The sequence below is a fragment of the Pelophylax lessonae genome (assembly GCF_965119305.1).
Source record: "Pelophylax lessonae genome assembly, chromosome: 6".
NCBI classification, from domain to species: Eukaryota; Metazoa; Chordata; class Amphibia; order Anura; family Ranidae; genus Pelophylax; species Pelophylax lessonae.
The window spans coordinates 15,661,309-15,733,397 of record NC_138773.1 but is presented as its reverse complement, the minus strand read 5'-3'; the positions used below and the strand labels follow the sequence as shown (position 1 = coordinate 15,733,397).

Sequence of the window (72,089 nt, the reverse complement as noted above, 5' to 3'; positions counted from 1 at the left end):
AGAAAATAAAAGACAATAGGGTCAAACAGTATCATAGTTTCAAAAAATTAAACAATAAATATTTTGCTAAGTAAACATACCCATGGAGATTTTTATAAATATCTAAATTTAAGTGTGTGATGTTAGTGGGGACATTAAAGTGTAAGCTCCTCTGGTGCAGGGACTGATGTGACTGGCCCAGTGCTCTCTGTACAGCACTGCAGTATATGTCAGAGATATATAAATGTATAATAATAGTGTGTGACTGTGGGGGGACATCAGAGTGTAAGCTCCTCTGGTATAGAGACGGAAGGAACTAGCTTAGTGATCTCTGTACTGCACTGCGGTATACGTCACTGCTTTAAAATTGTATAATAATAATAGTGTGTGACTGTGGGGGGACATTAGAGTGTAAGCTCTTCTGGTACAGAGACTGATGTGACTGGCTCAGTGTTCTCTGTACAGCACTGCAGTACATGTCAGAGATATATAAATGTATAATAATAGTGTGTGACTGTGGGGGGGGGGGGCATTAGAGTGTAAGCTCCTCTGGTGCAGAGACTGATGTGACTGTGGGGGGACATTAGAGTGTAAGCTCCTCTGGTACAGAGACTGATGTGACTGGCTCGGTGTTCTCTGTACAGCACTGTGGTATATGTCAGAGCTATATAAATCTATAATAATAGTGTGTGACTGTGGGGGGACATCAGAGTGTAAGCTCTTCTGGTATAGAGACGGAAGGAACTAGTTTAGTGATCTCTGTACAGCACTGCGGTATATGTCACTGCTTTATAAATGTATAATAATAATAGTGTGTGACTGTGGGGGACATTAGAGTGTAAGCTCTTCTGGCACAGAGACTGGTGTGACTGGCTCAGTGTTCTCTGTACAGCACTGTGGTATATGTCAGAGCTATATAATTGTATCATAATTATTAGAGTGTAGTCTCTGCTCATACAGAGAACATCTAACATCACCTCTTCAGTCACACACTATTATTATTATTATTATACATTTATATAGCTCTGACATATACCACAGTGCTGTACAGAGATCACTGAGCCAGTCACATCAGTCTCTGTATATCTTACATTCAGTAATAAAAAGCTGACTGACAATATAAGAATGTATTGATTAATTTATTTACTTATTTATTGGTAATTATATTGATTATCATTGGAAATAGTTCTGGTACAATAAATGACATCCTGGTAAAGATACAGCAATGAACAATACAAAGAGAGAGAGAGAGAGATGAGAGTCATTGTGTAATATAAATCTCCCGATAATTTCTATATGTCGGGTTCAGTAGCTCTGTACAAAGTCAGTGAATTGGAGTTTTTGTGTTCCTTAGGTTATGAATCTAAAATTGTCTCATCAGTAAAATGATAAAAAGGAATAGCAGCAATTCTCAGAGGTGTCAGTGTAAAGCTGGCTGTGATTTATTTTATGACTCGTATAATAAAAATGAATTTCCAGAACAGGTTATTATTACAGGGCCTCTTTTCTGAGATATACACAGACTGAATTCATCAGATTTTTGGAATTTTCTTTTACCATGCCAAGCTGAGGTGTGAGCAGAGCAGAATATACCAGGAAAGTGTGATAAGACACATTGTACCCACTCACCTGTATATTCAGAATCCCTTATTGGTGATGGATGGGGTCTGTGTATGGGGATACATGGGTTGGGGATGAGGAATATACAACAATGTATACTTGTCAGGAAGGATTGATCACCTTGTAGAAAAATATTTCCTGTATAAAGCAGCCAACACCTTCCTGTTGTAGACAGATACAATGTGTCCTGTAGACGTCCTGTTATCAGATCTTGTGTTGGTCGGGTTCCTTAAGCCAGTTTTATACAGCCAGGTTCCCCCTTCACCCTGCACCATCTCACTGTGTATAAAATATTCTAGAAGTCTCTTGAGATCTCCAGCCATATCTCTCCTGTGTCTCCTTACACTGCCGAGATCTCACTACAGCCTCGTGACACAAGACGATCCAAAAATATCTTTGTGTTTCTTTGTTTTTGGGTAAACTTCTCAGAAAGGTCTTCTTCACATTGCTGTTATTGATCATAATGTAAATAATGTAAAAACAAATCTGACCAGGCTTCCGTATAAATGGGGGTCGCCACTTATTTTTTAGTAACCAAATCTACTGTGAAGTACATAAGTCAATGTATGGGCAATGTGTCACATACCTGGTGGAATGAGCCTGGTGTGCAGAGGAAGGCCTCTCTTGCACTTCTGACTCAGGGCTCCTTATAGAGTAGACAGGTAGTGCAGGAGTGCAGAGTCACATGACTGCCAGTAGTCCTGCCAGCTGCTGGGGTTCTGATGGGCTGTAATGCCAGATGACATCAGATGTCCTGTGGACTGGAACAAGCTGTAACTGTGGTGTAGTAGGTAGAAGAGCAGGTCCCGGTGGCCCATGGACAGGTACTTGCAGCTGGGAAGTCCTATAGAGACAGACCGGGTCATACACCTGCACGAATGTAAAACTAATCTGACCAGGCTTCCGAATAAATAGGGGTCACCACCTATTTTTTAGTAACCAAATCTACTGTGAAGTACACAAGTCAATGTATGGTCAATGTGTCATGTACCTGGTGTGCAGAGGAAGGTCTCTCTTGCACCTCTGACTCAGGGCTCCTGATTGAGTAGACAGGTAGTGCAGGAGTGCAGAGTCACATGACTGCCAGTAGTCCTGACAGCTGCTGGGGTTCTGGTGGGCTGTAATGCCAGATGACAGCAGATGTCCTGTGGACTGGAACAAGCTGTAACTGTGGTGTAGTAGGTAAAGAGCAGGTCCCAGTGGCCCATGGACAGGTTCTTGCAGCTGGGAAGTCCCATAGAGACAGGATCATAAAGGGTCAGACAAGCCGGGTCATACACGTTCGCGAAAAATAGGTACAGATGTGGAGGTAGAAGAGTTGTCAAGAGCAAGCCAGGGTCAATGCAGGTGGAGAGCAGGAGTAGTTGGAACAAGCCAGGTAGATAACTAAAAATAGATACAGATATCAGGGAACAGGTGTCAAGGTCTTACCTTGCTCTCCTGTCGGCAGCCATCTTGGACATGTGCAGACTGCTTCCTCTTATAAACTCTGATTGCATCATCACTTGCCTGCTGCCTGGGTGTCACACAGTGATGATGCTGCACACCTGACTATATGAATCACCTGATGGGTTGCAGTCCTCGCCCTTGTGTTTGTGCTCCAAGGTGCATCTCTGCTAGCAGTCTTCTGTTCTCCATGTTCCTCCGTGCATGGCCTGTCTTGACTGATGACTCTCCTGGCTCTTGGCTCCACAATGGCAGACAACCCCGCATCCGCAGGTGACCTGACTTAGGCAGACTAGTAGGTAGAAGAGCAGGTCCTGGTGGCCCATGGACAGGTACTTGCAGCTGGGAAGTCCTATAGAGACAGGCTGGGTCATACACCTGCGCCAAGATCAGGTACAGATGCGGAGGTAGAAGAGTGGTCAAGAGCAAGCCAGGGTCAATGCAGGCAGAGAGCAGGAGTAGTTGGAACAAGCCGGGTAGATAACTAAAAACAGATACAGGTATCAGGGAACAGGTGTCAAGGTCTTACCTTTCCCTCCTGTTGGCAGCCATCTTGGACATGTGCAGACTGCTGCCTCTTATAAACTCTGATTGCATCATCACTTGCCTGCTGCATGAGTGTCACACAGTGATGATGCTGCACACCTGACTATATCAATCACCTGATGGGTTGCAGTCCTCGCCCTTGTGTTTGTGCTCCAAGGTGCATCTCTGCTAGCAGTCTTCTGTTCTCCATGTTCCTCCGTGCATGGCCTGGCTTGACTGACGACTCTCCTGGCTCTCGACCCCGCATCCGCAGGTGACCCAGCTTAAGTAGACTACCTGCTTCTGGACTTCCTCATCTCGCTTCCCACTCTTGCTGTGTTCTTTGCTCCAATAAACTGCTTTATTTTACCTGCATACCCATGTGATGTGGTTTCCTGGCACCCTGACAACAGGACAATCTCGGGAACTCTGTAGACAAGACAGCACTGATCCTGGGTACTGACTGAGTTTAATAGTCCAGTTGGCGCCCTCATCTGTCACAAAATGCACTGCGAATGCCTCATCTATTCGCATTCCAGAGATTTTGTCAAAGAGGTAGTCAGTATCAGAATAGAGAAGAGAAGGGTTAAAGTGGCAAAGGTTTCTACAAGTAATCATTTGCTACTTGGAGGGATAGGTGGTTGGAGACAAGGATACTGTGAAACTAATGAGGTTGTGATCAGAGAGAGGAAAGGGGGTGTTAGTGAGGTCGCCAGGAGTGCAGAGATGGGAGAATACAGGGTCGAGGATATCACCATTGGAGTGGGTGGAAGTGTGTGTCCATTGTGTTAGGTCAAAAGGTGAGGTTAAGTTGAAAAGTTGATCTGTACCTAGACTGTTAACATTAACAGGGATGTTAAAGTCACCACGGATAATAGTGGGTATTTCAGAGGAGAGAAAGTAGGATAGACAGGCAGAGATTTCATCAAAAAAGCATGATACTGGATTAGGAGGCAGATAAATCACTGCAATCCTCAAAGAAATTGGAGAAGACAGACAAATACAGTGTGTCTCAAAAGAAGAGAGGGATAGAGAGGGAGGGAGGGGTAGGAAAGACGTGAAAGGTGCTCTGCGGGCATAGAAAGAATGTACGTATTTGCAAATGTGTGCAACTAAAACCCTGTTTTTAATGCATACTGTTAGACAGGTTAATTTGGTTGGTCGCAGGCTGGTTGGTAAGTTGTGATTGGAAATTCCTTGGCTTTTTTGACATGTGTTTGCCGTTCCAGTGCTCCTTGCTGTTTAGACCAGTTATAGGTGGGGGAAGTGACCACTTTTTGTATTTAGTTATAGCCAGTGGCAGCCTGTCCATTGGGGGTGCAGGGGCGCTGCCCCCCCTATCCATGCATCCGGCCCCCTAATCTACATGCAGGGTGCCGGGCGCATGGATTTCAATGTTTTTTTTTTTGTTTTTTTTTTAAAGCACGTGATTAGAGTCATAGGCTCTAATAGGCTTCAAAAAAGGGTGGGCTCGGGGGCGCATATTTAGAATTATTTATCTATGAGATTATCATTTTGGTAAATACAGTAGCTCTCTTCCAGTGGCTTATCTCTTCTCTTCTGTTCCTGGTAATGTGAGTTGTCTTGCTCACCATTGGATTGCTCCAGTTTGTCTAACATATGTACAGTAAATCACACATAGTGAAGTGAAGTGCCATATCATCTCTGTCTATGAATAGTCTGCCAACTTTAAAAAAAGTTTGTCATAGGTCAACTGTATGAGAAGAACATCTGTTAAACAGACAATTCTTTGAAATAATGCAAATATACCACTTGTCCTTATGAAAATGTATGAATGCTTTATTATATTCTTTATATATTATTTGATAAAAAATCAAAAGGACCAAATGATAATTATGAGATTAGAAAAATTGTCAGAAGAGGTTTTTTATTTAGAACATGTTTTTATGAATGTATTCAATGTGAAAACATTTAAACATATAGTTTATTTATTTATTTATTTATTTTTTTACATGTTTTACCATCCATCTAAGGAAAAGTCCACTTCTAATGCAATTTTGTTTCTGGATGTACTATGTAGAGGGGGAATTGAGAATTATGCAACTTATTTTTACCAGTGCAGCTTTCATATCCTTGTTCTTCAGGCTGTAGATCAGAGGGTTGATTGTTGGTATTATGATACAATAGAAAAGGGCCGTCATTCTGTCCTTGTATGAAGAAAAAGGTGTCCCAAGACGAAGGTGGACATACATGGCAGTGCCATAGAATATGATAACAGAGACCAGGTGGGCAGAACATGTGGACATGGCCTTTTGGCGGGCCTCCTTAGAGCGTAGAAGGAACACAGAGGATAGTATCTTGATGTAGGAACAGAGTATAAGAAAGAATGGGATTGTTGCTCCACATATACAAACAATGAAGACATACAGCTCAATTTTAAAAGTGTTGATACATGCCAAATGAAGAAGAGGTGGGATGTCACAGAAGAAGTGGGCTATGTGATGAGAGCCACAGAATGGGAGCCTGAAAATTGAACTGGTGTGAATTAAAGACATCAGGAACCCCACAATCCATGGTCCAGTGGCCAACTGATAGCATATTTTAGAGGTCATCACAGAAGTATATCGTAGGGGGTGGCAGATAGCCATGAACCTATCAAAGGCCATTACCGCAAGGAAGAGACATTCTGACACAGAAACCGCCGAGAAGATGTACATCTGAGTAGCACAGCCAATGAAGGAGATGGTTCGATCCATGGACAGGAAGATTCCCAAAGCTTTAGGAACAGTGACATTGATGGAACAGAGTTCTAGCATGGACAAGCCCCTCAAGAAGAAATACATGGGGGTGTGGAGATGCGAATCAAGTGTAATGCTCAAGATGATCAGACCATTCCCCAATAAAGACAGGATATAAGCAACCAGGAAGAAAATCATTAAGATTATCTGAATGGAAATAGACAAATCTAAGAATCCTTGGAGGAAAAATGTTGTCTCATTGTTGAGATTCTGTCTTTGAATAAGCATATTTTACAGTGTTTGTCTTTTCATACAACTGTGAATAACATTGAGATAACTTTGAATTCAGGAGATGTGCAGTGCAGTCAAAAGTCCCAAAAAAAGTCTTAAAAAAGGTTAAACGTTCCAAATTTGTTTGTCAAATATGTTAATGCTCAACAATTGAGCTGCGTTGCCAAAACCTTGAAAAATACTAGAACCCGGAAAAAGAATGCTCCCATAGGAGCTGGGATTTTTTAGGTGCCAATAACTGGAGAACAGATTAAAAATTAAACATATTTTATTTAATTCATTAAAAGTTAATCTTCAAACACAACAAACATCAATGTTAAAATTACTCCATCACGGTATTCTGGAGAATAATGGACACGGTCCAAGATTGGTGCAACTTCTAGGGTGACAGTCCCAACATGTTTCGCCGACCACTTTGGCTTTTTCAGGAGCTATAGTATTATCACACCACTGGGCGTTAGAACACAGACTAATCATCCAGATTCCCACTTGTTTACAGGGTGAAATCAGCTAAAAACCAATCATGCTACTTTAGACAGAAATCCACTGGTAGGTTATAGGGGAAAGCTTTCAAGGGCTGGCCACAGGAGGGAAAAATCAGGTCTGAAAAGTAAATAGTACTACAAGTGAAATTAAAAGTAGAAAGAAATCAGCGCAACTTAAGTGAAACAATATCAATAATAGTAAATAAATATAGTGCAATCAAGTAGCTGCTATAACATATATGCTTATCACTGCATAGTAACCTAGATCAAAATATATTCAAAGATACAGCGCTACTCTGTACATCATAAACAATATACATGTGCAAAATTATCCAAGTAATAAAGTGCATGTAATAATTAAAGTGCAAATATAATGCAATATTCTGATCAAATAGTGCAAATTGTAAACAAATCTCTCATAAAGTGCAAATAAATGTCCAAATGAAGTGAATAAATCCATTCATATTGCTTCCTTCGCAATGTGCAAAACTTGACTGGAAAGGTGCTTAAAGATGCTTGTGCTTCCTCCACCACCTAAAGATGGCCTCTCACCTTAAAGTTGTGTAAAAAGCATATTGAGTACACTCACATAAAAAGCACTTAAAGCTGTGTGGGCTAATCTCACATAGTATGTAAGAGATCAGAGCTGGCTGCCGGGTCCCGTCTGATAAGAAGTCTCCGCCCCCCCCATACGTGTTGCGTCATACGTTCCTGATGATTGAATTCCTCAGAGGAAACTAGCCCAGCTTTCCAAGAGGTTTCAAGGAGTGTTTTCTGTTACAGTCGAGTGATCTTTTCTCCCCTCAGGGGAACTGCCTATTTGGCCCTGATAGTAAAATACGGGTCTAACCTTAAGGTGAGAGGCAATCTTTAGGTGGTGGAGGAAGCACAAGCATCTTTCAGCACTTTTCTAGTCAAGTTTTGCACATTGCGAAGGAAGAAATATGAATGGATTGATTCACTTTATTTGGACATTTATTTGCACTTTATGAGAGATTTGTTTACAATTTACACTATATGATCAGAATATTGCACTATATTTGCACTTTGATTATTGCATGCACTTTATTACTTGGCTAATTTTGCACATGTATATTGTTTATGATGTACAGAGTAGCTCTGTATCTTTGAGTACTACAAGTGAATCAATCATTCCCCGAGTGTTCACTTCTATATTAAGGGGTCTGCTCCGCGAATCCACTCACATGCCACCCATATAAAGAGGGGGATATGATCCCACTGGAGTCTTTACGGTCAGCGTGACTGAGGTTTATCACGGCTTCCCCGCCAATCAATTATTTTTTTTCTGTGTCCTTTACTAGAGTTGAGAGAACACCTGGATGTCCGGGTTCGGCGGGTTAGGCCTAACTTGATAAAAAATTCCGGGTTCGTGAACTTTGTCCCGATCCCGAACCCCATTGAAATCAATGGGGACCCGAACTTTTGAGCATTAAAATGGCTCTAAAAAAACAAGGAAAGGGCTAGAGGGCTGCAAATTGCAGCAAAATCTTCTTAAGAGCATGGCAAGTGCTCTGCAAACAAATGTGGATAGGGAAATAACTTAAAATAACATAAAAAACATAAAAATAAAAAATAATCATCTTGATCTAGGAGGACGAGGCCTATATGGAGTAGGAGGTTGAGGTGGTGGTGGATGTGGCGGTGTAGGTGAAAGCGGCGGTGGAGGAGGACGAGGTAGCCAACACTGGTTTTTGTTTTTAATTTTACATTTCTTTTTAAATTAGGTTACACCCCAAAAGAGTGAGAAAGATCAAAAATACAACAATGGCTGGGTAAGGCCGGTATACATGTCTATTCTGCACAAGGTACGGACAAGTCCTCTGCGATCCATGCCTAGTTCATTTTAATGAACGTGAGCTTGTCCACATTGGCTCTGGACAGGCGGCTGTGCTTGTCTGTGATAACGCCCCCAGCCATGCTGAATACACGTTCAGATAATACACTGCCTGCAGGGCAGGCCAGCACCCCCAAGGCGTAAAGGGCAAGCTTAGGCCATGTGCCCAATTTGGAGACCCGGAAGTTGAAGGGGACAGACCTGTCATTCAGTACGTGTATAGTACGTAAGGAACGGTAAGGAACTGTATATGGTATATGGTATATGACAAGGAACGGTGATGGCAGCAGGTTTTTTTTTTCCCCTTTCTGGGTTGAGTCTTGCCTTGGAAAAGGTATGTGTCCCTGGTTGTGGGCCGGGCTCTCCCAAAGCTGTCTAAGTTCTGAGGCCTTCTGGTAGGGACGGGGCTGCACTGGTCTTGCCAGGGACCTGGATTCTGAAAAGCCTGTGGTGTATGTGCCCCTGGAGTGGCAGTCCAGGGGTGCCATAATTCACGGTGGATTGCAACTCTATGAGTATGGCACCAAGGAAACTGCACTTCCTACACATGTTTTTCGGCCCTGCCTCTAGGGCCGGGCCTTTTGGTCAGGAGTCAGGACCAGAGGAATTTTTTATTTCTGGCCGAAGAGCCTGCCATAGTATTGCAACATGGCAGTAACCTTGCCCTTCTCCCCTATCCCTTTCCCCACTTTTATGTGTTGTGTGTCTCACATTTTGTGTTTTTTATTGTAGCGGTACACTTTATTTTGCACAGCATGATTAGTAGGGTGTAGGTCCTTGGGCCTGTCCCTGAAAGTCTTGGGAGGGGGTGGATATGGCCTTCTGGCTTGGTTCGCCCTCTCTCGTGGGGCCTCTCTTCGGGAGAGCCCCACCTAGTACTTGGGGTGGTCTGTTTCAGCAGACCTCCTAAAGAACGGGGCTGCCTGGTTTCGGCCAGTTTAGCCAGTGTAAGTACCACAGTCCCTGTCAGGAGCCTTGTGCCCCGGGGGATCAGGGACCATGTGTACACCCTGTGCACTTTTTGTGCTTCACTTTTTTTGTGTGCACTTTTTTATGCACCCACCGGGTGATAGTCTGAGTGTGTTCACACACCCCACGGGCTTAAAAAAAAAAAAAAAACAGCTGGTGGTCCTGGTTGTTGTGGCGTGCCAACAAAGCTTTTCCACATTTCATACATGCTAACCCTGCCTTCTGAGGTGCTGGTGGTGCCCTGGCTGCGTTGGCGACCTCCTCCTCCTCTGCCTTCGCCTTGTGCTTCCACTGTGCCTCCGCTGTCAGGTGGGAATGCCACTAGCATCGCTTCTCGACCTTTTGGCTAAGATCAAGTGTAGTATCTGTTGTTATCTGTTATCTGGGTGCCACCCTGCTGTGAACATGGTTCCTCCTCTTTCATCTCCTCCTCCTCCTCATCCTCCACCTCGTCATCCTCCAGAACTGTGCCCTTGCTGGACAATTGTGTACCTGGCGTTTGTGGGTGCAGGAACCCACCCTCGGAGCCACTTGTGAATGACTGCCCTGAAAGCCTTGGAAATTATCACTGCTCCGGATGCGGAGGCGGTAGAGGATGAGGAAGCGGAGTAGGAGGAGTTAGCAACAGGAGGCAAACTGAAGCATCCTGCAATCCTTGGTGGTGGAAGGAGATGCGCCAAACAAATTTCAAGGGTGTATCTCACAGTAACATAATCAGCAAACGCTGCAAAATTATTAATTTTCCCCTAAATGGGTGTTTATTGAATAGCAAAATAGAACAACAGTGTCTAAAAGGGTGTATCTCACGAACAGATACAGACTAGGCGGCAATTTAATTTTTTTTATCTAAATGGGTGTTTATTGAATAGCGGAATAGAACAACAGTATACAACGGGTGTATCTCACAGAAACATATGCAGACTAGGCCGCGATTTAATTTTTTTTCCCTAAATGGGTTTTTATTGAAAAGCGGAATAGAACAACAGTATCCAACGGGTGTATCTCACAGTAACATATGCAGACTAGGCCGCAATTTAATTTTTTTCCCCTAAATGGGTTTTTATTGAAACGCGGAATAGAACAACAGTATCCAACGGGTGTATCTCACAGTAAAATAGGCAGACTAGGCCGCAATTTTTTTTTCTCTAAGGCCCCTTTCACACTTGTGTGACTTCAAAGTCACGCGATTTACCGCGATTTTGCCTGGGCTTGAATGTCTTTGGCCTCAAAATCATGCCAAAGTAGTGCAGGGACTACTTTGAAGTAGAATAATGGAAAACGACTTGTCATGCGATTTTGCGGTCCAAAATCGCGGGACAAGTCGCACTAGTGTGAAAGGGGCCTAAATGGGTGTTTATTGAATAGCAGAATAGAACAACAGTATCCAAAGTGTGTATCTCACAGTAACGTATGAATGAAAAATGTTTATTTTTCCCTTTAACCCTCCTCTTATGTTAGGGTCAGAACCGACCCGTTTTCAGGTTTTGAATGTCTATAAGTATCACATAAATTTGTTTATTGCATCAAGATTTTTTTTACTTTGTCAGGAACCTGTATTTAAACAATGTAAAAGAAAAATAATCCTTTTCACTAAATTATAAAATACTGTGGTGAAAATTAAGACGTTCATGGTGTTAGGGTCAATTCTGACCCAGTTATAATATAGGATTTTAGGACACTAATAAGTGCCAAAACTGAAATCATAAACACTCTCTCTGCTTAGTAACACTGACAGCCAATCCCCTCTCAACCCTGTGAGCTGTAGGTAGGGAGGGGCCTATCTCTTTTCCTGCTTGTCTGCTTCTCTAAATAAAGTGAAGAAACATAGGACAAATATATTTCAGAGTTGCTGACTTTATTTTACCATTTTTTAAATTTGAAAATGAGAGGTATGCTATCAAAAGAAAGGTCTAAGGGGTCACACCAAAAATATTAAAACCAATATTTTCAAGGATAAAGAAGCCTAACAAGGTAACCAAGAGGTAAGAAACAAATTTGATGATAAATAATTATTCAGAGGGTATTTTATGGCTGATTTAAAACACGGGTCAAAACTGACCCTAAACATCATGGATAGTAACGGAATTCTAACATAAGAGGAGGGTTAATTGGTGATTTTTTAAGAGCAGATTAGAACACAGCAGTGTCTAAAGGCTTTATCTCACAGTAACATATAAAGGAAAAAATGAAAAAAAAATTTCCCTTTAAATTGGTGATTTCTGAATAGCAGATTAGAACAACAGTGTCTAAACGCTGTATGTCACAGTAAAATATGACGGAAAAAACTTTTTTGTTTTTTTTAAATCCAGATTAAGCAGACACATATGCATTAAGCATGCATTACATGGCTGCTACACGCCACAGGCCTAACAGGTTGGATACTGTTGTTGTTCTATTCCGCTATTGAATAAAAACCCATTTGAATGAAAAACTGAAAAATAATTATTTTCCCCTTAAATTGGTGCTTTTTGAATAGCAGATTAGAACAACAGTGTCTAAACACTGTAAGTCACAGTAAAATATAAAGGAAAAAATGTTTTTTTTTTTTAATCCAGATTAAGCAGACACATATGCACTGAGCTTGCATTATATGGCCGCTGCACGCCGCACGCCGCCAACCTAACAGACTGATAAAAGGTTTTTTTTTCTCCCTCCTCCTCACTGGGCTCAGGTCAGGGTAAAAAGATTGTGCACTGCACCCCCACACAATAAAATCAATGTCGATCGCTGTCTGATTAAATAAGATTCTTCCTATTCTTTCCCTGAACGCAATCTCCAGCCCGACCCTACAGTAATCTCCTATCGCTCCCTCAGCAGCAGTCAGGAACCTCTCCCTAGTATAGTTAGAGCAGAGTGACGCGTGCTATGTGACTCCAGCTTATATAGACTCTGGGTCACATGCTGCACTGGCCAATCACAGCCATGCCATTAGTAGGTCTGGCCTTAGGGCCGAGGTAGAAAAAGCCCGTAGTGTATGTGCCCCTGGGGTTGCAGCCCAGGGGTGCCTTAATTCTCACTGGTGAGGGGCAGCTCGCCTTGAGTTTTTCGGCACCATGGTCACTGCACCTACGCACACTTTTTTAAGCACCTGCCTCTTGGGCAAGGCCTTTTGGCTTCGACCAGAGGAATTTTTATTCCGGCCGGAAGGCCTGCCCTTGTATTTTCACAAGGGCACTAATTCACCTCTCCACTTCCCCTTCCCCACCTTTTTGTTTGTGTGTGCTTTTTCTTTGTAGTTTGTCACTTTCTATCACCTTTTTTCACTGCACGACTTGTAGGGTGTGGGTCCTCGGGCCCTGCCTTGAGTCTTGGGAGGGGGTGGATATGGCCTTTTGGCTTAGTCCGCCCTCTCTCATGGGGTCTCCCTTCGGGGGAGCCCAACTTAGTACTCGGTGGGGGCAGTCCCCCTGAAGAACGGGGTCAGTCTGGTTTCGGCCAGACAGACCATGAGTACCTTAAATCCCTGTCAGGAGTCTTGCGCCCCGGGGGATCGAGGTTCGGGTCCTACCTCTTCGGAGGGAAGACCATTTGTGTTCGCACACCCTGTGCACTTTTTGTGTTCCTCACGTTTGTGTGTGTGCACTTTTTTACGCACCGGGTGAAGTCTTTTGAGTGTGTTTCACACGCTACGGGCTTTAAAAAAAAAAATTAGTAGGCATGGCTGTGATGGCTTCTAAGGGCACACTAGTTAAACGCTTGTTGATTGGCTGCCCTGCAGCTGTTGAAACCGTGCCATTGAAACCGCGCCAAAACATGAAAAAAATTACCGAACAACAGACTGTATCCCGAACATACAGTGAAATGTTCGGGTCCGTGTCTGGGTAACGAATACTCAAAAGTCTGGTACGATCCCGAACAATACAGTCCATGTTCACTCAACCCTATCCTTTACCTTTACAAAGGGATGCGGCGCCGGTGAGTTTACCTCTGAAAACATTGTTTTCTGTTTGAAAAAATACAAATTTGGCACAAACTAGAGACAACATCACTGAAATGTGAGCAAATCAGCAAAAATGCACATGTACACTAAATGTTCCACACCCAAGCAATATATCTGAGAAATATAAATCAGTCACTCAATACTTTATAACAAAATAATAATAATATAAATGTTCTCTTAAGTAATAAGAAATTCTAAACACCAGCACAAAATAAGACAAATTGTATGCAGGAAATTTTAAAGTAGATTTAAATGTAAAGTGCCACCATAAGATATGAGACGGCCACAGTTTAGAGTTCAATTTATTCAAGCTGGACAATATCAAACCTCCACTTAACATACAATAATAATAATATTACCACTGGAAGACCTTAGATGTAGTATATGCCCTAAAATTCAACAAAGTTTCTAGAGTGTATCTTTTGCAACCTGCTCGTTTATGCTCGTTGATTCTCTAGGGTCTCTGCTAAAAAAAAAAAATACACACACACATATATATAATGTTTGGGGGTTCTAAGTAATTTTCTAGCAAAAAATACTATTTTTAACTTATAAGCAACATAAGTCAGAAAAAGGCTTAAGCCTCGTACACACGTACCGATCGTCGGCCGAACGATCGGCCATCTTTTGTCCAGGGCTGTCATGTCTGTTGAAAACTGCAAAAGACTGCACACAAATTTTGTCGGCCAACAACAGCCGACTGCAGAAGTGATGTCATGTGATGGTTAACTTTCCTTGTCTTTTTTCTTTTCTGAGCCATGCCCAGTCTTGCAAATCTGCTGTCTGTCAGCCGAAATCTGTACTGACTGGCGAACAATCGGCCGTTCTGGTGTTGGCCAACAAAATTTTTAATGCCTGCACGACAGATTCTGTTCGGCCGAAAATGCGCTGTCGGCTGTAGGAAGCATCATACTAACAAGCCTACAATCGGCCGATCGGTCGTCGGCCGAATATTTACGGCCGACAATCGGTACATGTGTACGGGCCTTTAGGCTCCAAGGGGTTAACTGAACAAGATGAAGTTAGAAGCTGATTGTCTGCCACACACTGTGGCAGATGTTATATTAATGTTATCTTTCACATTATACCAAATAACGTGGGCTAGCTTTACTGTTTTTTTTTTTTTTTTAATTAATGAAAGTGCATTTTTTTCCCCAAAAATTGCACTTGAAAGAGCGCTGTGCAAATATCATGGGACATAAAATATTGCAACCATTGCCATTTTATTCTCTAGGGTATCTGCTAAAAAAAAAAATATATATATATATATATATATATATATATATATATACATATATATATATATATAAAAAAAAATATATATATATATATATACATATATATATATATATACATATATAGCTTAGGCTTCAATAGGTTAACTGAACAAGATGAAGTTAGAAGCTGATTGTCTGCCACACACAGCTGCATCAGATTCTGAATACTCCAGTTTTAGAAAATCTCCCCCTTGTGTAACTAAAGACTCAAGTCAATGCATCAAAAAGCAAATTTACAAGCATACATCAGATCTATAGGATTTCTCTCTCTGACCCACAGCTGGGGTGGCTATGTACTTTTGCTGGTAAAATACCAAATCCAGAGGATCAACATATCAACCAAGTTACAAGAATTTTCATAAGTATATTATCAATGAAAGCTTATATATTTATGTTGGTGTGGTTTCTTGCAAAAAATATTTGTTTTGCTATATTTAAATAAAATAGGTGCCCGAGATTCACCAGCCAAATTCTCATATACCTGGGCCTGCTGGACCAACTTCCAAACCTCAGATAGGTATTCATCTCTGAAGGCCCGTACACACGTACCGATCGTCGGCATACAAACGTCGGTGGACGAAGGATCTGCCGATTGTACGCGTGTTAGTATGGTGCCTCCGACAGATGTCTGCGCACAATCCGCGGACAAAAGTCTTTCGTGCAAACATGAAAATATTTGTATGCCGACACCAGAACGGACGATTGTTCGCCTGTCAGTACACAATTCGGCCGACAGACCGCAGATTTGCAAGACTGGGCATGCTCAGAAAATAGAAAACACAGGGAAAGTTAACCATTACATGACATCACTTCTGCAGTCGGCGGACAAAATTCTTGTGCTGTCCTTGTGCTGTCTTTGCACTTTTCAGCAGACACCGACATCCCGGGGAGAAAAGAGGAACATTTGTAAGCCGACCATCGGTACGTGTGTACGGGGCTTGATGAAAAAATCCTTACTTGAAAACTTTTATGATCTTAGAACTGGCTACTTATTCACCATATGTACAATCCTCCTTCATATTACACCTTGACGGGTAACCTCCCATGCAGGGACGGTCCATCCATTGGGGGCGCAGGAGTGCCGACACCCCCATCCATGCATCCAGCCCCCTAATCTACATGCAGGGCACTGGACGCATGGATTCCAATGCTTTTTTTTTTTTTTTGAAGCACATGATTAGAGCCAGAGGCTCCAATAGGCTTCAAAAAAGGGTGGGCTCGGGGCGCAGTTGTGTGACAATAGCGAATTAATATTCGCTATTGCCACACAGATTCTCCTCCTGACCAATAAGGAAGCGGGTCCGAAAGGGGAAAGCCATGCCATTGGCCATGGAGGAGGAGGAGGGAGGAGACGCAGGAGACTGGGGGAGGATGAAGAACCCGCTGCCGCCGCCACCGCTGCTGCTGCCTGCCCTCCCTCCACGTGTCCAGGCTGGGTCAGTGAGCCGGCAACAGTGGGGGGGGAGAGTCCAGATGTCCCTCTGTAGGAAAGGAAAGAATCTATTCTAAGTTTCCTTACAATGTCTATGAGACTCAAGCCCATTGCTTCCTAAAAAGTATGTTGTGCGGGCTGGTGTAGTCTGTGGGGAGGGGGGAATGGTGTGGTCCGTCTGCCGCCCTCCCGGCCCATGGAGTACCAGCCACCACTGCTCCCACCCCTACCCAAGGGACGAGTATGGGAGGACCCTGTTCGACTGACTATGTTAAAACGCTCCACCTATTAGGGGAAAGACACCACTAGGATATCTTCCCCACCCACTCCCCCCCCCCCTTTTTTTTCTCTCTCTCTCTCTTCCATTCCTCCTTTATCCCCCCTCGCTTTACCTCTCCCATATGGAAGAAAACTATATTTCCAATATATTTAGGGAACACTTTTTAGAAATATATTGAATATGGCCAAAATTGTAGCATTTCGAATATATTTCCAATATATTTGGGGGAAAAAATAATTTTTTTTAAAAATATATTTTAAATATATTTTTCTTCCATGTGGGCTTCTCCTCATCTTTCCCACTTTTATAGGCACTCTATGCAATTACTTCTGATGAGTAGGCTACAATCGGATATATGCTTGACCATTGGACCTATTTCTATCCTGTGTAAGCATATTTTACTCTCACTTAGATACCCAAACAAACATATAATAAGGGAAAAATGCTTCCTGGGTTTCTTTAACCACTTTACGTCCGCTCACAGTAATACTGCGGCAGAGTGGCTCATTATCGTCTGACGACGTAGTATTAACGTCGTCAGACACTCCCCTTTCTGGGCGGCGCTTGCGCACCGCCGGAGGCTCGCTCCCGCTGTTTTCATTCACAGCGGGAGTCGGGCCAGGGGAGGAGCAGCGGCGATCGCCGCTGCTCTGCCGCGATCGCCGGGGATCTAGTGTGGAGATCCGCCCGCCTGTGTAAACACAAGCGGACGGATCTCCATAGTGACAGGGAGTGACAGATCGGACTGTTCAGCATAGCTGGACATCCGATCTGTCCCTGACTCACTCAGTCACCTCCCCCCCACACACGTCAGTAAGCACCAGGCATACATTAACCCCTCCCTCTCCAATAAAATTAACCCCTTCCCTGCCAGTGTCATTTTTACAGTAACAGTGCATATATATAGCACTGATTACTGCAGTAATGTCACTGGTACCCCCAAAAGTGTCAAAAATGTCAGTCAAGGGTCCGATCTGTCCGCCGCAATGTCGCAGTCCCACAAAAAAAATCGCAGATCGCCGCCATTACGCGTTAAAAAAAAAAACACCAAAAATGACAGAAATCTTTCCCTTTGTTAGTAAACGCAATAACTTTTGCGCAAACCAATCAAAATACGCTTATTGCGATTTTTTTACCAAACATAGGTAGCAGAAAACAAATTGGCCAAAAAATGTTTTAAAAATTGTTTTTTACATCTTTTTTGGGGGGAATTTCATATAAAAAAAATGTTAAAAATATTGTTATTTTTTCAAAATAAACGCTCTTTTTTTGTTTATAGCGCAAAAAGTAAAAATCGCACAGGTGATCAAATACCACCAAAAGAAAGCTCTGTTTGTGGGGAAAAAAGGACGTAAATTTAGTTTGGGTACAGCGTCGCACGACTGCGCAATTGTCAGTTGAATTCGCACAGCGCCGAATCGCAAAAAGTGGCCTGGACGGAAGACAGCAAAATCCTCCGGTGGTAAAGTGGTTAAACATGTGACAGAAGATGTTTTCTAGTGATAAGTAATACACCATATGTTGACTCTCAAGAGTTTAACCAATGAGGAACTAGGACCCTCAGTTTAGAATCGATCCAAGGATGGATCACAAGTTTTTCCAACTATCACGTTCTTAATCTTAAGTAATTGTATGCATTTAAGACTTATATTTGTTCTGTACTGAAATGTGCCTTGTGTTCTTATAACGTTTGTATTATTCTGCTATTCTTTTAATCACATTTCTCAATAAAAATCTTTATGGAAAAAATAAATAAATAAATAAATAAAAAAGGTAAGACATTGTTTAAATAGTCTTGCTTGATAATATATAGAACATAAAATATTTGAAAAAAATTAAATAACAGATGTGACAGACAAAATTCGAAACATCTTGTTAAGTAAAATGAATTCGGAGAACCAACACATCACAATGACAATAATATGAATATAACAACCAACATTCTGGGATGGGACAGAAGTGAGATGCCTATCCTTGGAGAACCAGGATATCTCTGCCAGCACACAATGCTCACCTCCAATGGAAGGGAGTTCTCTGAAATTCTACTAATCCCTTCTTATAACCAATCCTCTCCACAGAGAGTTTATTATCACTCCATGTCCATTCATTGTTGGATCCTAATTAACAAGAAATAAGACGGAGACTGGGAATATATGCAAAGTACTCTGAGGAACACTTAGCAAATACCAAACGCAGATAACACATGAGAATTAAGAAGTCTTCAAGGATGAGCAGCTTTGTCATGAGACTTGTGTTTGGTAACCTGGCCGCTCATAACATAATAAAATGATATTGTTAACACAATGATGTATTTTAGTGTTTCAAAATAGAATATTTCTACTTGGTAAACTTTATTTTTTAGATTTGTCCTTAAAGTCAAAGTGCAGTGCAAAAATGTGCTCAAAGGTCTGGTGGGAAAAATAATTGTGGAAACATGTAAAGAATAATTACACTGACTTGAAGGAGAAATCTAAGTGGATAGATTTACCTGCTTCGATACCGGGCACTTTCACCCACTACTGCCCCGGCCAATTTTCAGCTTTCAGCACTGTCACGCTTTGAATGACAATTGCGCGGTCATGGAACACTGTACCCTAATGATATTTTTATTTTATTTTTTTTCACATAAATTGAGGTTTCTTTTGTTGGTATTTAAAGCGGAGTTCCGGGCACGAAAACTTTTTTTTCAATAAACATACCCCCGGGACAGTCAGGGCTAGTACATTCCACAATGGCTAGCCTCTGATCTGTCCCGGTTCGCACTTACCTGCAAGAAGAAATACTCACTTATAAAATTTCTTCTCCAGCGTTGCCATCTCTGTTGTGGGCAGCTGAAGCCGGCGCGATCCTCTTCAGCGTCCTCTTCCGTGTCTTCTTCACCCAGAATGCGCCTGCACCGGCCCCTCTCGTCACTTCCGGTGCGGCGCCGCATTCCTCCACAGCTTCTGGGCATGCCCAGAAGCTGTTTAGCAGGGAATGCGGCGTCGCACCGGAAGTGACGAGCGGGGCCGGTGCCGTTGCATTGATTCCTGGGAGCGATGACGTTCAGCTCCCAGGAATCATTGCAAGCCAGGAAGTGACGGCGGAGCCGCGGCGCAGAGGGAGGAAGTGGAGAATAGGTGAGTATTTTCTATCTACAATTACAAGGTGAGTAAAAAAAAAAATATACCTAACTATCCAATTCCTTTTCAGGTGAAGGAGACCAAGCGATTTTGTGCCCTGAACTCCGCTTTAATCACCACTGGGTTTTTTATTTTTTGCTAAAAAAATTGAAAAAACACCAATTTTTATTTTTCTTAGTTTCTGCACCAATAGGCTTTCAAGGATGGGAACTGATGAAGCAGCACTGAAGGGCACTGATTTGGTGGCACTAATTCAATTGCACTAATATGTCGCATTGATGGGCACTAATAGGTGGCACTGATGAGCACAGATAGGCAGCACTGATGGGAATTGACAGGTGGCACTGATTGGCACTGATGGATGGCATTGATGGGTGGCACTGATGAGCAAGCACTGAAAAGCAGCATTGATTGCTGTCACCGATGGGCACTGATTGGTGTCACTGATGGGCCCAGACTGGCATCACTTGCTGGGCACTGTTAGGGCTGCATTGATGATCAGTGCCATGAATAACTGTACAGTCTCCCTTGCAAGGAGATGCCGCTAATTGGCTCACTTCACACTCTGTCAGTGCGAGACAAGGAGAGCCGATAAACTGAACTTCCGTGTTTACATGTGATCATGGGTTACCGAGATTGGGTCACGGTGCCCCCATGATAGCCGCACTGTGTGCTTCCTCGGGTGTGCGAGAGCAGTGACACCGGGGCAACATCGTCCCAAAACTAGAGGAGATCCCGCTGTCATTTTACTATATGGCGGGCGGGAGGAGGTTAAACACAAATGAATGTAACTCTAATTATTAATACATTACTTATTTTTTAACTTTTTTTAACTACTTGAAGACCGACATTTTAAACTCCTATACTGTCCAAGCCATATAAAGCAAATTATTATAGACACATACAGTACACTACAATAATTCCCCTGCGCTCAAGGGTAAATAATCACTGAATAAATAATATATAAAATCAATGAATAAATAATATATAAAAAAGTCAATTTTTCAGTTTGCACTGCCCATACTTTGGATAAAAATTACTCAGTCATGCAACCAGATACCCAAAATATTTGTATATAATTTTTTGAGAAAAGTATGGAACTTTATTTTGGTGGTTTTTATACTTGGAGACCGATATTTTAAACTCTTATTTTGTCCAGGATATTTTTCACTTTACACTGCCATGCTTTGGATGAAAATTACTCAGTCATGCAACAAGGTACCCAAAATGAGAAAAGTATTGAACTTTATTTTGGTGGTTTTTAATCACCACTATTTTTTTTTTATAATATGAAGGAAAAAAGACAGAAAATTAAAAAAAAAAAAAAAAAATAATAATTCTTATTTTTTGTTATAAAACTTTGCAAATAAATACATCTTGCTTCATACATTTTTGGCATGCTGTATAACCCAAATCAATATTATTTACTCTGTGTGAAAGGTATATAGTTTAATAACTTTGCTATATACTATATATTTGAAAAATTGATCAATCTTCATTCTCTGATTTAATTTCTTCAGATCCTGAAATACCAGGACATCACAAACACCCCCAAAATGACCAATGTTTGGAAAGTAGACAGTTCAAGGTATTTAGGAGGCATAGTGAGCTTTTTCTTAAAGTCACAATTTTTCTTGAAAACAATTTTTTGGAAAATGAAAATGAAGAAAGTTGTCATTTTAACAAGATAATTATCACACACAGCATGGACATACTTACAATTACATCAACAACACCATCTTCTACTCCTCCCTGGTAATGGGATGCCACATACGTGAGGGTTTTTTTTTGCGCTGTCTAGATGCATAGAGGGCCTGAAATCTAAGGAGCACCTTCACTTTTTCAGGTACTGTATAAATAATGCATCTGATTTCCTAACTACCTATCACACTATTTAAGGCAATGAAATGCCAGGACAGGGAAACACCCACAAAGTGACCACATTTTGGAAGGCAAAAACCCTGAAGTATTTTTTTCGGAGGCATGGTGAGTCTATTGAAGATTACCTTTGATGCCAGACATTTTTGGAAAATGAAAAAACATATGTTTTTTTTTACACAAAGTTGTGAATTAATACTATTTTTACTAACACACAGTATGGGCATAATTCGTATTTATTAGGTTAATTAGTATTAGTATTAGTATTTATTAGGTTAATTAGTATTTATTAGATTAATTAGTAGAATACATTTTTATTTTAAAAAAGTGGCACATACAAAATACAACCATGAACATCCCAGACAGCTTCTGCATAGGTATAAGATGAGGTAAATGTCACTAAAACAATCAGACAAGGCAAACAAGAATATCAAACCACAATAAACAGAAGTGCCAAAGACAAATATTGATGACGGGCTCAAGGGTCCTCTTGAATGGCCTCTTAAGGGGAGTTCAGAGGGAATAAAGAAGCAGACATCAGGCTTGGTGCCCACGTAAGATTAGAGATACTGAGGCATGAGAGTTTGTACCAAGAGTAGGTCATGAGGAAAGCCTTATCTCAATCTTCTGGGGAAGGGGCGTGTCCCAGTTCCTGCTCCCAGTCCGGATATAATAAGAGTGATTAGGAAATTTATGTGACAGTAAGATACCATAGAGCACAGATGCTGCATGTAGGCAGTCAGTATCAGAGAGGCAAAAATTCTGAAAAGGAGCCAGGTACCTGTGTAATGCAAAATGTTCCAAAGTTGAATAAAAATGCCGGATTTGAAAATAGTGGCATGGGTGAGAGGAATACGTCAATTCCCAAAGGGATTTCAGGCCTGTTGACCCCAACGCGCATTATATGGGACATGGTTAGGACACCTTCCAGTGGGTAAAATCAGTGACATTCATCCCAGGGAGAAACCCCTGATTCACCAAAATTGGGGTCAAGGGACCCAAACACCATGAGATCCTAAAGGTCCAAATGGCCTTATCCCAAACTTCCAACAGGGAGAAAAGTAAGGGTGTCAAGGCAGACTGCAATTTGTGATTTGTAGGGTGGATCCAAAGGAGTTAGAACAGTGGGACCAGCAAAAGATCTCACTCAAGTAAGATACCATAGAGCACAGATACTGCGTGTGGGCAGTCAGTATCAGAGAGGCAAAAATTCTGAAAAGGAGCCAGGTACCTGTGTAATGCAGAATGTTCCAAAGTTGAATAAAAATGCCGGATTTGGAAATAGTGGCATGGGTGAGAGGAATAAGTCAATTCCCAAAGGGATTTGAGGCCCGTCGACCCCAACACCCATTAAATGGGACATGGTTATGACAAATTCCAGTGTATAAAATCAGTGACATTCATCCCAGGGAGAAACCCCTGATTCCCCAAAATTGGGGTCAAGGGACCCAAACACCATGAGATCCTAAAGGTCCAGATGGCCTTATCCCAAACTTCCAACAGGGAGAAAAGTAAGGGTGTCAAGGCAGACTGCAATTCGTGATTTGTAGGGTGGATCCACAGGAGTTAGAACAGTGGGACCAGCAAAAGATCTCACTCAAGGCTTGAAATGATGAAACCAGTCTAATAGCCTGCAAAGTAATGCTGCTGAATTGTATAAATTAAGATGGGGAATACCCACACTCCCATTGACACAACGTTTTACCAAAATGCCATAGTGTAAACGAGCAGGGGATTTAGGCCAAAGAAATTTCACTAGCACTGATCATACCAAGCAAAAGAATAGGTGTGGGACCTGAATTAGGACAGTTTGAAAAATTTATAAAAAATGGGTTAACATGCCCATCTTGTGAAGGGACATGAGGCCCAACCAGGAATGTTTCAGGGAAGCCCAACTCTTGAAGCAACGTTGCATTGTCTTCAGAATAGGAAGATAATTCAACTCATAAAGTTTATTAGGTTGAGATGAGGTCTGTACCCTGAGATATTTAATGGGGCCCTGAGCCCATTTAAATGGGAAATGCTACTCCAAACTTTCCCATGATCCAAGGGGTAGTAAAACATTGAGGCAGCAAGATTTTGATCTAATTTAAAGTTTCTGACGGACCTGAAGCATTCCAATTTGGAGAGAATGGAGGGGAAGGCAGGGCATACTTAGAATTACATCCCAAAATACATTTTGCTACTCCTTCCCAGTATGGGGATACCACACGTGTGGGACTCATTCACAGCCTAGCCACTTAGAGGGGCATACCAATGCAAGGAGCACCTTTAGACTTTCAAGGGGCACAAACTAGACATTTAATTTCCTGACTACCTATCACGTTTTGGAGGCCCTGGAGCACCAGGACAGTAGAAACATCCATAAAATGCCCACATTTTGGAAAGCAAACATCCCAAGGCCAGGCTCAGTACAGGTGGTAGGCAGAGGCAACACTGCAGCAGAGGCAACACTGCACTAGTGTGGCAGTAATCAGGAACACTGTTGCTGACAGCACTGGATCTGGTGACCCTGTACTCATGTGGTGGTTGATCAGGGACAGTGTTGATGGCTGTTCTTGCTATAGTGACACTGGCACTAGTGTGGTTAACAATCATGAACATTGTTGCTGATTGCACTAGTATGGTGACATTGCTATTGATGTGGCAGCAATCAGGAACACTGTTAATAGATTTCACTAGTCTGGTGATACTGAGACTGGTGTGGCAGCAAGCAGGAGTACTACTGATGGTTACACTGGTCTGGTGACACTGAATCTGGTGTGGCGGCAATCAGGAGAAGTGTTGATGACTTACACTGATCTAGCAAAACTAGAACTGGTGTGGCAGCACTGTTTCTGGCGCACAATGGTTTAGTGAAACTGGGAATGGTGGGGTTGTGATCAAGAACATTTTCACTGATTTACACAGCCCGGCAACACTGGGACTGGAGTGGAAGCATTTAAGGACACTGTTGCTGGCTTATATTGGTCTAGTGAAGCTGGGACTGGTGTGGCGGTGATCAGAAACACTGTTGATGCTGTACATTGGCCTAATGACCCTGGGACTAGTATCAAGAACACTCTTTTTGTTATACACTGGGACAGTGACATTGGCACTGCCATATGGCAGTGATCAGGAACACTGTTGTTTATCATGCACTGGTCTGATGACACTGGAACTGATGTGGCACTGATGAGGAACACTGTTTCTGGCTTACACTGGTGATACTGGTAATTGAGTGACAGTGATCAGGAATACTGCCTATGACTTAAACTGGTCTAGTGCTACTGAGACTGCTGTGGCAGTGATCAGGAACACTGTTGTTGGCTTCACTGATCTGCAGACACTGTGACTGGTGTGATGGTGTTTGGGGACACAGTGACCGGTCTCACTGGTTTGTTGATAATGTATTGTTGAGGTGGTGATCAGAGACAATGGTGTGAGACAAAAGTGGGAGGCACATATGCAACTGTTGTAATTCCTACACCGTTCACCTGATTTGGATGTAAATGCCCTCAAATTAAAGCTGAAAGTCTGCAGTTAAAGCACATCTTGATTGTTTCATTTCAAATCCATTGTGGTGGTGTATAGAGCCATAAATGGTGGTGGTTCCCCATCCGGGAAGGGTGTTTGATGATTGCAGGAGCCGATGCACGTCCCTGTTACCTGTGTGGATATATAGCCTTGTTCTATTTGTTCCTCTATATATTCTCCATTGTTGGCTGGATGGTTCTGATAAGCATCTAATAAACCCTAGATGCATCCCTCCATAAGGATAAAGTTTTGTACTATTGCATACCTTGTCTGTTCCTGTATATGTCTACGTCACCCTCCTTGTTAGTCGTTACATTTACAAATGTAAAATTTTTTTTAAATTGATGACAAATGAGATTTCATTGCTGGCTTCACAGAAGGCACATAGACTCTTCCCCAAACTATAAGTTGGCCAATGGCTTTAATTGGAAAGTGATGTCATTGATGTTCCTACCCTTTTGCTTATGTGGCTGGGGATCCCAGTCCATGTAGGTCAATGATGCATGTGACAACAGTGGTTCCTATGGATGCTGCTGGTGCCAGCAACCCATGTTTCCTTAGCAACCATTCACAGTGGTAAACTGGTATTTATAGACAGGGAATAGATGTTGTTAATAGGAGAAGTAATCCAAAAGATGGTTTAGTTCTAATTCAGCCAGCCAAGAGTTGTTTTTATTTGCCTCTAAAGGAGTCAGAAATCCTCAACACAGCTTAGTCATTATTATACTGTCAGGGTGAAGGGAGTTTTAGACAAATGTGAGAGTGGGCCATGTGCACTAATTGTCCTACCATTGATTTGTTGTAGGATTTTAGGGGTATTATGGAGAAGTAAAAAGAGCACTGGGATATGGTATAGTCTGTGAATTTCTGAATACTAGTGCAGCACTCTGCTAGGTAGGTGCTAGAGAGAGAGTATAATTTTGGATCTTTTCTGCTTACCAGAAAGATTGCCAGGAAAATCTATATTGTTCTCTGCCTATCAGAGAACAGTATCTGCTAGTGAGGTCTGCACATGGTGCTCAGGTGCAGCTCAGTTTGTCTGAAGTGTTTTACACTGGTCCAATAGGGAGGCATATTGGACAGTGGGAGGAAACCTGACAAATGAGCGCACAGGCATTTAGTACAGCCCTGGTGAATGGCAGAGGAATGTGCCTCGGCGCATGCTGGAATACTGTATAAATGCCAATGGCACATGTGCTCAGGGACTTTCAGCTAGAGTGTGGGGTCCCAAAGGGAGGGGGCAGCGGCCTCTTCTTTGTAGAAGTTGCCATGAGGCCTCAGGTGGTTCGACCTGAGGGCCTGAGAGTTAGAGAGAAGCTGAAACCGGGTGTCCTGCAGAGCTGACTAGAAGGGAGACACTGGAAAGGATCTAAATCAGCATACAGTCAGTACAGATCTGTGTCACAAGGGGATGCTAGAGAATGTCCTAAAGATAAAGTAGTTGCATCAAGTCTGCTGATGGAGAGAGCAAGAAGACTTAACCGCTTCCATATATCCACATTATGGTTAAAGCAGTGTGACTGCTTTCACAAGTAACCTGGTGAGGCCAAGTGAGAGTTTTTCTTATCAACTGTAAATTGTTCAGGTTGGAGTATCCCACTATTCCCTTCTCCCATCCAAGTTCCACAATAAATACCAAAAACCAAAACCCCTGGACTGTTTATTGAGTAACAAGCCATTGGGAGTAAGGATGGATGTGTAAACAGCCCCTAAGTGACTGTCTGCAGGTAATAAGAGGAAGCCCAGGAAGTCATCATACAGCAAGCCCTATGGAGACAGTGCTAAATTTGGGGACTTGTCTGGGATTTCCTTTGAGTTACAGCAGTGGTTGCAACCGGCAACACCCAGATATTTGCCAAAGTAACACTATGTCTTCTCATGAAAAGTGCTGGGTGTCGGGGGGGAGAAAGGATGTGCTGTTTTGTAAAAGAAAATTGTGTCTGCTTTACAGTAATCAGTGCAAGTGTGCTTTCAAGTTATGGTCTAGAAAGCAGTGACCCAGGAGGCCGGGATCGGCATGTCAGGGGTTGTGTCAGTACATGTGCTGTGGAAGAAAATGTCTGTCATTCAGTCAGTAACAGCGGGACAGTTTCTAACAGGTAAGGGAGTTTGGTTGGCTTGTGAATGGAATAGAGCAGTTGGAGCTAAAGTCAGGACAGAAGAGGCAGATGTGTGTGTGTCTGTGGCAGAGAACACTATCTGCATTGCAGTGCCATTCATGCAGGCTGGGCAGTGTTATGCAAAGGGGTTACTGCACTGCGCAGGAGAGAGCACGCCAAAGAGATCTGCCTTGCAGGAGGAGCCACCGCCAGGAATCCAGCTAGTGTGGGGCCGGCAATCCGAATAAAGGAAGGGAGCTGAGACATCACTTCAGCCGTCGGGTGTAGTTGAGGAGCAGACACGTGTGTGGAGGAGCAAGATGGTGGATGCCGGAGTGAGCCAGAGCGCTTGGGCTTTCCCACGTTTTGGCGGAGAACCTGCAGAGCAGGCTAAATCACAGAATCCCACCCTGTTGGACACAGGGGTCCGATTGATGCCCAAGGGAAGTCTGGCCCTGTGCAGCAGAGGGGGCACGGAACACCTTGAATTGGTATGTGGCAGGTGCCTGAATGTGTCCGCACATGTGGGGCCAGTGTGGGCACTGCAGTGTTGTTGAAGTTAGAGTGGAGTGATTGCCAGCTCAGACCATTGTATGTGAACTGGGAAGTAGGAAGCACTTCTGAACTGCTGACACCTAAAGTGGTCATTCCCTTTGGGAGAGGATGGGGTGTGATGAGTGTGCCGCTGGGGCTTGTACCAGTGATGCAAATCTGCACAACCATCTGCCAAATCAGGACGACCCACATCTCAGAGGTGCAATGCACACAAGTTCTAAGAGCCGAGCAGTGGTTGCAAGGTGCATTGGTGGAAGTTGCAGCAACTAGCAGTCCAGCTCTTAAAGAGGCAGAGAGGCGTCAATGGGCCCAGAAGTTGAAGTCCTTCAGTTTGTCCAGTGAGGGGGAGAATAGCAGGTGCCATTGATGTGGGGTCACCCAGTTTTGAGTATCGCTATGGATCTCTGGAAGATGGAATCCATGACTGAGGATAAAAAGAGGAGGCTGAGTGGGACAAGGGAACTGAAGGAAGAAGAAGTCCTGCAAGTTCCAGTTCAAACAGTGAAGAAACAGAGGCAGCGGTTGTTCGGATGAAGAGCGCAAGGAACCTGGAGTTCTGTGAGGCCAATGCCACTAGGGTCCCAGATCTATCTCCACCTCACACTTATGCCCGGGATTGGGCACAGAACAATGCCTACTTCAAACTGATCGAGAAAGTGGAGACCCCTTACACCCCATCTGGGAAAGGAGACAGGCAGAAACTTCCCAGGTTCTCACATTTACAACGCCTTGTCCAATGGAAGGTGGCCATGGAGTACAGATACGATTATCCATACACTCCCTTGGAGATAATGAAAGAAATCGAGAGTAAGAGTGGGGCTTGGTGTGAAGAGGCTGTTTGGGACTTCCTATATGTCCCCAAGCCAGATCGGAACCAATCCAGGCCTCAGTTGTGGGACACCTTCCTGTCTATTAAGGGGAATTGGAATCTGGGGCAATTCATATACATTGACCAAGTAGAGGTCAACTGCTCCGATGTAAAATGCCAAGCCTGCGCCATCAGTATCCTGGATCCTGAAGGCAAGATCGCCCGCATACCTCATCCTGACCATTACTTCTGCAGTGTGCCAAGTTCTTGTTTAGCTGAGAATATCTGAATTACAAAGGGGCTAGTGAGCATAAATAATTTTGTTGTTGCTGTTGGAAATTTTTTGAATTACAAAGCGGCTAGTGTGTCTGAAAGGTCCCTTTGTTACTATGTTGCTGTTAGGGCTGAGAGCGCTTTTCCAAAATCCCCTTTCTCTCCTATCCTTGCAAAAGAAGATAGGGATCAGCAAAACTGCTATAGTTTCTTCTTGGGAGGAATGACTTTTGTCACAAAGGACTTCTCCTGTTAAAGCCAGGGGCTGCTACCTGGAGGGGGTAAACCCCTAGTTCACAGACACACCCTGACAAAAGATCTTTTTGGCAATGGGCCACCACTGTTGCTAAGAGAAGTACTGAGAAAGGACAATTTGTGAAGATTACCATTGGTAATGATTAAGCGATCCTAGAATCGCGAAACGCGTTTACCTGTCCTGTGTCTACGTGAAGCTCTGTATGAATTATATTCCATGGGGGAATAAACACTTCATTTTCTATATTTCTCCTGAGTGTGGTCACTTTTCTTCGAATTTTGCACTTTTGGATTACGGATCCGGCCTGCACCGGAGCACTTTTCCTCACCTGAGCGGCCCTCCTCCTCCTACCTATGAAGATTACTTTGGGCCAGTGGGCCAGAGTAATGTTGGCGGAAACTTTGTGCGAGTTGCTACCTTGTGGGAGAAGGGTAGTTACTCACTGCCTCTTCAGAGAGAGGGATGCCAGAGTAAAGAATCCCCTGAATATTTCTTACAGACACTTCCTAGAAAGGCAAGCTTTGCTCAAGCTCCAGAATTAATAGCCTGCCACCAGGAGAAGATGTGTTGCCTCTGTGTTACAGAGAGGACACTGTGAATGCCAGTCGGGTGGACTCTGCACGTCTTCATCCTAACTTGTGGGTCTGACTAGAATAGGAAAAAGTCAGTGCCCTGGTAATTGAGAGGGACTGTGTCTATTGCCAGTCATATGGTTCCCAGATATAATAAGTACAGAAGTAAAATTAAAACAATATGTGCTGCGCTATTATATCCTGGATAGCACTAGTGATTGAAAAATAAATGTGCATAGAATCACAAATCAACAATGAATTGTTGATAATAGACATCGATACCTGTTATCACCACAAAAATATATAGTATAACTATATAAGTAATAAAACAGAGTGCATATAATAAAGTTAGCTACATAATAGTACAATGGTATATACTGAGTGTACCGTGACACTATATTAAAAAAAGTGGTAGAAAAAGAAAAAAGAATAAAATAAAGTCCATGAATCAAAAAATCGAAGCCGGTGTGTAAATATGAATCTTCAATATGTGATCCAGGTGATTGCTGAATAACACTCTGAATAGATCAACCACCATCAACATCAAGGAGGCTTTCCGGGAACAAGTAGACCCAGTTTAGCATACGCCTATTGGGTCAACAGAAGCAGTGGTGTACAGCAGTGGTCCTCAACCCTGGCCTACAGGGCCCACTAATAGGCCAGGTTTGCAAGATAACTGAAATACATCCCAGGTGATATCATTTGCTGCTCAGTGATTGCATTACTCTAGTCTGCATCTCCCCAAGGTAATACTTAAAATCTGGCTTGTTAGTGGGCCCTGAGGACAGGAGTTGAGGACCACTGGTGTACAGTATATACACCTGCATAAGCTTCTAATCAGTTTCCATGGCTAATGTAACAATTATCATTTTTACAAGTCTCAAAAACACCTACTGTATCCTCTTCAGAAAATCTTTCAGTACACTTGTGAGTTATGTCCTACTAAAATACCATTGCATAATGTATGCACTGTCTCCAGAGAGACTTCCAGTTCCTCGTACACAGTAGGCATTCCAAGAAGCCACAGAAACAAAAGATGATTTTTGGTGGCTTGAGTTGACTGTTTCCTGATATCAGGCAGATGTGTGGCAGGTGGGTGAAAGTGATGAGGAGGGCTGACAGGAGCCGAGCGGTGCAGCCTACGGATGGGCTGAGAGTGGAGAAGAAGAGGCGGGGGGGGGGGGGTGGAGCAGCGTATATGGTAATAGTTGTCCTGTGGACAGATTCTCCTACCTAAGCTGTGGATCTCTGCAGAGTCTCCAGAGTTACCATGGGCCTCTTGGCTGCATCTCTGATTAATGCTCTCCTTGCCCGGCTTGTCAGTTTAGGTAGATGGCCATGTCTTGGTAGGTTTGAAGTTGTGCCATACTCTTTCCATTTTCTGATGATGGATTGAACAGTGCTCCGTGAGATCTTCAAAGATTGTTTATAATCTAACCCTGCTTTACCTTCTCCACAACTTTATCCCTGACCTGTCTGGTGTGTTCCTTGGCCTTCATTATACTGTTTGTTTACTAAGCTTCTCTAAAAAAACCTTTGAGAGCTTCACAGAACAGCTGTGTTTATACTGAGATTAAATTACACACAGTGGACTCTAAGATGCTTTTCCAATTTCCCAATGGCACTGTTTATATCTGGCGAAACCAAATGCTCGTAACTTCCGGTATCTTAGGCCATAGAGATGATTGGAGCCATTGTGGTCTCCAATCAGCTCTATGGTCAGCTGATAGAACCTATGGCTGCAGTCTCGGGTTACCCGGTGGGAGCCCAAGAAAACAGTGGAAGGGGATTGGAGAAGGGGGAGTCCCCTCCCACTGCTTGTAAAAGCAGTCTAGTGGCTAATTATCTCCTAGGATTGCTTTTATATGAAAGCCGACTGCTGGCTGTAAAAAAAAACAATACCAAGATGATACCTAAATCTGCAGGCATCATCCTTTTATGACTACTCAAAGTCCAGTACCAATATTGTAAGGTTCTTCTTCTTTCATGCAGGATGTGGGCTGAATGAAAGAAGAATCTAACAGATTCCTCAATTTACTTTGATCGATGTGGATGAAGAAGTCTCTGCCAGAAAGTGTGGTATGCCCACCATTTGACCTCACAGCATCCACCCACTTCTAATGATTAGCATACATGGAATGTTCTTTTTTTTTTTTTTTTTTCGTTCAGCACACGGGCTGAACGAAAAAAAAAGAGCATAGCAGATTCCTCCATTCACATCGATCGATGTGGATGAAGAAATATCTGCCAAGAAAAGTGTTAAAAAAATGGTTAAGCATAGGGGAGATCTGCCCTCTGTGTCCACCCCATCCCCTATGCTTCGCCATATATGCTCTTTTTTTTTTTTTTTTAACTGCGGTGGTGAAATTACCTCCTACAGCGCTGCAATCATTGATTTACGTATATGCTGAGAGCAAACACTGTTGCTGTCCGAATAAACAGATAAGTGCTGCAGCTGATGGGCATACCTGCAAAGCAAACAATGGTTAACAATAAAACATTATAGTATAGCAGAATATTATAAAGTACAATAGAAGAGTAAGAACAGAAAATTAACTCAATTAATCGACAACTATTTTTGGATTTTTTTATTTTTTTTTAATTTTTTACATTTTTTGGGGGGGTTTTTTGGAACTTTTTTTTTTGCATTTTTTTTTTAACTGTAAAAAAACTTTAAACGTTTCAGGCTAGGGTCTCTCAATGATGAGACCCTAGCCTGGATAGCCTTCAGGCGAAAGTCATATAACATCTTTTGAGACCCTGTGTCATAAAGTGTGCCCTAGACTGTGCCGTGCTGTACCTTATACTAATAATAGTACACTAATAGTGTGTGGTTGCAACGGAAACAGTCCCCAATGCAGAGACCAGGTTGGCCAGGGCAGGAGGGACAAAAATAGCGGGTGTCACACCTATATCTGCGTTTTCTACAGACACAACATCTTCTCTGGGGTGCTCTTTGGGTAGGGGTACTAGGGAAGGCATCCGGAAAATACCTCTCATGCAGCCATCTCACTGCATCTGGATTGTGAATTTGGGCCACAGCACCTTCTGGATACAGTAGGGCTGTGATCTTTTCCTGGAATTTTAGCAAGGATCCACTTCGTCCTGATGTTTTGTATAGCACATAAGCAATCAGCAGAGCCAATTGGAATAAGTATACTGACACTTTTTTGTACCAGCGTCGGGCCTTATGGGCAACTAGGTACAAGGTACATCATCTGGTCCTTGAAGTCCACCCATCCCATATTAAGGTTGTATTCGTGGACACAGAGGGGCTTCTCAACAACGCCAGTCTACGCTGCAATTTGGACTGTCGTATCTGCGTGAATGGAGGACAGAACAAAAACATTCCGTGTGTCTCTCCACTTCACTGCAAGAAATTCATTACACTTCAAGCAGGCTCTCTCCCCCGGTCTAAGTTGGGAATCTACAAGCCATTGGGGGAAGCCTCAGCGATTAGGTCGCACGGTGCCAAATTCCAAAATCAAGAAGGTGACTAAAAAGTGGCACACTTGTGTAACAATTGTCCACGTATAAATGGTATCCATTTCCGAATAAGGGTGACACCAAGTCCCAAACAATCTTACCACTGCTCCCCATGTAGTCTGGGCAGTTGGGGGGCTCCACATTGCTATTTTTCCCTCGTAAATCCAGAAACTACATGTATAGCCTGTTGCCATTTTGCCATGTATAGCCTGTTGCCATGTACACATCTTGACTCCATATCTGGCAGGCTTTCTGGGGAGAAACTGTTTGAAAGGCGGCAAGAAAATTGAATCAGGGACTCATCAATGCAGACATCTTGTTGGGGCGTAAAAAAGGCTTAAAACTTTTGGTTGAAGTGATTTACGAGGGGCCACATTTTGTGGAGCCGGTCATATCCAGGGTCACCCCGTGTCACTGAAGTGCACGATTTGCTCGTATCTAGTCCTGACCATGGCAGCAGAAAACATGGGCATATAATGAATTGGGTCAGTGGACCAATATGACCACAACTCACTCTTTTTAGTAATGCTCATGAGGAGGGATAGGCCCAGAAAGGTTTTAAATTCGGAAACATTGATACGTTTCAATGCAAATTCTCTGGCAAGGGTCAAATTTGGATTTGTGACGATAAATTGATCGGCATATAAAGTGCTTTGGTCCACAATAGATTTGTACAGATCTCCTGGGTTGGCCAGTGAATGGGGGAAGTACGGGCGCTGCAGAGGTGGTGGGCTCCCAATCAGGATTGCAAAGGGAATCAGGAAGGACACTATGGGCTCTACAGGCCTGTCTTCGAATCATTGATGGCTGCGGGACGCTACTTGTGCTAGCCACCACACCAGCTTGAACTGCACTTATGGGACTTGTCACGTCACCAAGTGTTACTGCAGTGCTGGTTTGACTATGACCAGTATGTACTAGGTTGCTGGTGGTTGCCAGTTCACCAGAAGGTTGAACGGCACTAGTACCGACACTCTGCTGCATATGAGAACCATGCAACTGTTGCAACTCAGCAACAGAAGAACGGGGTTGGGTACGCCTGACCTTAGCAGGGACCACTACTCTGTCATCAGAGGTATCTCTCAGGGTGCTGCTGCTGTCTACAGGTTTGAATACTGATTCTGGCAGTGAGGCTTCCCCATCGCTGTCATCTGTCAAGCTCAGTATCATGTAGGCCTCTTCACTAGTGTACCTCTGTTTGGAAATTTTGCCCAATACATTCATAGGTACCTAGTGTAACTGCTAGTGCTAACAGAAATTAGGCCTGCCTCTGCTAACGCTGTGGTTTAGTGTGCTGTGTATTGGAAGTGACAGTAATCTGCTGATACGCAGTTTAGAGTTACAGAGGAGGTCTAGGACTAGAATTATTGCTCTCACTCTAACCATCGTGACAATACCTCAGATGTGTGGATTGAACACCGTTTACATATGTGGGCCCGACTTGCATATGTGTTCACTTCTGCACGCGAGCTCGGAGGGACTGGGTGCTTTACATTTTTTATTTTACCCTTTATTTTTTGTTTTTACACTGTCCAATTTTTTGGACCTTTTAAGGCCATTGGGAGGAAGCGACTTTTGACATCGCTCCGGTCTTTCAAGGCCATAGAGTTGAGTGGGGGCTAGCTCGCCCTCTCTCGACTGCCTGCCAAGGAGGGGAAAGGACTGGATCTTTTTTCCCACTACAGATGGTTCTGGTCAGTGGGGAAAATGACAGGGAAGCGGCGGGAGGGGGGCACCTCTCCCGTCGCCAACAAAAAGGATCCTGTGGCGAATCCGCCACTGGGACCTCTTTTATAAGAAAGAGGACTTCCCGCCCAGTAAAAAAATACTGGGGTTATGGCAGCTATTTACTGCCATAACCCCGGTATTTAACGTCAAAATAGCTAAGTATAACTGCAGTGAGTGGTCCGGAAGTGGTTAAAATAAAAAAAGTTCTGATTAGAGATGCAGATTAAAATAAAAGGCTTTTCAATGGATGTCATATATCAGTCATACAAAGTTACTTCTGCATCTTTCTATCACTCTATTTTGATGGAAAGTTCTTCTTGAAAACAGTTTGAAATGCTTTTAAAAAATCATGGTTCCTCAGACTGTAAATGACAGGATTGAGGAGAGGAACGATCGCTGTGTAAAAGACGGATACCACTTTGTTACCAGAAATATGGCGATCAGGACTTAAGCCAAAATAATTAAACATAAGAGATCCATAATATATAAACATCACTGTCAGATGAGGGGTACAAGTAGAGAAAACTTTACTCCTTTTTCCCCGAGATTGAATTTTAAGAACAGCTTTGAATATATAGACATAGGATAGGATGGTCAGTATTAGAGATCCAACTGCAATGAAGCCACCTAAGAGAAAGATAAGCAGAATGTTAATGAAGATGTCACTGCAGGAGATCCGAAACAATTGAGGAAGGTCACAGAAGAAGCTTTCTATGATATCTGATCCACAAAATGTTAATTTCAAGGCATAAAATGTGTGAATTAAGGAAAAGGTAAAGCTGAGACACCACGAAATGGACACCATCTGTGCACATACTTTCCAACTCATGATCTGTATGTAATGTAATGGCTGACAAATGGCGGCATATCGATCATAGGACATGACAGTCAACAGAAGAATCTCACAAGTGGCAAAGGACACAAAAAAGAAGACTTGGGTCATACAAGCTGTAATAGAAATGTTTCTTCTCTTAATGTGAAGGTCAAATAACATACGTGGAACGGTTAATGTGGAATAACAGAGGTCCAAGCCGGCCAGGTTCCCAAGGAAGAAATACATAGGAACATGGAGGTGAGAGTTGGTAACTATGAGAACAATGATCAGAAGATTCCAGATTAATGTCAGAAGGTAGATGAGAAGAAAAAAAAAAAAGAAGGGTAGATGAAGAGCCGGAAGGTCAGACAGTCCAGAGAGAAAGAATTCATTCAGTTCTGTCTGATTTTCCATTGCAATAATTTCACTTACTTTTTTTTATTTTTATTTTTTTATAAGAAATACTGAATATTATACATATGCATATTACTTCAGTTGTGAATAATCCAAAATACTTTAAGAATAGCTTTCCCAAAGTTGTAAACTTTTCCTTTTTTATGTTTGGAAAATTAATAAATAATACCTTTAAGAAAAATACAAAAATACAATTCAAATTATTTTTTGTAACTTAAAAGGAGACTTTATTTATGACAATCTAAATTACTGAATAGACAAATTCTATGAACAAAATTTGAAACGCTGACCCATCCTCCTCATCGGGGTCTTGACCTCACTGCAGTTCATTGTCCTAACTGACTTGAGTGGGCAAATGCTCACATTCGATGGGGTCTGGCACTTTGGAGAAGCGTTCTCCTCACGGATGAATCCCGGTTTTCACCGTACAGGGTAGATGGCAGACAGAGTGTATGGCATTGTGTGCGTGAGCGGTTTGCTGATGTCAGCGTTGTGGATGGAGTGGCCCATGGTGGTGGTGGGGTTATGGTATGGGCAGGTGTATGTTATGGACATCCAACACAGGTGCATTTTATTGCTGGCATTTTGAATGCACAGAGATACTGTGATGAGATCCTGAGGCCCATTGTTTTGCCATTCATCCACCACCATCACCTCATGTTGCAGCATGATAATGCATGGCCCCATGGTGCAAGGATCTGTACACAATTCCTGGAAGCTGAAAACATCCCAGTTCTTGCATGGCCAGCATACTCATCGGACATGTCACCCATTGAATGTAAAAAGTAAAGCTGCGCTAAAGCTTTACTGGTGTCCCCAGGAAGACGTCATCTATGACGAAACACGTCGGGAAGGCGTGCTGACGTCACCACGTGATACCCGGAAGTCGGGCGGCTGCATCTTTGGATTCTGCCGACATTAAGCGCTTTTTATTCTTGGTTTACATGTGAGTTTTTTACCTTATTTTAATAAATTCTTTGCTACGTACTTCACTATTGTGGCCTCTATCTCTTTATCATCAATGCTGGAGAGTGTTTGGCTCGGGCTGTCTGCATTGCTGTGATGTCTTTTGAATCACGGTTCACCTCTTGGCTTGGCTGGCAGGAGAGATTAGAGGGATGCCCATTGGAGCAGATTGGAGCCAAAGAGGGATGCCCATTGGAGCAGATTGGAGCCATATCTTTTGATTATACTGAAGGGCTTGATTTCATCCTCTTTCTGGTAAGCGCATAGCGTGATTTCTGCACTTGTCACTATTGAGGAAGAAGTCACATTATTGCGGTGGAGGATTTCTGTTTCTTGCACGCTGCACAATCTATTTGGACTTTATCTTTACCTTAATTTCCTTTGATGATTTTTGATTAATATTATTTAAGGACACTGTGAGGCTGAATTTTGAATTAGACTGTTCACTGTTTATTCCCAATTCACATTTATGTATATGTTGTCACAACATTTATTTCAATTTAGCGCAGCTTTACTTTTACATTTGTTATTTGGTGTTTCCTACTATAGCTGCAGCTTTGCATATATTTTCACATCATTTTATTTTTTTTATTTTTCAATTTTTTAGGGTGCCTAGCGCGGTTATTTTTGTGTAATGTTACCCATTGGGCATGTTTGGGATGCTCTGAGTCGGCGTATAGGACAGCGTGTTCCAGGTCCTGCCAATATCCAGCAACTTCACACAGCCATTGAAGAGGAGTGGACCAACATTCCACAGGAACCAATCAACAACCTGATAAACTCTATGCCAAGGATATGTGTTGCACTGCGAGAGGAAAATGGTGATCACACCAGATACTGACTGGTTTTCGGACCCCCCTAGACCCCCCCAATACAACTGCACATTTTAGAGTGGCCTTTTATTGTGGCCAGCCTAAGGCACACCTGTGCAATATTCAGGCTGTTTAATCAGCATTTTGATATGCCACACCTGTGAGGTGGATGGATTATCTCGGCAAAGGAGAAGTGATCACTAACACAGATTTACACAGATTTGTGAACAATATTTGAGAGAAATCTAAATTTTGTGTACTTAGAAAAAGTCTTAAATCTTTGAGTTCAGCTCATGAAAAATGGGGGCAAATACAAAAGTGTTGCGTTTTTAATTTTGTTCAGTGTATAACCCTTTGAAGTGAATAATACACAGATTAATAGGTATTCCCATGCATATAAATTACATATATCAACTAAATATATATTGTATATAACAAATCTCAATTAAAGACTTTAGTGTCTTCTTTTCCGATTCAACAATAAAATCAACCTTGTGAAAAAATGAAAAAATAAAGTTCCTCCGCCTTGAAACAAAAGATGGCTAATTTTATCACATGAATTTATAATTCTCCTAAAGTGATTGTAAAGGTAAATTTTAAAAAATAAATAAATAGCAAACATGTCTATACTTAGCTGCAAACCTCCTCTTTTTGGGTTCCCCGCCAACGCTCCTGGCCCCTCCTCTCTATCCAGTGCCCCTATAGCAAGCAGCTCCCATTGACACAGACGGCGGGACTCCGCCATGCTCCCCCACTCCCTCGTCACTGGCTTTGCTTGACAGCATTGGGAGCCAATGGCTCCCGGTGCCCCAGCAAAGCCAGTGAGACCCAGGAAGTGGGGGGATAGAAGAGGTGCTGACTTGCACAGCGCAGGATCGAATGAAGGCTCAGATAGGTTAAAGAGGGGGGTAAAGGGGGATGCTGACACCTTAACATTTTTTTACCTAAATGCAAGGAATGCATTAACCGCTTGCCGGTCAGCCCCGGCCAGGCAAAGTGACGTATGGGTACGTCACTAGCCTTTAAGCCAATAGGGGCGAGCACGCGCCGCCGGAGGTGCGCTCCCGCCCCGGCTCGTTCACGGACACCTCCGTGCGTGTGACCGGCGGACCCGATGTCCGCCGGTCACTCGCGATCGTCCGCTGTGAAGGGAGAAAGGCAGGCAGCTAATGTAAACAAAGCCGCCTGTCATTCTCCCCTGTGTAAAAGCACTGATCTAACGGTCCTGCTACGTAGGACCGTTGATCTGTGCTGTTACACACACAGCCACATCCCTGCACAGTTAGGAACACGCCCCTAGGGACACACTTAACCCCTCCCTCTCAAATAAAGTTAACCCCTTCCCTGCCAGTGTCATTTTTACAGTAACAGTGCATATGTATAGCACTGATTACTGCAGTCAAAAAGGACAGATCCTGCACATGCTGATATACAACAAGTACAAAGAGGAGTACTTCACCAGCCCATGGCGCTGTCCATGTGTTCACCTCCTTTGTTTGTATGTTTTATAGCTGAAATGTCCTGGTTGCTGCTGCTCCTCTCTCACTCCACTGGGGGGGGGGGGGGGATCAAAACAATTCAAATCTGTAAAGAAAAGCGCACGCAACCTCGGGCAATAACGCTTTAATAAAGGACAACAACACAGTGCATTGGAATTGCACTCACACTTTTCCTTTAAGACAATCGCTTTACAGCATTCCAACAGGAGCTACTCGCTCCTCCCGTCCCTCCAGATGGTGACTCTGCGGTCTCCTCATTCGCGGCTGCCGCCGCTGTATCCCCGCTCTCCTTCACTTCCTGTGTTGCCTGGTCACCGGATGCCGGTTCTAGTGCGCCTGCGCACTATACCAACGTAATCTACGGCGCCTCAGGAGAGCATATTTTGATTGGTTTGTGCAAAAGTTATTGCGTTTACTAACTAAGGGAAAGATTTCTGTCATTTTTGGTGTTTTTTTTTTTAAACGAGTAATGGTGGCGATCTGCAATTTTTTTTTGCGGGACTGCGACATTGCGGCGGACAGATCGGACCCTTGACTGACATTTTTGACACTTTTGGGGGTACCAGTGACATTACTACAGTAATCAGTGCTATAAATATGCACTGTTACTGTAAAAATGACACTGGCAGGGAAGGGGTTAATTTTATTGGAGAGGGAGGGGTTAATGTATGCCTAGTGCTTACTGACATGTGTGGGGGGAGGTGACTGAGTGACACAGGGACAGATCGCATGTTCAGCTATGCTGAATCCTGCAATCTGTCACTGTTTGTCACTTAGGAGATCCGCCCACTTTGTTTACACAAGCAGGCGGATCTCCAGACTCGATTCCCCGATGATCGGGGGAAGAGCAGCGGCGATCGCCGCTGCTCTTCCCCTGGCCCGACTCCCGCTGTGACTGAAAACAGCAGGAGCGAACGCCGCCGACAAAGGGAGGTTCCAGCGATGTAGATCTACAGCGCTGGACGGGAACGAGCCACTTTGCCGCAGTACAGTCAACGTGACTGGTCGGCAAGTGGTTAAATAGCCGGCATCAGTTGTAAGTGACACATATCCAGTGTGGATCTCTCTCCCCTCGGTTGGTCAATTCCACCTCCAATGCAGCTCATAAAGAATATAAAATTGGCCCTATAGTGTTCTCTTTTTAAAAACTCTTAGGTCTCATTATTAAAAAAAAAAAACAAATAAAACAAAAAAAAAATGTTACACAAAATGTCATGTGTGCATAAAATAGGTAAAACAGAGCGGGATTCACCTGTAGCTCACCAATGACTCGGAAGCCTCTGACTTGCAGCTCAGGGTGCCCCCCCCCCCAGAAGCCAGCTGTCTAGGGGAGCTAGTCCCCACCTGGAATTAACTAAGCAACTAACTAAACTAAGCATGCAGTGACTCTCCTATTGGATAATTACTGGATGTGCCCAAAGAATGAGGTCAGCTGACTACCTGAATATACGGAATGTCCAGGTTATTCCATCAATGGATTTTTCCTTCCCTGATGGCATGGGAATATTCCAAGATGACAATGCCAGGATTCATCGGCCTCATATTGTAAAAGAGTGGTTGAAGGAGGATGAGACATCATTGTCACACATGGATTGGCCACCACAGAGTCCAGAACTTACCCCCATTGAGAATCTCTGGGATGTGCGGGAGAAGGCTTTGCGCAGTGGTCTGACTCTCCCATCATCAATACAAGATCTTGGTGAAAAATGAATGTGACACTGGAGGGAAATGAATCTTGGGACATTGCAGAAGCTTATCGAAACAATGCCACAGCGAATGCGCGCCGTAACCAAAGCTAACACAATATTAGAGTGTGTGACCTTTTTTTTTTTTTTTTTTTTTTTTGGTGGCAACTTTTTTTTTGGCCAGGCAATATATAAACAAATATACAGTACAAAGCAGAGCACGGTGACAGTAATGGGGCTGCTGACAGAAAACACTCTAAAATGCATCCAATAATCAGTAAATTCTCAAAAGGATTGAATGTTTATTAACCACTCGCCGACCGAGGAAAATACATTTACTGCGGCTGGTCAGCTCTATTGCGTGAAATCACGTATCTGTACGTCATTATGGACAATAGCCTCTATGTGGCACATGCGCACCGCCAGAGACACGATTGCGCGCTGATTGGAGAGAGGGGGAGCCAATCAGTGGGTCCAGTGGACCTGATATCCACCGGCCAACAGCGATCATTTCCAAGAGAGGCGGAACGGTGGTCAGCCTATGTAAATAAGGCAGACCGCCGTTCTGTCAGGGGAGAAGATAGAGATCTTGTGTTTCTGCTAAGCAAGAAAATGGATCTCTGTCTTCCCCCCATCAGAGAAACCTCCTACAGTTAGAAATCACCCCCTAGGGACACATTTAAGCCATGAATCACCCCTGATGTTAACTCTTTCCCTGCCAGTGTCATTAGTACAGTAACAGTGCATTTGTTTAGCACTGATCACTGTATTGGTGTCACTGGTCACCAAAAAAGTGTCAGATAGATATCTGATTTGTCCACCGCAATGTCGCAGTCCCTCTATAAGTCGCTGATCACCGCCATTGCTAGTAAAAAAATAAATAAAAAATAAATAAAAATTCCATAAAAATATCCCATAGCTTGTAGACGCGATAACAATATATGCTTATTGGGATTTTTTTTAACCAAAAATATGTAGCAGAATCAATATTGGCCAAAATGATGAAGAAATTTGATGTTTTATATTTTTTTTATTCGATATGTTTTATAGCAGAAAGTAACAAATATTGTTTTTTTTTTTTTTTTACATTGTCGCTTATTTGTTTATAGCGCAGAAAATAAAAACCCCAGAGGTGATCAAGTACCACTAAAAGAAAGCTCTATTTGTGGATAAAAAAGGACATCAATTTTATTTGGGTACAGCATCACACGACCGCACAATTGTCAGGTAAAGTAACACAGTGCCGTATAGCAAAAAATGGCCTGGTCATGAAGGGGGGGGGGGTAAAACCTTCCAGAGCTGAAGTGGTTAACAAAGGAAATTACATAAAATATTTGCTATCAGTTTAATAATAATAAATAATAGAATAATTTAATTTTAATATACTAATAATAATATATACATTAATCATAAATCAAAATAAATCATATCTGTATAGAAAATATTAAAATACAATTTGGGGGGGCGGAGCCGGCAGCCGGAGCTGATGGACGTGTGAGCCTTCTGCTCTGATCCTCGGGTCCCACACAGCTATCTACAGCGGCTTCCACAGCAGGGATTTTCGGCCACAAATCACCCCACAGCACCCCGAACGCCCGGACCATAAGATGGCATCGGCGGGGAAGAGAAAGGAGAGGGAGAAGCCTCGGAAACTATCCGACTTCTTCACCCCAGCGCCGGGCCGCTCTAGGCAAGATGGCGCCGCTCTGAGACACCGCAGCAGGTCTCCACGAGGCAAGGGGAGCGCTCATCCATCCCCACACGACCAGGACCAGGGTGAGTCGGCTGATTTTCGGCCTCTACGAACCCCCTCCCCTACTGCTAGCCCTGCTAAGCAGAAAATGAGATATACAGGGACACATGCAGCAGAGGATATGGACACTGCAGCTGGGGGGGGAGAAGGAGGATGTAAATGAATGCGGCCTGAAGCTGGATGCATTCCCCACCACAGGGCATCCCATTACTGACAGTGCTAAGAAAGATCTAATACAAACACTGAGGGAAGCCCTGCAAAAGGATATGGAATCATATATGAAAGTTACTAACAGGAAGCTATCTGATATGGAGGAGAGAGTGGACTATGTTGAAACAAAAGATGGATGAATTTACTGGGGCCCACAATGAGCTGGTAGATGAGCACTTTGAGCTGGAAGAAGAGCTGAGGCAGCTGAGACTGAAGGTAGCAGATATTGAAGACAGGTCCCGCAGAAACAATATAAAATTCAGGGGGGTCTCTGAGTCTGTGAAACCGGCGGATCTCACCCCATATTTGCAGCAGTTGATGCTTAAAACTATCCCGGATCTCTCTAAGGCAGATGTGATTATCGATAGGGCTCATAGACTGCCCAAACCAGCACACATTCCTGAATCGGTGCCAAGAGATGTGATGGCAAGGATTCACTTCATTCATGTAAAAGATCAATTGATGAGGTACTCCAGACATAATGCTTCTCTTCCTGACCCATATGGAGGGATTGCGCTCTATGCTGATCTTTCCCAAGCCACGTTAGCGGCCCGCCATAACTTGGTCCCTATCACTAAAATTTTGAGGAACCATAAAATCCTCTATAAATGGGGATTTCCGGCTAAATTATTGGTTACTATGAACAACTCATCACATGTGATCCATTCTATGGCAAAAGGGCTTGATCTCCTGCGCCAATGGGGGCTTCTCCCTAGGGAAGATAATCTGCAGGCTCAAGCTTCAGGTTCGAGGGGTAGATCCAGTGCGAGCAAACCAAATTGAGTTTTATGAGAACTGAACAGTTGCATCTCAGGAGTTCTGTGTTTGTTATACAGGAGTTGGCTGGAGCCCTAGGACCCGGGCACGGCTCGTATTTCCTCACCCCACTTTACAGTGTGAGATTTCTCACACCCGACAGTTCTGGAGAGTTACTCTATAGACGCTATGCTGATAGAAAGTTACCAGCTTTGTTGGCCTGCGGTTGTGGCCTTTTTATGTTCTTGCCCACTGATTTTTGCATGTTTTCTTTCCCCCGTCTTTCCCTTTTCTGCCACTGGAGGGAGCCAGAGCATTATAGAAGGATGTCATGTCACTTAGGTTGATGTCTTTGAATGTCAGAGGCCTGAATCATCCAGCGAAACGGAGGAATCTTTGGAAGACTGCATTGGAAATGAAATGCGATATCCTCTGCGTACAAGAGACACACTTCAGCAAGGACAAGGCTCCCAGATGCTCGCATCCCAAGTTTCCGTATGTATTTGTCTCAAACGCACAGACCAAACACAATGGAACATTGATTGCTATAAGGGACATGCTATCTTTTAAGTTGCTAGAGGAGAAACATGACGACATGGGTAGATATGTTCTGCTGGTTGCGGAAATCAACGGGTCTCCTTACACCCTGCTGAACATATATGCACCCAACAAAAAACCGGTAAAATTTATAAAAAAAATGGTTAAAATGGCAAACAGCGTTAAGCAAGGATCTGTGATTATTTGTGGTGACTTCAATGCTGTGATGTATACTGATGTTGATTGCTCCTCAGTGGGGCGGAGACGAAGGCCGAACATAGGACCTTTCTGTTATGGGGAGGGCCTGTATGACCCCTGGAGATGTCTCCACACCACTGAGCGCGACTACTCCTTTTTCTCAGCGGTACACTCCAAATATTCCAGAATAGATTTTTTTCTGACAGATAAATTCACTCTTCAAAAGGTCTCCAGTGCAAGTATCCACTCCATCACGTGGTCGGACCATGCACCAATCACGTTGGACTTGGAAAAACGTCCTGCCACGGTTCATAGGCCATTGTGGAGAAACAATACCTATGTGTTGTCTCATCCGCAATACAGCAAGGACCTACATCAGAAGGTGAATGAATACTTTGAATTCAATGCTGACGGTTCCTGCTCCCCTGCCACGGTCTGGTGTGCGCACAAGGCTGTGGCAAGGGGCCTCCTTATACAACAGGCGGCTAAGCTGCGGAGGGACAAATCCAACAGAATAAAAAGACTACAGGGCGACATAAACGAATTAGAGAGACAGCATAAGACGACCCACTTAGGTGATGAAGAGATGTTAAAGAAATTGACCTCTCTACGGGTGGAACTCAGGAACGTATTGACTGCAGAGTATGACTTTCATTTTAAAAGGATGAGGTTGTCCTGGTACTCCCATGGTAACAAGGCGGGGAAGCTTTTGGCTTCCCAGTTAAAACAGAGAAGAATAAAGGCACGTATCCCGCATATTAAGCATCATAAGACTAATAAGGTGGTCTCCAATCCTACAGACATTGCCGCAGTATTTAAGGATTACTATGAGTCTATTTACAACCTAGCAAGCTCCGACTCTGAAACGATGCCCACCAAGGACGCCATACAGCAGTTCTTGGAAACCCTTCACCTCCCTAGCCTGGACTCGTCTATGCTTCAGGAACTGAACTCCCCTATCACGCAGGAAGAAATTCTTGCAGTGATTAAATCGCTCCCTCTACACAAATCGCCGGGGATAGACGGCTTCTCAGCCGAATATTATAAGACGTTCCCTCATAGCCTGGCCCCTCATCTAGCTAGAGTTTTTAATGAGGCAATCTCTACGGGATCCTTCCCTAGAGAAATGCTGGAGGCTGTGATAATTACCCTACCTAAACCAGGAAAAACGCCTGACGCCCCCCAAAACTTTAGGCCCATTTCGCTCCTGAATGTGGACATTAAAATGTATGCCAAAGTATTAGCCAATAGGTTGCTTCATGTTACTCCGACTCTTATAGGTTTGGACCAAGTGGGCTTTGTCAAAGGCAGGCAGGCACCCGATGGCACGAGGCGTATGATTGATCTCCTTTCCCACCTGCAAATCCACCGGATGCCGTCGGTGCTGTTGGCGCTTGACGCCGAAAAAGCGTTTGACAGAGTCTACTGGGGGTTTCTGGCAGCCACTTTAGAGAAGTTCGGTTTTGGGGGTAGTATTCACGCGGCCGTTATGGCTTTATACTCTGATCCTTCGGCGAGGGTATACACGGATGGCCTACTTTCACAAAGCTTTGCTCTGACCAATGGGACCCGTCAGGGATGCCCACTTTCGCCGGTTTTGTTCTCACTGGTTATTGAACCGCTAGCGGAGGCCATTCATGCAGACCCTGCGATTGAAGGCATTCAGATAGGCTCTTCGCAACACAAACTGGGTCTGTTTGCAGATGACATAATCCTCACCCTGACTAACCCTGCAAAATCTTTAGTGGCGGTTCAGACCGTTTTGGATCGCTTTGGAGCGGTTTCCCTGTACAAAGTGAACAAGACTAAGTGCTCTGCTCTCCCGGTATGTGTACCTACGACGCAAATTCCAACCTTAAGAAGTCTATTCTCCTGTGATTGGGATCACCCCTCTATCACATACTTAGGTATTCAACTGACCTCCCCGATTGAAAACCTCTATGACAGTAACTTCCCCCCACTGTTATCCCAAATGGAAGCGGAATTCCAACAGATTAGGAAAGTTCAATTGTCCTGGCTGGGTAGAATTACAGCTTATAAAATGCAAATCCTCCCCAAGCTGTTATATCTGTTCAGAACCCTTCCCATCCCAATCCCTCAATAATTCTTTGTAAAATTGGCCACCAAGCTGAGGATGTTTATTTGGGGCGGTAAGAGACCTAGAATAGCTTTGACTAAACTGTAGGATTCCAGGCAGTCAGGTGGAGCGGGGTTGCCGGACGCTCAGGCTTATTACCATGCTACGCTTTTAGATCATACTAGATTTTGGTTCTCGAACCAAGCAGACAATTGGTGGAATCAGATTGAGCGTCAGGTGACTGCGGGCCACGACTTACCAGCGTTGGCGATGGCTGCGAGCGTTGCACACAATGTAAATAGACCTCCATACCAGACCATAATGGCGTCTATATCTGCGTGGCAGAGACTACTTAAATATGACTGTGGTGACATGAGAGTTAAGAAACTATCTATAACGCTAGCGGCTTACTCATACCTGATCCCGGGCCTATCAGTGTCCAGTTGGCGAAAGCAGGGAATTAATATTCTAGAATCCTCCGACAGACAGCCAAGTGTGCTGGAGACCTTTACATTGCACCAAATACACTCTTGGCATAAAAACAACCCTCTCCCCTACTTCACAGTACCCCTCCATATTTGGAAGTTCCTTATAGGTTCCCAGGAATCTATGGGGAAGGGTATCTCACTCTTCTATAAACTATTCCATCAGAACGTGCTTATACGTAAATCCCAACCTATGCTTAAGTGGGAACAGGTCTTAGGTCAGTCATTCCATGTTGTTAAATGGTCCGCTGCTATGAAACTTAACACTAAGGCCTCGGCCTGCATTGACCACTGGGATAATGCTCAAAAAATTCTACATAGGTATTATATGACCCCCTCTAGGTTGAACACGATAGACTCTAGCATCTCGCCTTTATGTTGGAGGGGTTGCCAGGAAAGGGGCAATTTGCTCCATGTGCTATGGGACTGCCCTAAGCTTCGCCCTATTTGGGGACAGGTTTCTTTGCTAATATCAGGGGTGTGCGGAAAGAAGTGTACTCTGAACCCGGCTATGGCGCTTTTAAGTATAGGAGTGGAGGATTTCCCTATTGCAGGTAGAATAATTGTGGCACATATACTGTTTGCCACGAGAATAGCAATAGCAGCACTTTGGAGATCTCCTGAAATCCCAAAAATCGAGGATGTCCATAGGAGAGTTAATTCTAACTGTGAGATGGAAAGGATGCTAGCGTATAAGGAAAAAAAGGCGGGTACTTTCCACAAAAAATGGGACTCATGGTTGATAGCTCCTACTGTTAAATGTTGATGATGTTAAGCTGAACCTCTGACTCTTCTCTTCTCTGAAGCACATGCCAGTACTTTTTAGGCTTCTCCTCCAGTGGCAGGTTCCTAGTTACTTTCCCCTCCTCTTCCCTTGTTCTCCCCTCCCTCCACTCCAAACCTACCCACTTGATCCCCCCCCCCCCCACCCTGCTAACCCCTTTCTACCTTTGTTAGAACACCCTAGTGCTAAGGGTCCAGTGAGATATCCAGGAAAACCCTGTGGTTGGCCAAACAGAGGGTGGTGGTGGTTCCTTTGACTTAGGTCTGGAGTATACAGTCAACCTTGCTGGGCTTAGGGGGCTGGTAGTGGCGCACTTGCTCCCTCTGGTTGCAGTACTGAGGGGTACCCGATCACAGTTTGTTCCCCTTTGGGGTGATGGGTATTCCCTTGCGTCCCATTCATAGCCTGCAGGGGTAACGACACAACGGGAGTTGATTGGAAAGGTTGTAATAGTCCATGTGAACAGGGTAGAACCACCTCCTCCCCTCCCCACGTGGCAGCTATGCAAGAATAATGTAGGGTTTATTGACACTACGATAATGTACCGACACGCAGTGAACTGTAATTGTATACCTTTGTCATGCAACTTGTTATGCATCTTCATGTATGGAAATGTTTACCTTTTCTATTTGTATATGCCTATTTTACTTCAATCAAAAAAGTTTGGTTAAAAATACAATTTGGGATTTAATATTTGTTAATATTTGAGAATTCATCAAAATAAACAACATAAATACATTTAAAATAATTGCATATACATTCTCATCAATATATGCTTATATACCACAAATTCATGAAACAAATATCATATGTATATATATATCTATATATATATCTATATATATATATATATATATATATATATATATATATATATATATATATATATATATATAATTTATTATATTATTATATAGGATTTATATAGTGCCGACAGTTTACACAGCACTTTGGAACTTGAGGGTAGACAGTACAAATACAATACACTACAATACACTTTAATACAATAGGAATCAGTGGGCCCTGCTCGTTAGAGCTTACAATCTAAGAGGGATATCACAAAAATACAAAAAAAAATCATACATTTTTAAAAAATGTCAGAAACCCTGACAACAGAATCATATCTGTCAGCTTGTACATAAAATAAAATGTGACTCTTTACCAGTCCTGTATGAAAAAAACGACACAATACCTGAATTGATACCAAATAAATCAATGTGATTATGAGAGTTTAGCTGTAAAAAGACAAATTCAGACATATCTACAAAAACAGATATCAAATCCAGGAACACATAAACAAAGGAAATATCAGCGCAGAAAGGATAATGTAAAAGTATGCAGCTGAACTCTCAGGTCAAAAATACAATTCCTGTCCGTAAATAAATAAATAAATATAATAGAGCAGCGCTAAAAAGGTACACACTAATCTAAAAGTATGATAAATTATAATTATAATAAAAACAGAGATAGTCCATGCAGATGCCCGTGATGAAGGTGAACCACACTTTCTGGCAGGATCAAAAGGTGCTCTGAGTGATATAGTATCCACCACCGAGTGCAATGGCCTCTCACCTTAAGCTTATAAATTGTAAGCATGTAACTCGAAATTTTATGGATGGATCTCCCCTTAAAACACAGGCAGCAGGATGGGTCTGTATCCCTCTGATGCTTCACCACCTGAGGACTTCACAATGATCCAGCAGACTCCACACTGATCTTAGGGCGGACTTAACAAGATCACAACTAAAAAGACTTCAACCGGCAGCTTTCCTCAAGACCATGAAACAGGAAAAAAGAAAACCGGGCAAGCCCATAGTGTAGTATTGCCACACACTTTATTCAAAATAAATATGGTAAAGACAGCCTCTTACTTGTGTAAAGGTAAAATCGCATCACATAGCATTCCAGCAGTACCGTCGGGACCCGTGGGTACCTCGCCGGACTTCCAAACAACAGTGGGCGACGTCTGTTAGCTCAGCCTTCCCCCCGGAAGGATCAAATCCAGGAAACAACAAGATGAGATATAAAATGACCTTAAATAAAATATTTCCTAGATTATTCATTTACATTTCAATCAAAGAAACACATGAGCATACAATGTGTAGAGAGTGGCAAGAGCATCATATTTATCAGCTTGTACATAAAATAAAATGTGACTGTTTACCTGCCCTAGATCTAAATAGACATATTACCCAAAAAAGAAAAAAAAAATAATGTAATGTTATCAGTGTCTTGTATAATTAAGGAGTTTAATTGTAAGAAAGACAAAAAAGTATACCATTTTTTTTAATATTAGGACATATAATGTATGTAAAAAAAAAAAAATATATATATATATATATATATATATATATATATATTATAAACATATAAATTTATAAAAAAAAAATACTATCCCTGTAAAACGAATAATAAAGGAAAGTCTACCTGTGAATAGCTAGACTGGTAAATTGTGGAATTTTGCTTGTTTTAGCTACTAGCCCAGATTTGTTCCCCCTTCCAGAGGCCAATTCTGATAGAAGAGGGGTGAGGGGACCCTCCTCTGGAAGGATCAGATCAGTGCTAGAAGTCTGATGTGGAGATTTTGATGATAAAAGTTAAATGAAAATAACAGACAATGTATGTGACATTTCTGGTCACAATACAATTTCATTCTCCATACATACACATATTTATAATACAGAAATCTCCCCTGACATCTCCGGAGCACACAGGAGGGGTGATTGGCTCTGTGTTCATCTGAGATTAATTTTAAAACATGGATCCTTTGGAAATGAATCCCTATCGAAAATCAAGCATCAACTAAATTAATTTATCCCTCAAAGACTCGTGCCATGGGCCTTTAGAAATAAATAACTGCTTTTAGATTTTCCTGACTTTACCCTTTCACCTCTTATTTTACTAATAGATGTTTCTCCATTGTATAAAAGTTTGAAATGGGAAGTTGTGATGCTGGAAAGAATTAGCAATAAAATTATGTTAAGTTGAGCAATTGGCAAAAACTAATTTACAATAGTTTGTCTACAGATTACCATGAAAAGAATGGCCAGCATCCCAATTATGAACAACAACCAAAACAGAAAAAGCAGTGAGATTTTCAGGGCCAATAAAGGAGGGATGATCACAAATAAAGCAAAAATTTGTATAAAAGCGTATGTTATTAAATCATAAAGATAAAAATGAGAAAAAAATACGTATGCATACATATATATTACATATAAAAAACATGTTCCCTAAGGAATCATTGACACAAACTACCAAGTTGGCAACAATAATGCCCACATGGAAGAAAAATATATTAAAAATATATTTAAAAAAAAACATTTTTTATTTTTCCCAAATATATTGGAAATATATTTGAAATGCTACAATTTTGGCCATATTCAATATATTTCAAAACAATTTTTCCATAAATATATTGAAAACACATTTTTCTTCCATATGGGTGTCTCTATTTGGTATAGGCTGTAGGTCCTCAAAGAGCCGACGGGTTTCGCCAGAGTCTTCTTCAGGGCCAAAGAGACCTTCAAGACAACTGTTCTACAAAAAATGACATGTATTGATCACATATCCCATATCATTGAATATATGCACCATCACAGCACACAGGCATCTAGAAGTGCAAGCATGTATATATACTGACCCCATAAAATCATACACAGGGTATAGCATCTCCTGGGGCAGGTGTCGGGACCATATGAAACAGGAGCGACCACACTCGTATATTGCAGGCCATATATGAATGCATATAGAACTTTAACCTCATATAACAGCCCAGGTGGAATATGTGTCCAAATATAAAAAATGGTCTCGCAGTGAAATTACCAGGACCACTTGTCCAACCAGTAGATCCAACATCTACAGGGGAAGACTCCCTTCATACAAATACTGGTTGTATGTGTATGACCTGTATGAACAATACAATACAATAAGGTAGAATAACATGGAGGCGGCCGCTGTAAGGGGATATATATAAATAAATATAGCAGGGTTACAACAGCAAAAGTTTCTCCAAGGATAGCTGTGATCCACCAGCCCCTTGGACCAGTATCAACCTTTCTTGATGACTTCTTTGCCTGGCTACCCTACTTTCTATCTTCTGAAATCCCCACAATCATTTTCAGGGACTTCAACATTCCAAATAATACTAACACTCTTGCTACTTCTAAACTTCTCAGTCTAACTTCCTCCTTTGACCTAAAGCAATAGATACAAGCTTCCACTCACTCTTAAGGCAGTACCCTTGACCTTGTTTTCTCACAACTATGCACTCAATGCAACCTATCAAACTATCCTTTCCCTCTCTCTGATTACAACCTTATTAGTTTTACTCTTTCCCTCTCCTTCACCTCATTTCCCTCCAACTGTCTAACAGTTACCCGAATAAACCTTCACCATCTCAACCTTCTCTTCTTTACTCTGCTACCGACCACCTCTATGACAAAATCTAACCCCTGTTCTGCACCTACCTAGCCACTTCTGTCTACAACACTTCATTTTTAGTCTCCCTTGACACACTAGCCCCCCTCACTACACACAGGATCAGGCCCTGACCTCTTCAATCTTGGAAAGCAGATGACACTAAAAGTATGAAAAACATAGCTGTGCTCTTGAGCACCTGTGGCGTAAGATTAAGTCTCAGAAATATTTTTGTTTCAATACATTTTTATTCGATTTTTCCTATGAAAGTAGACATGTTAAACTTAACATTACATGCAGACCAGACGATAATGATACAGTACATGTAAACACCTTGGATAGGTGAAACAATAAACAATTCAGTGGAAAAGGCACCATTCACAAGAGGGGCACATGGTCAATTTCTACATAGATCCAGACGCAAACCCCCCACATGATCTCTCTCAGGTGGCAAGAGGGGGATGCGCTGGTATGAATAAGGCCGAACATGGTCATGCCTTCTTGACCATGCACCCTGCTAGTTAGTCACAGGAGTCATACATGCAATGAGTCAACTTCCCTGAGGTGTACCGACTTAGAACTGTCGGTAGTGAATAAAGGGTGAGGGTAACATGTCACAGTCATGATAATGTATATCAGTTAACAATTCTAGGAGGAATTATCTCTAGAGTGCCAGTGTGTCCAAGGTTCCCAGGTCAATGAGGCAGTCTGGAGTTTGCCCACAGAGGAGGCAAACATTAATTCGTATGTAGCGTGTGTTTGGATAGATTGGATAGTTTCACCTTCAGTGGGAGCTTCAGGTTGTTTCCAATGTCTGAGGATCATTAAGCGAGATGCTAGTAGTATGTGGGTTAATACAGTTCTTAGGTGGTGGGGAGTCTTCTCTATTCCTAGGGAACAGAGTGCCAGTGCAGGGGTTAATTGAGTGTGAGGTCCTATTATTTGGGAGATGAGACTAGAGATGCTTGTCCAGTACCCTGCGAATTTCAGGCAGCTCCACAACATGTAGAACCCAATTCCTGAGAATTTAACTATGCGACGGGGCGTGAGGTACCACCTTAAGTTCAGTTTGTGGGTTAGTTCCCATAAACTAGAGCATTTAGTTGCTGCATACTTAGTGGTCAAGCCTTTTGCCATTCCGAGGTGTGAAATGCCTTTCTGAAATCTTCTTCCCATTGGATGTAGGGGGTAGTCTTAACAAAGGTATTTTTATCATTGACGGTATTATAGAACAGGGAAATTCCTTTCATTCTGGCTATGGTTGCCATGAAAAATTTGGCAATATGCCAAGGGAGGGCCAGCGTGGTATTTTTAGTATTCTGCAGGAAATGTTGGATTTGCATATATTTATATTGGTCCTGGGCAGGAACATCACATTCAAGTTGGAGGGAGCGGAACGTCTTTATGGCAGGGCCTAATAGGAGGTTCTCTACTTTTGACATACCCTTGGATACCCACGTGGTGATGTTGAGGTTGGGTGTAATTATTGGTAAGCTGAGAATGGGGAGAGGGATAGATGTATATGGGCGTGATTTTGCGGATGTTCCAAGAATTGATGCTTTGTTGTCATTGTGGCTTCAATAATTGGAGAAAATGAGGGGAGCTGAGTTGGAATATGTCAGCTGGCCATTAAGTAGTTGAATAGGTTGCTTCCTGGTACCTGAGAAGATTAAAGTAGTGCCCACAAGTTTGTGGTTCCAGGTTTGAACCAAGCTCTCCCCTGTGTTAGGATCACAGCTTTGTAGTAATATTTAATTAATATATGTTCCACCCCTCCAGCCTTCCTGTTGGGAAGTAGTTTACTAAAAGTGCATCTTGCCATTATGCCCCTCCAGAGGTAGTAGTTTAGAAGAGATTGGGCCTTTAGAAAGTAAGAGGTAAGGACAGGAATCAGTAGTGTCCAAAATAGGTATAATAGCTGAGGGAGCAACATCATTTTAAATTACGCTAGGCTACTAGACCACGTCAGTTCTGCTGCTGCCATATTCTGGAGTTTCATTTTTAAGGTGTCTAGAAAGGGAATGTAATTGGCTGGTACTAAGTCCTGTGTGTTAGATGTAAGTGTAATTCCCAGATATTGGATCCCTGACTGTGCCCACCTATAGGGAAAAGAAGCTTCCAATTTACACCTGGTATTTATGGGAACCCCTAGTGGTAGTACGTGGGATTTGGAACCATTTACTTTATATTAGGATATCTTGTTGAATAGGTGTAGAGCGTTGTATACCGAGGTCAGGGATTTTTCCACATCTGTTAATATTAAGATGATGTCATCTGCAAACAGACTAATGGTATGAAATCTACTTTGAAAACAGAGACCTGAGATGTCAGGTTGAGATTGTATGTAGATCGCCAAAAGTTCCATAAGAAAAATAAAAATAAGTGGCGAGAGAGGGCACCCCTGTCTCGTCTTACCATTAGTGATGGGGAATGGATTGGACAGCGCTCCAGCCGTAACTACTTGTGCGGATGGCGTTGTGTAAAGCGCCATAATGGCCGAGTATATAGGGCCCTGAAAGCCAAAGGCAGACAGGGTGTGAGCCAAGTATGTCCAATGAATCCTATCAAACGGATAAGGAGGAGAGATGGCATTTTTGTCACCCTTGCTGTCTGAATTATATTGACCATTCTTCGGGTTGCATCTGTTGTTTGGCAATTTTTAATAAAGCCTGATTGAGCTGGGTGGATAAGGTGGGGTGCAGTCTCTCCCAGTCTTACTGCTATGAGTTTAGCTTATATTTTAAGGTCACAGTTCAGTAAAGAGATAGGACAAACATTTTGTGGTGCAACAGAATCCTTCCCTGGCTTGGGTGTTGTCACCACAATTGCTTTAAGCATTTCATATGGGAAGGCCGAAGAGGCAGCTGCGGTAGTATATAGTCGTTCCAAATGTGGTATCAAGGTAATTTTGAAAGTGTGATAGTATTCCCCAGAAAAGCCATCCGGTCCTGGGGATTTGTTATGGGGCAAAGTGTCAATTATTTTGGTTATTTCAGAAGTTGTGAAGGGGGCGTTTAGAGTAGAGAGATCATCAGGGGTCAATTCAGGGATATTAAGCTTTTCGAGAATAGCATTGATAATGTCCGGGGTTGTTTGGGGGTAGAGTTTTATCCTCATTGAGATTATATAGGGATCTGTAATAATCCCCAAAAGCATTCACCATGGCCTGTGGGCGGTTTAGTTTTTCATTGGTTGTGGGATGAAGCAAGAATTGAGGTCTTAGTTTTTGTCTCATCCCTTTCAAGCGATGGGCAAGTCTCCCTGCTCTGTTACCTTGGGTGTAATAGCTCATTTTAATCTTCTGGGCAGATATTCAAATCCATCCAGAAGTAAAAAGCTGAGAATCCAGCCCATGGATTTCCCTTGTAAGGTCATCCAGACACTTTGTCCGCTGCCTCTAGCCCCTAATTTGATAATAGTCCCTCTGATGACTGCCTTATGAGCATTCCAAAGAAGGAAGGGATCATCAGCAGAGGAAATGTTATCTCTAAAGTAGTTGTAGGCGTTCAGTAATTTATTTTTTGTGAACCGGGTTTTGGAGGAGCTTTGGGTTCATTCTCCAAATATACTTGGTGTTCGGGGAAAGTGCATCCTCCAGGATGAGCGAGACCGAAGCATGATCTGACCATGTGATATCATTAATCCTGGATAGGGATGAGCTTTGAGTCCAAGTCTAACGTAAGTTCGACTTGAACATTGGCTGTTCGCTTGTTCGTCGAATGACGATCAAAATAGGCTTCTTCGCGGGAACTTCGAGTTCCCGCATTATAATGGACTTTGAAATCTGATTCCAATAAATCAACTGCTGGCGGGGGGATTCGACAGCCATCTCATTGCAAGCTTGGTATTCTACCACCCACGTCACCGTTAAGCCTGCTTAAGCTCAGCACACTCTCCCTAACTCTTATCTCATCCACTGTGTGTAGGGTGAGATAGGAGTTAGTTAGGCAGGGAAAGTGGGTTTAGCCTAAGCGTGACTAACAGTGGCGAGTAGTAGAATACCAGACTTGCAATTGCGAGGTTGTGGGTTCAAATCCCTTACCCAGCAGGTGATTTATAAGTGGAATTATATAGTTAATAATACATTGCTGGCAGGGAGCAGGGAGAGAGATTTTTGCTCTTTACAGTTTGTTGATATCAGATAGTGCAGTGTATACCACAAAGTTATATTTATATATATGCAGGGCTTTTTTTCAGCGGGAACGCGGGGGAATGCAGTTCCGGCACCTCCAGGGGGTGTTGGAAGGTCTACTGATGCTGGCTGCTGGGGGATCTATTGTTGCTGGACGGGGACCTAATTTTGCATGGCGATCTATTTTTGCTGGCGGAGGATCTATTGATACTGAGGGTTAATTGTTGCTGGAAGGGATCTACTGTTTAGGGACGGGTCTACTGTTGCTGGCTGCTAGAGAGTCTATTGATGCTGGCTGCTGGGAGATATTTTTCTGCTGCTGGGGGGGGTCTATTGCTGCTGGCTGTGGGGGATCTATTGTATTGCTTTTCTTGTTATCATAACCAAATTCCATACATTCCAATACAAAATTATACTTGACTATATATTCTCTAAAAGGGGCTCTACTGGAAGCTGGGTAGGGGGTGGAACCAAGGGTCAGTGCTCGGAGGTGGGTAGGGGTGGAACCAAGGGTCAGTGCTCGGAGGTGGGTAGGGGTGGAACCAAGGGTCAGTGCTCGTAGGTGGGTAGGGGTGGAACCAAGGGTTAGTGTTTGGAGGTGGGTAGGGGTGGAACCAAGGGTTAGTGCCTGGAGGTGGGTAGGGGTAGAACCAAGGGTCAGTGCTTGGAGGTGGGTAGGGGTGGAACCAAGGGTTAGTGCTCGGAGGTGGGTAGGGGTGGAACCAAGGGTTAGTGCTCGGAGGTGGGTAGGGGGCGGAGACACAAAGTAACTTAGAAGGAGGAGTTCCTGCACCTATTCTCTGAGAAAAAAGCCCTGTATATATATATATATATATATATATATATATATATATATATACACACAGGGCTTTTATATGTCAGTAATGCTGAAAAAATGACGTGGGGTCCCCCCAGTCCATACCAGGCCCCTTGGGTCTGGTATAGATTTTAAGGGGAACCCTGTGTTAAAATGTAAAAGAAAAAACGGAGTGGGGTTCCCCCCTAAAATCCATACTAGACCCTGATCCCAGCACACAGCCTGGCTGGCCAGGATGGGGATGGGGGCGAGCGAGTGCCCTCCTGAACCATACATGGCCACATGTCCTCAACATAGGGGTGGGTGCTTTGGGGCAGGGGGGCTCTGTCCCCCCCACCCCAAAGCAACTTGCCCCCATATTGATGGGGACAGGGGTCTCTTTCCGACAACCATGGGCTGTGGTTGTGAGGGTCTGCAAGGGGGAGGCTTATCAGAATCTGGAAGCCCCCTTTAACAAGGGGGCCCCCAGATCCCGCCCCCCCTATGTGAATGGATATCGGGTACATCGTATCCCTACCCATTCCCCAAAAAAAGTGTACAAAAAAATAAGGACAAAAGCCAGTTTTGGAAAAGTTCTTTATTAAAAAATAAAAACATAGTGTCCCCCGATTATCAGTTGCCCGCTGGCACGAAAAATAGAAAAAAAAAAAGCTACTGTTTCTACGGACGCTTCCCGCGCTATAAGCTGTTTTGATTTTCACAGCTCTTTTATAGGGATCTGACGTCACGAGCTGTCCCACAATGCACTCCTCAGGTGCAGTGAATAAATTACTGACATCACGTAATTTATTCACTGCACCTGAGCAGTGCATTGTGGGGCAGCTCGTGACGTCAAATCCCTATAAAAGAGCGGTCAACATCAAAACAGCTCAAGCGTCCATAGAAGCAGGAGCTTCTTTTTTTTTTTTTTCTATTTTTCGGGCGGGAGGGCAACTGATCGGGGGACACAATTTTTTAATTTCTTTTATAAAATACTTTTCCAAAACTGGCTTTTGTCTTTATTTTTTTGTACACTTTTTTGGTAAATGGGTAGGGCTTCGATGTACCCGATATCCATTCACATGGTGGGTGGTGGATCTGGGGGCCCCCTTGTCAAAGGGGGCTTCCAGATTCCGATAAGCCTCCCCCCGAAGACTATATATATATATATATATATATATATATATATATATATATATATACGGTATCTCACAAAAGTGAGTACACCCCTCAAATGTTTGTAAATATTTTATTTTTTCATGTGACAAGACTGAAGAAATTACACTTTGCTACAATATAAAGTAGTGAGTGTACAGCTTGTATAACGGTGTGAATTTGCTGTACTCCCTCAAAATAACTCAACACACAGCAATTAATGTCTAAACCGTTGGCAACAAAAGTGAGTACACCCCTAAGTTAAAATGTCCAAATTGGGCCCAAAGTGTCAATATTTTGTGTGGCCACCATTATTTTCCAGTACTGCCTTGACCCTCTTTGGCATGGAGTTCACCAGAGCTTGCCACTGAAGTCCTCTTCCACTCCTCCATGATTTCATCACGGAGCTGGTGGATGTTAGAGACCTTGCGCTCCTCCACCTTCCATTTGAGGATGCCCCACAGATACTCAATAGGGTTTAGGTCTAGAGACATGCTTGGCCAGTCCATCACCTTTACCCTCAGCTTCTTTAGTAACACAATGGTTGTCTTGGAGGTGTGTTTGGGGTCGTTATCATGTTGGAATACTGCCCCTTGGCCCAGTCTCCGAAGGGAGTGGATCATGCTCTGCTTCAGTATATCACAGTACATGTTGGCATTCATGATTCCCTCAATGAACTGTAGCTCCCTAGTGCCGGCAGCACTCATGCAGCCCCAGACCATGACACTCCCACCACCATGCTTGACTGTAGGCAAGACACATTTGCCTTTGTACTCCTCACCTGGTTGCCTCCACACATGCTTGACACCATCTAAACCAAATAAGTTTATCTTGGTCGCATCAGACCACAGGACATGGTTCCAGTAATCCATGTCCTTAGTCTGCTTGTCTTCAGCAAACTGTTTGTGGGTTTTCTTGTGCATCATCTTTAGAAGAGGCTTCCTTCTGGGACGACAGTCATGCAAACCAATTTGATGCAGTGTGCGGCGTATGGTCTGAGCACTGACAGGCTGACCCCCCACCCCTTCAATCTCTGCAGCAATGCTGGCAGCACTCATACATCTATTTACCAAGGACAACCTCTGGATATGACGCTGAGCACATGCACTCAACTTCTTTGGTTGACCATGGCGAGGCCTGTTCTGAGTGGAACCTGTCCTGTTAAACCGCTGTATGGTCTTGACTACCGTGCTTCAGCTCAGTTTCAGGGCCGTGGCAAACTTCTTAAAGCCTATGCCATCTTTATGTAGAGCAACAATTCTTTTTTTTCAGATCCTTAGAGAGTTCTTTGCCATGAGGTACCATGTTGAGTTCCCAGTGACCAGTATGAGAGAGTGACAGCAATAACACTAAATTTAACACACCTGCTCCCCATTCACACCAGAGACCTTGTAACACTAACGAGTCGCATGACACCAGGGAGGGAAAATGGCTAATTGGACCCAATTTGGACATTTTCACTTAGGGGTGTACTCACTTTTGTTGCCAGCGGCTTAGACATTAATGGCTGTGTGTTGAGTTATTTTGAGGGGACAGCAAATTTACACTGTTATACAAGCTGTACACTCACTACTTTACATTGTAGCAAAGTGTAATTTCTTCAGTGTTGTCACATGAAAAGATAGAATAAAATATTTACAAAAATGTGAGGGGGTGTACTCACTTTTGTGAGATACTGAATATACAATTTTATAGATAGATTAGATATATATATATATATATATATATATATATATATATATATATATATATATATATATATATATATACAGTATAGTGTGTGTGTGTGTCTGTGTGTATATGCACACATATATATCCATGTATATATATCCACAGCATATCTATCTATCTAATCTATCTATAAATTGTATATATATATATATATATATATATATATATATATATATATATATATATATATATTGTATAATAAATATTGTATGATAAATATTGTATGATATATACACACATTTTTTGGTAAGGTGGCATTTTCTTTTAAAATTAGGAAAGATAAAGACAATAATATATAAAATGCATTTATTAGGGCATTATTCCACACATGCATGTAAGAAACAGTACAAATGTGTTTACTTTACAGTGAAAGGATAATAGAAAATGTTATTTGAATATATGGGGAAAAATGTCAGGTTGGATGATGTGTTCCTTTTATGTTTTGAGATGAAAGGGATTTTTTTAAGTGCCATAATCATTCAATAATAAACACAACAAAATAGAAATAACAATACAAGAAAAGCAGAATTGTCAAAAATGTTCCAGATTCATACAGCACTGTTAGATGTTTTCTAATAGTGAAATTATTTGTGTAGGTGTTTTACTAATAAATCTTCTATTCACTTTCAGAAAATAAAAAACACATTTACCACAATGGTACTCAATCGGTTCCCAGATCTTTGTATCTTATGGGAAGCCATCTACGTTGTTGGAATGTAATCTATTGGAGCTGCTAAAACCAACTCTTATAGGCAAAGACATTACACGTATTAATCAGTTATGTAACAATTAAAATAAAACTATTTTTAAAGCTGAGAATTAACATTTTTTCTCTATATTATCAGCACGGATCAAATAAACGTACTTCTGTATTTTGCTAATATCTATAAATGAAAAGTTTATTTAGATGGATTTTCTATTGTTGTGGAGACAATCCTTCTAAAAACATTGTGAAAAGCTGTTCTGATATCTTGGTTCCTAAGACTGTAAATCAGAGGATTGAGGAGAGGAACGATAACAATGTAAAGGACAGACACCACTTTGTCACCAGCAAAATGTTGGTTAGTGCTTGGCCGAAAATAATTAAAAAAAATGGAGCAATAAAATATGAAGATTACTGTCAGGTGAGAGGTACATGTAGAGAACACTTTACTCATTTTATCTTTGACCTGCATTTTTAGGACAGTTTTGAATATATAGACATAGGACAGGAAGGTCAGTATCAGAGACCCACCTCCGAGAATACCACCAAAGATAAAGATGAGCAGAATGTTGACGTTGACGTCACTGCAGGAGATCTGAAACAACTGGGGAAGATCACAGAAAAAACTTTCTATGATATCTGAATTACAAAATGTGAACTTCAAGCCACAAAGTGTGTGAATTAAAGCATTAGCACAAGCAAGGCACCATACAATGGAGGCCAACTGTACACACACTTTCCAACACATGATCTGTGTGTAATGTAATGGCTGACAAATGGCCGTATACCGATCATAGGACATTAGAGTCAACAGAAAACATTCAGAGGCAGCAAAGAAAAATATTAAGAAGACTTGGGTTATACAAGCTGTTAAGGTAATCCTTCTGTTCTTTGTGCGAAGATCAAATAACATTCGCGGGACGGTAACTGAGGAACTACAGAGGTCCAAGCCGGCCAGGTTCCCGAGGAAGAAATACATAGGAACATGGAGGTGAGAGTTGGTGACTATGAGGATGATGATCAGAAAATTCCAGATTAATGTCAGAAGGTAGATGAGAAGAAAGAAGAGAAAAAGTGGGAGCTGAAGTGCTGGAAGGTCAGACAATCCAGATAAAAAGAATTCCTTCAAAATTGTCTGATTTCTCATTGCAATCTTTTTAGATCTTATTTTACTTGAAATTTTTTTGAAAATATTGCTAAAGATTTATAATGAAAAGCACCACATCCCTATAATAAATGGTAACTACAATGGGGGGGGGGGGGGGGGGCAAATGGGACTTTATAGGTGCAAATGATGGAGAAAAATCTGAATTCTCAAAAATTATACATTTTATTACACATAGAAAGTGAGGACAAGACAATACATCAATTTAAAATATTAAAATCAAAGAAAATGCACTCGATAATATCAACTCTACATGTTTCGCCATCTTCATAATAGCTTCTTCAGGAGTTTTGATAGATATTTCTCGAGAGTGAACATTTCTAAATTACAAAAGGAAAAAAACATAAAAAAAAACAAACAAAGCACATATGTTTACATAGGGCATTTAACAATGATCCTAGATTGAATGCCCAATTAAGCTTCAAAATTCTAGTACTAATATCAAAAGAATATACCTTAGGGAGACCTGAGCCCTTTCTTTTGCCGGCAGTGGAGGCAACGGGGGTGATGAAACCAAGATGAACAGAGAGGGGGGGACTGAGACATCCAACCTCTTAAAGTTGACCCATAGAGAGAGTGATAGCCAAGCCAGAGATGATACGTATTGAGAATGAGATACTGCAATATAGGAATACACTTCAGCCATAGATTGCATAAACTCCTTATAAGGAGTAGATATCAAATTATTGAATTCTTAATATATTCACCTATTCAAATAGGGAATAAATGATGCTACTTCACTGGGTACCCCAATATCAAAAAGCAGGGAGGGAAAGAGAATATTCCCATTAATATCCCCAAAAAAGGAGGTATCCCTTTAAGATAAAAAGGGAAAATTATTGTTTGAGAACAACTCACAAACATATTTTGAATGGTAGGATTTAAAGATATAAATATTTACCCCAAAATTGCAAATGAGCACACAAACTTCCGTGCACACTTGTGTGTAGACAGCCGTTGGAATTAAATAAATTCTCCCAATGGTGCGCTCTAAGAAGGAGACTGCACAAAAAAATGAAAAGAGAGAGGCATGAAGCAACACGGTCAGCATATGTTAAACCCAAAAAGACAAGATAAGGAGAGGCCAAAGATGAAGAGAATTCCATTACCGCATCAATCTCAAGGTAGATGTGTCGTTCCCCGGTGGTCTAGTGTAATACTGACCGTTTTGCGCTGGCATTTATACACCCTCTCCACTCCCTCGGCGTCTGACGTCACCGAGGGAGTGAGAGCGAGGTGCACCCAGTGATCCAATGGAAGCCGAACAGGAAGTGCGTCATTAAGATGCGACCGCATCACGAGGTTCCGCCCAAAAACCGGAAGTCGAGGATAACAACATCCGGTCTGGACGCCATGTACGCAGAGGAAGTAACTGATCAGAACAGACAGTCCAAGAGGGATTAAAAACAGCGCTGACAACAGTACATAAGGCCAGGACTGAAATATTACCTGAAATTGCCAGGAGTTTGGGAAAGATCTTTATGGAACATAGTCACATACAAAAGATCAACCCAATTAATTATCTCTATGTTATAATAGAAATAAATGAAAGGGAAATGAAAACCGGGAATGGTAGGGCTCCAATAGGAATCAACGGGGAGTTAGGGGCGGTGCTTCTACTGACCAGGTCGGACCGATTTTACCTGGAAAATAAATGTAGGGCACCGCGGGTGCCCATATGGGCAACAAGAGCAGAGGCAGGGGAGGAACTCAGCTCCAAAAATCCCTCAATGGATTCACCTGTGGGGTCCATCACCTCTAGCTGCATCCACTTGCCGGCAGGGGTCAGGAATCATCAAAACGATATGACAAATGAAAATACCTTGTTCCTTAATGAGTAGATAAACTACATCTGAAAAATATCATAAAGGTAATTAGTAACAGGCAATATAAGCCATTACTGTACAAAGCACAAAAGAAGAAGGGATTTTGTAACAAGGGTTCAAAATCCAATGTGTTGGTAGGCAACCAAAGATTTATGGGTCCAACCAACAAACAATCACATTGACATTGTCTAGCCAAGAAAGGGCTTGAAACGAATGGATTCATTTATACCAGGGTAATGAATAGCTGATAGATTAAATATCCACTTGGTTTCACGTTGCAGTAAATTCCTGTCTACACTTCCACCCCGTTCACTAAGTGGGATGTGTTCCAAAGCAAAGAAAGTCATAATTTTATCATTGAAACCATGATAGAGACCCATATGACGGCTAATGGGACTTTCGAACTTCTTGTTTTTGACAAGTTTAACATGATCACGAATTCTATTAAAAAATGGTCTTTTAGTTTTGCCTATATAGAAGGCTTTACAGCTGCAATACATTATATATACGACTCCAACAGTTTGGCAATTTGCATAAAAGTTGGGTCTATATAATTTGCCATTGGGAAGGATAATTTCACTCAAGTTGGGCAGATATCTGCAGAAGTTGCATTTTCTGCAGGAATATGTGCCCGTCAATGTTTTTTTGCATTTATTTGAGGGGATTGTGGACCAATTGGTCCCTTAGGGATCGAGACCTTCTAAAAGTTATCTGAGGGCGGTCTCCAATATATTTGGATACCTTTTCATCAGCCTCTAGGAGGTACCAAAACTTCTGTAAAATTGAACGTACCTGGTCATGTTGGCCAGAGTATCGTGTAATTAGACGTACCCCATCAGTACTGGTTTTGTTGTTTTTCTTTTTGCCAAAAATCAGATCAGTTCTGTTCCATTTTTTTGCTCTATGGTAGGATCTTTTTAGACAAGCCCTACTATATCCTCTGCATAGAAGTCGTCTCTGTAAGTTTTTTGCTTCTCTCTCAAAGTCTTCTGATTTAGTACAATTACGTCGTAATCTTAAATACTGGCTATATGGTATACTAGATACCAAAGGCTGGGGGTGGGAGCTATCTGCCCTCAATATTGTATTGCCTGCAGTTGTTTTTCGAAAAAGGGTGGAACCCAGAATACCATCATCATCTATATAGATAGTAATATCCAAAAAATCCAAAGATTTTTGGTTATATGTATAGGTAAATTTGAGATTGAAGTCATTGATTTTCAACACCTCAAAGAATCTCAATAGCATAGTTAAAGAACCTGTCCAAATCATAAAAATGTCATCAATAAATCTTCTCCATAGGAGCACACACGAAAGGAATGACTCAAGATCTTCTCTGGAGAAGAGATTGCGCTCCCATCCCCCCAGGTGCAGGTTGGCATAGGAGGGGGCACACTTGGTCCCCATGGCCACTCCCTGCACCTGTAGGTAATGGGAGCCATTGAACAAAAAGACATTATTTGACAGAATGAATCTAAGAAGTGAGATGATGAAGGCATTATATTCCACTGAAGAACCACCTCTCTCTGATAGGAAACCCTCCACAACTCTGACCCCACAATGGTGCGGGATGGAGTTGTAGAGGGCCTCCACATCAATACCCACCAGCCATGCTTTATCAGGGACTTGAATGCCATCTATGGCTTTAATCAAGTCACTTGTATCTCTAATATAGGAAATTGATAACATGTGTGAATAAAAAATAGAAAATTGAAAAACATATATATACGATCAGAAATCAAACTAAACCTCTGCAATTGATTGACAGGCTTGGTTTAGGCCTATAATATCCTATTAAGGAATTCTCCCACAAAATTCAAAAATGTTGATCAAACTTGCATGAAGTAAACATGATTTTTCTTGCTACGATCAACGCTGTCCTCTCATCCAAATTCTTAGGATGAAATTAGTTACTCTAAGATGCACGGAACAGAGTGTAAGTTAGCCTGTTTATCACCCAAAAAGACTGGGAAAAGAAAAAAAAAAAACGAATGTATGCCATTTTCAAAAGATCTTAAAGCATATGTAAACCCTCACCTTGTGAAACAACCCATTCAGTTTAAAATAAAAATGAAGGGCAAACCATTTGCATATATATATATATATATATATATATATATATACATATATACATACAGTATATAACATTATAAATACCCTTTCCCCTTTTTTTTTTATAACACACCAACTAAGCTTCTTATGCAGCTGAGAACAGAGATCAGAGGGAGGAGAAACAGCAACACACTGGGTGGGTCTTCCCAGTGAATGGCTGAAAAAGAGGAGTGGGTGAGCAGAAGTCTGATCATTGGAGAAGAGCAGGCTGAATTCTCCGCACAGCTAGAGAACTGACCACTGTGTGTTCCCCTGCTTAGTGTGGTCATTTTTTAAAAGGAAAGCAGAGGGACTGGCAGGAACCCCAGGGATTTCACACAAAGGAAGCAATACATAGAGAGCAGGATACTTTTTCATACAAGTACATGGTACAAAAGCTACATATCAGGAATATGAAAAGTATTTACATGTTCTTTAACCTTTTTTATTAGGACCCCAAAATATGATTGAAATGCACTAAAATCAATATATTAAAATTAGGACCTGTGACACAAGCCCAATGTTCATTGACAAAGGTCCCAGTTCAGTCTGCAGATTAGTAGGGAAAAAAGCTCTTGTATGATGGAAAGGGAAAAGAAAAGAAAAAGAAAAAAGACAAGACAATACTTTACCGCTTTCAGCCACTTTCCAGAGTTTTTTCTCTAATACTCCCACCAAAAGCTAATGCTGATGGAAAAGAAAAGAAAAGAAAAGAAAAGAAAAGAAAAGAAAAGAGAAAAGAAAAGAAAAGAAAAGAAAAGAAAAAATGAATGATGAATGTACCTTTGTCAGCCAGGTTTTGTCTCTAATACCCCAACCAAAAATGAATGCCGATGGGAAATAAAAGAAAGGAAAATAAATGAAAAAATAAGAAAAGAAAAGAAAAAATAAATGATGAATTTACCTCTGTCAGCCACTTTCCAGGTTTTGTCTCTAATACCCCCAACAAAAAATAATGCTGATGAAAAAGAAAAGAAAAGAAAAGAAAAGAAAAGAAAAGAAAAGAAAAGAAAAGAAAAGAAAAGAAAAGAAAAGAAAAGAAAAGAAAAGAAAAGAAAAGAAAAGAATAAATTATGAATTTACCTCTGTCAGCCATTTTCCAGGCGTTGCCTCTAATACCCCCAACAAAAAATAATGCTGATGAAAAAGAAAAGAAAAGAAAAGAAAAGAAAAAATAAATGAATGATGAATTTACCTTTGTCAGCCACTTTCCAGGTTTTGTCTCTAATACCCCCACCAAAAAATAATGCTGATGATAAAGAAAAGAAAAGAAAAAAAAAAAAGAAAGGAAAAGAAAAGATAAGAAAAGAAAAGAAAAGAAAAAATAAATGATGAATTTACCTCTGTCAGCCACTTTCCATGCTTTGTCTCTAATACCCCCAACAAAAAATAATGCTGATGAAAAAGAAAAGAAAAGAAAAAATAAATTATGAGTTTACTTTTGTCAGCCACTTTCCAGGTTTGGTCTCTAATTCCCCACCAAAGGCTAATGCTGATGTGAAAGAAAAGAAAAGAAAAGAAAAGAAAAGAAAAGAAAAGAAAAGAAAAGAAAAGAAAAGAAAAGAAAAGAAAAGAAAAGAAAAGAAAAAATAAATGATGAATTTACCTCTGTCAGCCACTTTCCAGGTTTTGTCTCCAATACCCCACCAGAAATGAATGCCGATGGAAAAGAAAAGAAAAGAGAAAAGAAAAGAAAAGAAAAGAAAAAAATGAGAAAAGAGAAATTAAGAAAAGAAAAGAAAAAATAAATGATGAATTTACTTTTGTCAGACACTTTCTAGGTTTTGTCTCAAATACCCCACTGATGGGAAAGAAAAGAAAAGAAAAGAAAAGAAAAGAAAAGAAAAGAAAAGGAAAAGAAAAGAAAAGAAAAGAAAAGAAAAGAAAAGAAAAGAAAAGAAAAGAAAAGAAAAGAAAAGAAAAGAAAAGAAAAGAAAAGAAAAGAAAAGAAAAAATAAATTATGAGTTTACTTTTGTCAGCCACTTTCCAGGTTTGGTCTCTAATTCCCCCACCAAAGGCTAATCATGGGAAAGAAAAGAAAAAAAAAGAAAAGCAAAGCAAAGAAAAGCAAAGAAAAGAAAAGAAAAGAAAAGAAAAAAAAAGAAAAGAGAAATTAAGAAAATAAAAGAAAAGAAAAGAAAAAATAAATAATGAATTTACCTCTGTCAGCCACTTTCCAGGTTTTGTCTCCAATACCCCCACCAAAAATGAATGCCTATGGGGAAGAAAATAAAAGAAAAGAAAAAAATAAGAATAGAGAAATAAGAAAAGAAAAGAAATTAAAAGAAAAGAAAAGAAAAGAAAAGAAAAGAAAAGAAAAGAAAAGAAAAGAAAAGAAAAGAAAAGAAAAGAAAAGAAAAAAAAAGAAAAGAAAAGAAAAGAAAAAATAAGAAAAGAGAAATTAAGAAAATAAAAGAAAAGAAAAGAAAAGAAAAAATAAATGATGAATTTACCTTTGTCAGCCACTTTCCAGGTTTGGTCTCTAATTCCCCACCTAAGGCTAATGCTGATGTGAAAGAAAAGAAAAGAAAAGAAAAGAAAAGAAAAGAAAAGAAAAGAAAAGAAAAGAAAAGAAAAGAAAAGAAAAGAAAAGAAAAGAAAAGAAAAGAAAAGAAAAAAATGAGAAAAGAGAAATTAAGAAAAGAAAAGAAAAAATAAATGATGAATTTACTTTTGTCAGACACTTTCCAGGTTTTGTCTCCAATACCCCACTGATGGGAAAGAAAAGAAAAAAGAAAAGAAAAGAAAAGAAAAGAAAAGAAAAGAAAAGAAAAGAAAAGAAAAGAAAAGAAAAGAAAAGGAAAGGAAAAGAAAAGAAAAGAAAAAATAAATTATGAGTTTACTTTTGTCAGCCACTTTCCAGATTTGGTCTCTAATTCCCCCACCAAAGGCTAATCATGGGAAAGAAAAGAAAAAAAAGAAAAGCAAAGAAAAGAAAAGCAAAGAAAAGAAAAGAAAAGAAAAGAAAAGAAAAAAAAAAGAAAAAATAAGAAACGAGAAATTAAGAAAATAAAATAAAAGAAAAGAAAAAATAAATAATGAATTTACCTCTGTCAGCCACTTTCCAGGTTTTGTCTCCAATACCCCCACCAAAATGAATGCCTATGGGGAAGAAAATAAAAGAAAAGAAAAAAATAAGAATAGAGAAATAAGAAAAGAAAAGAAATTAAAAGAAAAGAAAAGAAAAGAAAAGAAAAGAAAAGAAAAGAAAAGAAAAGAAAAAAAAAAAAGAAAAGAAAAAATAAGAAAAGAGAAATTAAGAAAATAAAAGAAAAGAAAAGAAAAAAATGAGAAAAGAGAAATTAAGAAAAGAAAAGAAAAAATAAATGATGAATTTACTTTTGTCAGACACTTTCCAGGTTTTGTCTCCAATACCCCACTGATGGGAAAGAAAAGAAAAGAAAAGAAAAGAAAAAATACATTATGAGTTTACTTTTGTCAGCCACTTTCCAGGTTTGGTCTCTAATTCCCCCACCAAAGGCTAATCATGGGAAAGAAAAGAAAAAAAAGAAAAGCAAAGAAAAGCAAAGAAAAGAAAAGAAAAGAAAAGAAAAGAAAAGAAAAGAAAAAAAAAGAAAAGAAAAAATAAGAAAAGAGAAATTAAGAAAATAAAAGAAAAGAAAAGAAAAAATAAATAATGAATTTACCTCTGTCAGCCACTTTCCAGGTTTTGTCTCCAATACCCCCACCAAAAATTAATGCAGATGGAAAAGAAAAGAAAAGAAAAGAAAAAATAAATGATGAATTTACCTTTGTCAGACACGCTCCAGGTTTTGTCTCCAATACCCCACCAAAGGCTAATGCTGATAGCAGAGTGTGGGGTATTCTCCTCTGGAAGGGTCAGTTCAATGGAAGCAGGTCTGACGTGGAGACATTTTATTAAACAAAATTAAAGTAATATAAAAGAGAACATGTGTCATGCTGAGCCATAACACAGTTGTATTGTCTGCACATATGTATATTTATAATGTACACATTTCCCCTGACATCTACAGAGCACACAGGAGGGCTCGGTGTCACTTCTTTCTTCTGGTTTTAGTCTAAAACTTTGCTCCAATGAATATCTACAGAAATTAAATCATCAGCTGAATTAACTTATCCTTCAGAGAGACACAACTTTGCTCTACTGTTAATTAAGTAACTTTTAGAAAAATAAAACTATTCAGGTTTGAAATGGAAAGTTTCAAAGTGAGACTTTAAAGTGGTAAAAAGTTAAACAACTGACCAAACAAAATATAGAAAAATTAGAAATAATAAAGAATGGAGTGATCTGTGGAAAGTTTATTCTCCAGCTGTCCTCTGCTGAAGTTTTATTGGATTTTGTCAGGATTACAGTAATGTAGATTTTTATAAAAAGTAAAAAGAAAGTTTTTTTTTTTTAACTTATAAAATAACTTCAAATCAAATTTTGTAAGAAGATGTTTACTTTTTTCAAAATAGGGAAAAATGAGAAGAGAACTTTTCTAGAGCAAATATGTAAATGAAAAATGTGAGAAATAGTTTCTTCCATAGTAAATAATGGTGAAATAATGATTTCCTTATAAATAGTTCTCTTCTGACATCCCTGGCCTATGTGTCAGCACAAGTCATTGTATACAATGACATGTACAGTACACGTATGTAAAGGGTTGGGAAGGTGATAGTAAATAATGAGACAGACAACGGGGGTGTAATGTAGACAAATGTTTACTAATGTAGAAGATCTGGATTAACAGCTACACCCTGGACAGGTAAGCCTGTCCTCTGCCAGCATTGTGCAGATTGTATGGACCAGAGCAATTTTTTAATTCTGCTATGCTCCTTTATGATTCAGCAACAACTCTGTTATTACTTAAGGTAATGGAATAATATATATATATATATATATATATATATATATATATATATATATATATATATATATATATATATATATATATATATATATATATATATATATATATACACACACATACTCTATATTGTCAAAAGTATTGGGACGCCTGCTTTACATGCACATTAACTTTAATGGCATCCCAGTCTTAGTCCGTAGGGTTCAATATTGAGTTGGCCCACCCTTTGCAGCTATAACAGCTTCAACTCTTCTGGGAAGGCTGTCCACAAGGTTTAGGAGTGTGTCTATGGGAATGTTTGACCATTCTTCCAGAAGCGCATTTGTGAGGTCAGGCACTGATGTTAGACAAGAAGGCCTGGCTCGCAGTCTCAGCTCTTTTACAGCCTCTAAATGCTGCTTCTCCTAAACACCCGTAAATGCCTATGTGTGCATTGACACATTGTCTAACATAGAGACGTATTTTGAGAATTTAAAAAAACTCCTGTAAAAGCGGCATTTTTGATGTCCTGTGTGCATGAGGCTGTATTAATATTTTTAGCTCCCAAGTGATGACATCAGTGTGAAGAAACGCATAGGGAGGAGCCTAGCCTCATTGCCCAACTTCCAGTTTTCAGCCATGGAACGCGGAAGTGTCCCTCATATCATCTCCCGTGACTTTTAATAATTTCATGTAAGTGTGTACATTTTTATTTAATACAATTTTAAACTGATTCACACTATGGGGACTGTCGTTTGTATTCCCACCAAGAATAGCTGGAGGACATAGCAAGGGAATCACCAGTAAATGGATGCAGAGAAGGCCCAAAGACCAGTATATTTATCCAGAAGTGATACACCCCTGTTGAAAGGGGTAGGATCTCTGATGAGCACGATACCAAGTGGGGGGCACGAGTGGAGACACCGAAACTCACTGCATGCTGAGACAATGATTTTTTTCTATTGTGTTGAGTCACATTAATGTCACTTCATGGATAGAACTTACAAGGACCAGCAAGCCAAGCAACACTTTTAAGGGAACCACACATTGGAATGAGATTTTTATGGACACATATATTATCTGGATGAATATGGATAATATTTTTGACATTTACCACCAGCACTTTATTGCTTTTTTTTCACGTTGCTTTACGGCCAAGAGGCCGTAAATATGTCCAT

General features: G+C 41.6%; 2 protein-coding genes across 2 annotated transcripts; both read right to left on the bottom strand.

Moving 5' to 3' along the window:
- Positions 1-5,603: 5,603 nt before the first annotated feature.
- Positions 5,604-6,467, bottom strand: LOC309557410 (olfactory receptor 2D3-like; the record flags this gene model as incomplete). The annotated part of the gene is made up of 1 exon (XM_082260125.1): positions 5,604-6,467. The coding sequence occupies one exon, from the start codon at positions 6,465-6,467 to the stop codon at positions 5,604-5,606; it is 864 nt and encodes a 287-aa protein (XP_082116251.1).
- Positions 6,468-35,386: 28,919 nt separating this feature from the next.
- On the bottom strand, positions 35,387-62,164 carry LOC309558437 (olfactory receptor 5AC1-like; the record flags this gene model as incomplete). Its single annotated transcript, XM_082261511.1, has 2 exons — positions 35,387-36,177; positions 62,023-62,164. 2 exons carry the CDS (start codon positions 62,162-62,164, stop codon positions 35,387-35,389), a joined length of 933 nt encoding a protein of 310 aa, XP_082117637.1.
- Between the last annotated feature and the right edge of the window lie 9,925 nt (positions 62,165-72,089).